The 72089-nt window shown below is 36.6% G+C and overlaps 1 protein-coding gene across 2 annotated transcripts; it reads left to right on the forward strand.

Annotated features, from left to right (window-relative positions):
* The first annotated feature begins 12591 nt into the window (after window positions 1–12591).
* Window positions 12592–44289, forward strand: RGS13 (regulator of G protein signaling 13). Of its 2 annotated transcripts, XM_069074328.1 has the most exons (7): window positions 12592–12992; window positions 14605–14674; window positions 21894–21936; window positions 24701–24769; window positions 31791–31852; window positions 38811–38977; window positions 43321–44289. In XM_069074328.1, the coding sequence occupies exons 4-7, from the start codon at window positions 24705–24707 to the stop codon at window positions 43504–43506; spliced, it is 480 nt and encodes a 159-aa protein (XP_068930429.1). In that variant the 5' UTR covers window positions 12592–12992; window positions 14605–14674; window positions 21894–21936; window positions 24701–24704; the 3' UTR covers window positions 43507–44289. The 2 variants fall into 2 exon arrangements, with proteins under 2 accessions (XP_068930429.1, XP_068930431.1); XM_069074330.1 differs by lacking the exon at window positions 21894–21936.
* Window positions 44290–72089: the final 27800 nt, after the last annotated feature.

Consider the following 72089-nt stretch of genomic DNA (forward strand, 5'->3'; position numbering starts at 1 on the left):
CTTATACAAACTGATGCTGAGTGAGAAGAGCAGAACCAGGAAAAATTTGTACACAATTACAGATACAACGTATGTGTGACGACCAACTTTGATAGACCGGACTCTTCTCAGAAATGCAGGGCTACAAGTAAACTCCAAAAGACTCATGATGGAGAGAGATGTCTACATTCAGAGAAAGAACTAGGAAGAACAGAGTTTGAATGCAGATTGAAGAAAATTACCTGCTCTCTCTCTTTTTCTTGTTTAGTTTGGTTTCCTCTTTCCCACTGTCCATTCCATCCAATACAATCCTTGTTTATAACCTGAACAATGTCTAATGTAAAAGTATCTGCAGATCCTATACCTGATTGTATGCTGCCATGAGGGGGAGTCGGGAAGGGGAGGGAGGGGGAGAAAATTTGAAACTCAAAGAACTGGGGAACTGAATCTTATAAATTCAAAGTGAACAAACAAATTAATAAAGAGAATAAAAAAATCACTTTGATACCTGAGTGGAGCGTAGACTGGCATGAGAAGAGACTTGAGGTGGGAAGACCAATTAATAAGTGATAGTCCAAGAAAAACATGATAAAGGCCTGAAGTAGGATGGTGACTGAGTGGAAAGATATTGACAGATGCAAGAGATAATATGGCAGAAGAAAGAGCAAGATTTGAGAAATGATTGGAATGGGGTGGGATTGAAGAGTCAATAATGATACTGAGGTTATAAACCTATGTGACCAGAAGGATAGAGGTATCACTGAAATAAATAGGGAAGTTCAGAGAAGGAGTCAGTTTGGAGGCAAATATATCAAGTTCTGTTTTGGACACTTTGAGATGCCTACATCAAATATGAAGTGTCAAGGAGGCAGTTAGAAACACAGTGCTGGGGGGGGGGGGTCACAGCTAGGTGGCCCAGTGAATACTGTACTGGCTCCGGAGTCAGGAGGACCTGAGTTCTAATCCAGCCCCAGACACCTGACACTAGCTGTGCGACCTTGAGCAAGTCACTTAATCCCAATTGCCTTCCTTCCCCCCTCAAAAAAAAAAAAAGAAAAGAAATGTAGTATCGAACCTCAGAAGAGAAACCAGAGCTGGATAAATAGTTATGAGAGCCATCAGCATATAGATGATAATTAAATCCATGAGCTTGAGATAAAACAGAGAGTAAAGAGAGTAGAAAAAGGATGCTAGTAGTGGCCTTGGGGATACAATCAGATGTCAAGGGCTTGGGAGAGCTGACTGAAATTTTCAAGCTAAGTTGCTAATCATTTACCAAGATATTCCTACATTGTTTTACAAATATTGGTTAAGTACAGTAGAGGTATAGTGGAAGGCTCAGGGAATGAAGTCATCACCAGACTGAAAGCCTGGTGACTGTAGAATAATAATTAATAATAAGCAATAACAATAGGCATTTTATATAATGTTTTAAGTTTTTCAAAGTGTTTTACATCCATTATCTCATTTAAGCATCACAATACCCCTGGGTATACCCACAGTTAGGTAACATATTAAGGATAATGATTGTGATCAGAACAATATCTTAATTCCTCTTTCTATGATGGTTAGGATAATTTTTTTTTCCTTAAAAGGTACTGAGACATTCCGTAAGACTTGCTTAACTTAATTGCCTAATGGTTCAGTATGTTAAAGTCACTTCCTCATCTCCTGGGCCCTAAGCAACCACAAGGAGCTGTAGGGGCTCTCAAATGATTAGTGAGTAGATCACCACAGGAACTCCACTCAGCTGAACACATGCAAGATACTGAATGCCTATACTTGTTGAATATTGTTCTGCTGCTATAGCTAAATAAATCTCCTTTTATTAGCTGTTGAATAAGTTACAAATATCTTCTTTCCAATATTGAATCTAAACCACCAGGAAATGGGCCTGAATTGACATAGCCCACAATAATGATAAGATAGCACCACCAAGAAACTGGAATAGGAGTTAATTGAGAACTATCTATAAAAATCACACATCCTAGCCAGCTGTATTTAGGAACTTTGGGATAAGTGATTTTTTTTTAAATAAATCATCCTTTAATAATCTTCAAATGGTTACTGAAAATGTTCTTAGAGAGCCATGCATTTGTTCTTTGATTTATTCCAATCTCTTCTCAGATCTGCAATTCAATTCAATTCAACAAATTGATTAAGCAAGGCACTACACAAGATAAGAAAATAGAAATGTAGCATAAACACAGCCAAACATGAGATCCTTTGTTGGGGATGGGGGGAGGGGTGGATCTGTGTGTGGCCCTCTGGGTCCTCAAGTGCATCCCTTTGATTGAATCCAAACTTCATAGAATAAATCCCCTTAATAAAAGGATTTGTCCTGTAAAACTTGCGTTCAGTCAAAAGGCCACATCCAAGGACCTAGAAGGCCACATGTGGTCTCGAGGCCTCAGGTTCCCCACCTCTGCTTTAGAATATTCCAAGGTCTAAGAAAATATTTTTTTTAATATATGAGAAAATTTGAAAAAGACAAAGAGACCATTAAGTTCACATTTGCCCTATTACTCTTTACCATCCTCTCCAATTCCATATACCACTCCATTTGAAAATAAAGTTTGCTTAAGAAAAAAATGAATATGAGAAATTCAGAGGAACATGGGAAGACTTGCACAAACTGATGCTGAGGAAAGAAAGCAGAACCAAAAACATTAAGCACAATGACTATAGTAATGCAAATTTTAAGTGAGCTAAAATAAAGATGTAGTAACCTATTAGTACCAAGAGAATCAATGAAAATAGCTCATCTTACCTCTTTCCATTTGTTTTGGAAACAACAGGTATCTAATGTTGCAAATGCAAACGAAGATAGTCCCAGTGTTTGACAGGTTTTGCTTAACCTTTTTTCACTGTTATAAGGAAAGACTCACCGAATGAGTGGGGGGAAGTGGAGTGATTGGCATGTAAGTAGGCACTTAAATTTTTTTTAACTGACTGGGGGAGTAACTCTAGGTGGTGGGAAAACAATGAAACAATAAAACATTTTAAGTTATACATTTTTTAAATCGGATACTCTTCTGTTTGATGCCATAGATGAAAAAAAAAACCTTTACACAGTATATGGCCTTCAAATACTGTATCTTTTATAATAGCAATTACTTTTGACTCTCAGTAAAGGAGATTTTTTGGTCTATTTTGGTCATCTCCAATGTAAATTGTTTTCAGGCACATATATACTTTTTCATTACAGACAGAATGAAATACTGAACTAAGCTCGTTTTGAAGAAGGCCTAAGGACTCCTCAAACATCCATGTTTGGTTCCCAAGTTTGTTGATTTATATGTTTGCTTTTTTTTTTTGAGGATTTCAGCACAGTAAATGCTTAATAATGCTTGTCAAAATGAGCTGAACTGAATGTGTCAAACAGCTTTCTGAAATTTCAGTATTCAACTACATATCCTATTAGGACATATTAACTTTGTCCAATTCCCATGGCACTTTAAGTCTTCCTATAGATTTTAGAACTGTCTCATTTTTGTCATTTCCAGATCATAATTAAGAACAAGCATTTGTTTTGTACAATGCCAGGTTTCTTATTTGACAGCATTCACAAAAATGCCTTTGTTCAACTTTGTTTGCATACTGCAGTAAAAGAAAACTATTTGAATGAATTACCCAGGCAAATCCTACAGTTATGAAACGAGTGAGCTTGCTAATTATCGCCAGCTCTAAAGGCCAAAATGTTATAGGCAAATAAGAGATAGTAACATTCATGGGGTCAGGGACAGAAACATTTATTATATTGGAACTCCATTTTCCTGTTCTCTTAAACTGTCTTCATCTCCCAAACCTTTTGTAGAGGTAGATTCGGGTTAAAAAGAATGCATAGGATAGCACTGAATGGAGAAAATAAGTCACAATATTGCAGAAATATAGGCTTAATACATGTGGAAAGGGCAAAAAGATTGCCCCACCCTCTGTGCCTTTATGACAGGGAATTTTCTGACTTCTTATATGAGTCTTGCAAGTTTTTTTAGCCCTGGGTACCAACCATTAGAGCTATACACTTTAGGCTGCTTCCTAGAGGCATAATATCAAAGGACCTAGAACTGGAAGAGACCTTGAAAATCATGATTTCACAACTTTAGAACTAGAATGGTTATCTAATACAGAGGAGCAAAATGCAGGGTCTATAGGACATAGTGGCCATTACACTTCCACATACTGGCATGAATGGACTAAAATGTAATTGGGAAATGTTTAACAAAATAAATAAAAATACAATAAAACAAAGATAATATTACCATGTGATTTTCTAAGCGAATATGTGGCCCATGAAGATCCTTATATACAGTTTAGTGGTTTGACACCACTGCTGTAGAATCACATTTTTCTTTCACAAATGAGGAACAATGTGAGGCCCAGCCTTAGGTCACACAGTTAGTAACTAGCAGAGATAGGAATCATCTCCATCCTCTCACTCCAAATTTAATGTTCTTTATTCTTTGTTCTTTTTATCGCACCTCTCCTTCATCATTGGGCAATGAGGAAACCCTCAAGGGTTAATTTGCAATCAATCATCCTGATTCACATACCCTAGGGAATATACTGGTTGGACATTGTAAACATATTTTAAAATAGTCATATACAGCACAGTCATTTTAAATCTCTGAAATAGAGAAGGAAACAGGAACTGTATAGAACAGGTGTTCATTTTCTCTTGTTGGCCAGAAAATCTGCAGAGCCAAAACAGTCAGGAGCCTCTGGTGAAGAGAGAGAACACTGGAGTGGTGAGGTAATAGGAGTCAAGTGTCACTTATAACATGATTACCATGGGAGCTGGAGACAGCCTTTAGATGTATCTCATTTAAAGGAGAAAGTGACAATGCTATCTACCATCTGCCTCATGATAGGGTGAGTGTAATAAAACCAACTTTGTTGTTAAAAATTATTACTTTTGCTTATATTCTAGCAAGTTGATGATATTTATTATTTTGTGCTATTAAATGTGTGAAAAATATAGCTATGTGTGGTATTGCAAAGGATGCGTTAGGTTAGAACATACTTCCCTCATATGTCATAGAGTGGAAAGTCTAATGTCCTTCATTCCTCAAGAGTCAGAATGGTACGGTTGATGAAGTTCTAGATGGGGGGTCAGATTACACTAGTATAAATCCTAAGTTTAGTCAGGATTTGACTCTTGGATTGATTGAAGGAATCTAGGATGGTAAGTGTAGGGAAGAAGAGATTTAGAGATGTCAGGAGAGCTATCTTCAAGTAAATGAAAGGAAGAGGGATTGATTATATGTGTTTTGTTGGCCCTCAGAGAGGAAAAGTAGGAGAAATAGGTAGGAAGTTACAAAGGCAAATTTATGCTTTGTGAAGGCATGAAAGTAAACATGCCCTAACAATTAGAGCTAAGGAGAAGTGAAACCGGCTTCCTCTGGACGTCGAAAGTTCCCCCTTATGGAAGGTCTTCCAGGTTGCACGACCAGTTTTACAATCTGTTGTGGAGGGAACTATTTCAGGTATGAGTTGGACTAGGGGGCTTCTGAGGTTCTATTTCTAAAATTCTGTTATTCTGTGGCATAAAATATATTACAATCCTAAATTCCTTATTTGTAAAATGTGTAATTGTTGAATAATTGTACCATTCAGATTTATGGTAAAAGGAATTCCTAATCCAAGGAAGCAACTTCTCAGTGCTCTAGGCAACTTTGCTAAGACTATAAACCACAGAGTAGGTGCTGATCTGAATGGGTAGAAAGATTTTCCTCATAGGAAGGTCCTTATGCTACTGGAATCACAGGTGCCAATTAGTCAATAAACATTTATTAGGCACCTACTATGTGCCAGGCACTGTGCTAAATCCTGGGGATAAAAAGAAAGTCAGAAGACAATTCCTGACCTCAAGGAGCTCACAACAAATAAAGAAAAGACAACAAATAAAAGGAAACTGAGAGTAGGATGGGGGGATGGGGAAGAGGAAGGATACCTGTTGCAGGGGAATGAATGATAAAGTCCAGGAATACAGTCAAGTAGGAAATGATGAGACGACTGCCTTGGGCCCTTTCCTTAAATGGAGGATATGGGAGGAGCTCTCCACAGAGACCTCTACTTGTACTCCTTCTCCAGACATTGGGAATTTCCCTTGTTCCAAGTTACCAGCCCCATCTCATTTTGTAGAAACTTTTAGACACTCATACTAACCTCCAAGTTTGTTACATAAACAATAGAAAAACTAATCTCAAAGGTCTCAGTCGGAGCTCCATTTCCCATCCTACCCTCCATCAAACCTATGACTTTCTAAGACTTCTTCAGGAAGTTGTTCTGGTGTAAAAGAACAATAGGACTTTTGATGACCCATCCTCCATTTCTGAAAGAAACTTGAAGACACAGCACAACCAGGGGTCACTACCCTGGATGCGTCTTTTTCTTGGTCTCCTGTTTCTCTTCCTTCGACACCTCCCTTTGACTATATTAGTGCTTTGTGTAGTTTTGTTTTTTAACTGTAAGGAATTATAAATGTAGAGAATTCAGAGAAACTTTGGAAGACTTGCGTGAACGATAAAGAGGAAAGTGAAACAAAACTACAAGAACGATAACTACAGTGTTAGAAGAGAAAATAATACTCAAAGACATCAGAATTCAAATTAATTAAATACAAAGGATTGATGATGAAACATAGGATCGATCATAGCATCATAAATTTGAGCTAAAAAGAATTAGTATTTCAGTCCCTACTTTTTTTTACTGATTTTAATACTATTCATTCTCAGATAATCCTCCCTAAAGCAATACTATTATTGTTTCTTTGTCACCCAACATGAACTTGAGGGAATTCCATACTCCTTCCATGCAAAGATCACTCTTTACCTGGAAGAAATAACTTTCCTGACTTGTGTTTGCGACGAATCATTTCCTTTATATTTTAAAAATTGTATTTCAAGAAATATTGGTTTCAATTTAGTTTATTTCAGGGTATTTAAAAAGAGTTGTTCCAAAACTAACTAATTGATTAGTCAGAAGGTATTTGTTGAGATCCTGTCTTCAAGACCTGAATAATAGTAGAACCCTGCAGAGTATAAAAGAAACATGACATAATGACTATACATAGAAGCTAAGAATTTGGTTGAAGAAAAAAGCCATAGATACACAAAATAAGATCACACATTGATAAAGGACTATTATCTACATTATCTGTAAAATAATAAGAATACAAAAATATTTCTAGGTGTTCTTTTTCTGATGGCAAAAAAACTGGAAAGAAAACAGGTATCCATCAACTGGGAAAAGGAGGAATAAATTATGATGTATGAATGTGGAATATTATTATGATTGAAGAAATGAAGAAAGATGGTTTCAGAGAAAACTAAAAAAACTTGCATGAAATGACACAAAGCACCCTAATACAGACTCAGGAAGGTTTGAGATACCAAAGTCTCATACAAGAAAACATAGTGTTCAGAAAAGATAGTAAAGCAAGTCAGTTTTATCGAGGGGAGGTATTAACAAAAAGAGGGACAGTCAAAGAGAATAATAGCATCAGATCATGTTTTCTGAGCCCCTAGGTAGAATTGAGCAATATACTAGAGTCCTGAAGGAAACAGAGTACCCTCTTCCAAACCAGTAAAGTTTGGTGGGGTTTGTTTTTTAATATATAGAAAATTTATCTAGATCTAACAGAACCAGGAATTGGGTGTTAGGAGCCTGAACTTGTATACTGAAGTTGGTTCATACTAGTAGGGAGAGAAAAGATTCCTGATTGGAGACTGGTTGATATTAAACTCCCCACTTCCAGGACAGAGTGATTCAAGAGTTTTTTAACCTCCCTAGGACTTCTTCATTTAGCAGCTCAGGAGGTAACTATTTCTTACAGGATGTAATATCTTTGTTCTAATAGATCAACCTTTGGAGGGCTTGGCCATGCCCACCCAGGATGAATTGGACTAGGTAGGCATAGTTGCCAACATTTCTTCATTTATTTAGAAATGTGTATATATGAAGTTCACTTTTTAGCTGCATCCAACCTCATGGCAGGTTCTGAAACACTCTTCTAGCTAACCAACTAAGAACTGATCAAAGAATGGAGAGTAACTAACTAATGAAACTGACAGAATTCTGTATGCAAACTGTCCAGCAGTTCAATTAACATCAACCATTCTGGACAACTTCATTATCGTCTACATTCTTAGAATTTACATTCAGTAGATAGAAGCAATGTCCTAAAAATCCAAATATGTGACCTTCCCCCAATATATGAATCACTTAGAAAGAAAAAAAAATCTTTGCAGGCACAAAGTTCCAGCCAGTACTTACACTTAAGATAAGTGCCCAGCATCAGGCCCAGAATATCTACAGTTGGTGCTGTTTGGTTATTTCAGTCATGTCCAGCTTCATGACCTCATTTAGAGTTTTCTTGGCAAAGATACTGCAATGGTTTGCCATTTCCTTCTCCTGCTCATTTTACAAATAAGGAAACCAAGGCAAATAGGGTTAAGTGACTTACCCAGGGTCACACAGCTAGTAAGTGTCTGAGGCCACATTTGAACTCAGGAAGATGAAGCTTCCTGATGCTAGGCCCCCCCCCAGACATCTTAAGTACTCAAATCCAATTGCCTGACCTCCAAGTGGAAACAACAATTATACACAAAATGTGGGTGGACTGGAGTTCTCATACCTCTGCTCACATCTCTGCTATCCCTCGTGGTGAATATAAATGGATGATGTTGTATCTGATTGTAAGCTCTTTGAGGGCAGGGACTGTTTTTTTTTTCTTTTTGTATAATAAGCACTTAGCATAGTGCCTGGTACATAGTAGGTACTTACTAAATGTTTATTGTATTAAAGTAAATTTAATGACAGCAGGCCATAGAGGGCAATTCAAGATACTACAGATGATCATTTAAACTTCTATTGATGGTGTCTATCCTTCTTCCAATAATAACCCCTTGTTCTTTGTCTTTTCTATGTATGTCTCACCTTGACACCAAACTACACATTCTTAAGTTCTCTCCCACTCCACCAAGGGTGGATGAACAGGAAGAATATATTGCTCAGCATCTTTTCTACTAATAGAGGCAATAAGGCTATCTTAAGGAATGAGGGATTTGATTGGGGTACAGGCCTAAGGAAATGAAACAGGCATCAATCCATAGTATATTTGTCACAATATTGCTTTAGAACATTACATTCCCTTCCTGCATCTTAAATATATTACATAGGCATATATAGGAAATTATACAGCAAAATCTTCCAGAATTATTGGAGTCAAGACAAGCCAGAGACGAACAGAATTGATTGAATATCATCATTAGATGTTAATGTTAGATTAGATACACCCAGACACATGGTTGTCAAATTCTAGAATAACAGGGACAGAGAAATGATCTTAAAAACAGATAGGGTAACCCAAAAGAATAGCCTCTCAGAAATTGAAAAAGGGACAATGAAAACAAATAATTAAGCAGAACAATCTAATACAGTGAATAAATACTATGAGTTAATGTTAAAAAAAAACTTAATTCTCCATATCATATCCTAGTTTTTCTTGTCTTCCCTTCATCCTTGGGCTGTTGGTTTGTTGTCTACCTATATACATGGGGAATCTGATGGCCCTTAAATTATCCCTTCCACTCATTGTCCTGCCTATCTCTGTCATCTTTGCTTATAAAGGGGCAAGCTTTTTTTCTGGGTGACTTATCTTTTCATCCTTTTTGCTGATTGTTTGCTCTGCTTCTGCTGATTGTGTCTGATGTAGTTGCACATTTGACATGAGTAGCTCCCTCATGAATTTGTAATGAATATGCATATTCCAGGAACATGAATATGTAAACAACTTGAAAGTGTAAGTCATTACAACCTAATACTTGTAATGAGCCTGCATGGTTACCTTGACCAAATGACATTTTTGTACTGGTCAGGATGGCCAGATCTGTTTATCATGAATTACCCCAAGATGTGATATCAATATATTTATATATTTTTTACAAACAACCTTGACCACCTATTACATAAGGAAAGAAGCTGATTGGCCAAGTTCCCCTTAAAAGTGGGCCATGCTAAGCCCACTTTGCCTTTTGATCGTGAAAGAATGGCCCACTGCTACAGTGGAAACTTAGTCTCAGTCCAGGGAAAATAGAACCAGGAATGCCCACACTGATAACAATCCGAAATTTGAGTGAAACCACACTATGAGCCTCCTGCTTCCTGGAGCCGAGAGGAAACCAACTGCAACTTCTCCAGAAAGTGACCTCTTGTCCCAGCCATCACTACCCATAGCTGCATGGTCTGTTTATCCACATCCAACTCCCTGCACCCTTATCCCTCAGACCTCTGATCTATAAACAATATTCCTGCCATCTTGATATGGTAAGATTATTTGGGGTAGTTTGAATGTGACTTTGAGTGGAACATTCCTTATTGTATCTCTCAGGGAACTTAGGTGATTTCCACTGTGTTTTGTGAGAATCAAAGTAGGGGCTTTTCCCTTGTGTATTAAGTAATAGGGTGGAGTAAATTGAACAGACTGCAAAAGAGCATACCTATTGACTGAAGTAGATAAAAGCAATTTGACCAAATCATCAACTGTCTTGCCTTTCTTTGGATTGTACATTCTTAATTTTTACTACTCTTTCACAGCCAACACAATGACATAACACAACAAAACAATTCTATTTTTCATTAATTCCATTTTTAATTTAAATTTTCTTTAGATTACTACACAATATTATTTTATCTTGTTCCTTTTTTTTTTTTTTTTTTTTGCTAAGGACAGAGCTCTCTCCCTACTAGTGTCAAATCCATTTTTTACCAATCCCAGTTCCTCCTCTATCCCCTCTACTTGTTTATTACCCAATCTGAAGGATCTTGTGAAAATTCCAACTTTGCTTCTGTGGTCATATTTCCCCTCATGGCATCTATTCTTTTTCTTTTAACTCATAGTATTTATTCGCTGTATTAGACTGTTCTGCTTAATTATTTGTTTTCATTGTCCCTTTCTAATTTCTGAGAGGCTATTCTTTTGGGTTACCCTATCTTTTCCCTGATAGTCCTTTTAAAAATGTTGGACAGTTCTAGTTCTATTCTTGTGGTAAATATTGGGGAATCTGAGATTTCTATGCCCTCTCATTTCCTTCTAAACAAAAGTCTAGGAATGCTATTTTAGCAGATAAGTTAGGGGTAGAAGGATGGGGATCAGTAGAAAGCTATTATAATAGTCCAGATGAGAGATTATAAATGCCTGTGTGAGGGGTAAAAAGTGATCTGAATAAGGAGAATGTCTGTGTGAGAAACCAGAGACATTCTAGAAATAGAATGGCCAGAATTTGCCAACTGATTGGAGGTATAGGATAAGAAAGAGAAGAGTTTCACAATATACTGAGCTGGGAGAATGGTGGTGCCATCAACAAAAATAAGGACATTGACAAGAGGAATAAGTTTAGTGGAGTAGACGATATTTTTTACAGCTAAGATGAAGCCAAGACTAAGACTCAAATAAAATTTACTGTTCTTCCCATTACACCATGTAGTTTCAAGAAATAGTGTCCTGATCAAGACAGCATTAATCTTGTACTGAGAAACTTCTCTAGGAATACTACTTCATTTCTAGGCATTACATTTCGAGACATTACCCAGAGAGCATACAGAAGGCAAGCAAATTGTTGAAATGTTTAGAAGAAACATGAGGAACAACTGAAAGAAATGGTGACAATTTAGCTGAAGAAGAGAGAATTGAAAGGAAATTCTTCAAATATTTAGACAGTATGCCTATGGAAGAAAGTATAGACAACCTATTATAGCTACAGAAGGCAAGCCTAGAGCTAATGGAATGATATTTTAGCAGGCAGGCTTTAGCTCAGAATAAGGAAGAAGTCTAACCATGGGAGATAGCAAAAAATGGCTGCCTTCAGAATTAATGACCATCCTGTCACTGAAAGTACTCATGAAAAGATTGGATTGGCTTCTAGAAAGACTATTAATTTATTTGTTATAGTGGGATAACTGAGAACCAAGAGATTTGGGGTACAGTCCAATCTGTGCCATTTATAAGTCATGTGACATTAGACAAACTCACTTCCTCTCTCCATTTTTATTTTCTGATCTTTACATTGATATTAGACTATATTATCCCTGAATTCTCCTAAAATGGTGAATATCCTAATTAGTGAAAAATACTAATATTCTATGATTCAAGGATTCTTGTTTTGAATAGGAGATTATACTAGATAAGTCTTAAATTCCTTTATAAAACTAAGGTCCTATGATCATCATAAAATTTGCTTTTATATTTAATTTTAAATCTATCTTGGAAAAAATCTAACACTAAAATCTTTGCATTTAGATGGTTTGGGGCTGTTTTTTTTGCAAAGTATTTTCAAATTTTAATATAAAATTCAGGGCATACAAATTTGTTGAAGTTTTAGTGACTGAAATATATAATGATTATATACATTCTAAGAAACCTGAGATAACACTAAAATACTTTAAAGCCTAAAGTTTAAGCAATTAACCAGCTAATTTTAGAAGGTCCCTTAGTATTGTGTGATGTGTAGTGGTTTTACAAGAAATGGGGGAGTAACAGTAGGCACCTCATGAAATATGCTTTATTATCTTTTCAAAGAACAGTTTAACATTTAGATATACAATTTATAGAACTAGAAGACACAAAATATTACTCATAAAATATCTGACTTAAAAAAATATCCATTACTTCTGATAATCTGACCCTTTCAGCTGGTCTGATCATGTTAGATCAAAGTCCTTTTATCAGTGATGTGTCAGAGTCCTGCAGAACTACTTTTCATATTCAATAGTCTCATTTTGCATAGATACCAAAGAATATAGCCATGTGTGTTGAGTGTGGGTAAAACAGAGGATTCATGCAGTATAGCCTAGTGTGCCCAAAAAGGTACTCAGACACAAAGGAAAGTATTCTTAAGAGAAAAACAAAGGAGAAACCTGCATGTTCTTGTGGAATTTCAAAACCTGACCTCATGAATATTTCGGGAAGTAGGAGCAATTAAATAGCATGTTCTGCACAAAAAGACATATTTGTAAGTATCAGACTGCACAATGATTGTTAAATGCCTGGTAGCTGAATATTTACTTCATGTAAACAAGGACTAGTAGTTGTTGATTTCCAGTCTTTCACATCAGGACACAGAAATTTTTGCTGGAAGGGTGGAATGGTCTCTTCTAAGAGAAAAAACAAAAGGTAGAAGACACTCATCTTTGCCTGGTCTAGGTTGAACTTGCTGAAAATTAAATTCACATCACAAATAGCAAGATCTGTTTTTTGGCAAAGTACCAATAATAAATGAAGTTTCTTCATTGGGCAATAGAAAAATACTGCAGCTTCAGGGTATAGCATGTTCTTTCTTTTTTAAGCGTTCTATGAGTGTGTGTTTGTGTGTGTGTATGTGTGTGTGTTCTGATAAAGAGACATTTTCAGTAAATCAGCCATTTCAAAACTATTTTGAAAATCAGCCATTTTCAGACTGTTTCAAGGTTTTAAAAGCCACATTGATTCCAGTTGTGGATAATTTTAAGGGCTCATTTTTATCTGCTGACCCTGATTACATGGAATGTCTTTATTCCTTCATGTTCTGTGCAAGCTCAACTGTATACCACTACAATTTTAAATAACAAAAATGTTATGTACTGCTGTAGATAAAATGTCATTTGTTTCAGAATTTTGTTTCTAATTTGGGATTAGAATAGATAAATACAAGAATTAAAAATGTATCTGTTACTTCTAGAATAAAAAGTTAATAACATAGAATCACACAGAATCATAGAATATTAGAAATTGGCATCCATCTAGTTTAACCCACAGTCAAAAGGAATCCACAGATAATAAATACCCCAAATTGTTCCCCAGTCTCTGCTTGAATCAAGATATTAAGAGGGGAACCCAGTATCTCCCAAGGCATCACTCTTTGGCATAACTCAAATTGCTAAGAAATTTTTCCCCAACATCAAACCTAAATTTTCACCTTTGCAGTTTCTACCCATTGCTCTTCGTTCTCCCCTGCAGGATGAAATAGAATAAATCCAAACTCCTTTGCACAATACAGCACAGAAAGATTTTCTAGACTCCCTATCCTGCAACTAATTTTTCAACATAAATTCAAATAAAAATAAAGGATCAAAGGAACATTTCTGACATTACATGCATCTAAATCTACTCTCATTTGACATCTTCACAGCAAGATTTAGACTTGTTAGATACTTTTTAACATCTTTCAAGTGAGTAATAAGATTATATGTTATAGTGAAGAATTGTTAAGTGAGCAGAAAGAGGCTTTAAATATTTTCTACTTGGGTTTTAAATTTATACATGAATTTCATTTAAGAAGAAGGAAGAGGAAGAAGGAAAAATTAAATGTCAAAATGACATAGGCATTCTCCATCAAATATAATTATAAAACTCATAAAGCAATGAAGCAGGAACTTTGAAAAATTACCATATAAAATTATTAAAATGCTCACTAAAGAGTTAATGAAACTAAAATAAAGCTAACCATAATCCAGCATTTATGAACTGGAAAAATCATTTGCTTAAACCCTAGACCAGAGCATTTGTAGAAATCATTGCCAAATATGCATTCTCCAGGAAGCACACAATGACCTATTTTATTAGTATTATTTTTACTTTATTTTTAGGTCAATGGAATGTTTCCACATATCATATAAACCAATATGAGGGGAAAATATAATGTTGATTTGAGATTTGGTGAGTATATCCACAAATTAAGGTAGTAGTTAATACATTTTTTTTTGTCTTGAATAGTGTTTGAATTTTTATTTTTTTCAATCTCAACTTTATAGAGTTTGTATAAATTTTTAGTGTCTGTTTAAACAGATTTTAGCAATTACTTCTTTGATTATATAATTTTGGGGATGCAATTAAGCTGAATAAAATATTTATGAAAGTACACAATTTAGATGATTAATAGGAAAACTGAATCCCAGAAAACCATCAAAAGACCTCAGGGTTAACAAAACTATAGTGTGTCATTTCAGTTATAGAATAGTAATGTTGGAACTTTGTCAGTTAATAAAATACACATTGTTAGCTTTCTTTACAATTGCTTAAAGGAAAAAAGAATATATTTCAGCAGTTTTATAATAAATTTCTTGAAAGATTTGGATGTGAATGTTGAAAATTTCATTCTTTCTCTCTTGTTATTACTGAAGCATAGACAGCCAGTATTGCAAACTTCTAACCACTTTTGCTTATAGGGGTGTCATTTTAATTTCTATCATTTTTCCTCAATTTTCCTCTTAAAAAATCTTTTCTCTCAGCTTAAGAACTGGCTTCTTCACCTTATCATAAACATTCCAAAGACTATCTTAGATTTCCTTTCATTGTGAAGCAATGGATAAATCATCTTCTCACTGTGTATGTACATTTGACCATTACTTTTAGAGATTTTATGAGACATCATATTCTCACTTCAAGTTTACAGTGTAAAACCCAGGAAAGAGCAAAGACATGGTTTCAGATTAATCAACATTTCATGAGCCAATGATCTCAAACAATTTTGTGATGTGGATGTTGAAAAACACTTTTCAGTTCACTGAATTTTTAAATAGTGTATTTGCCCGGATATCCCCATTTGTCTACTTGAAAGGAAGAATGAATTTGAAATTTTTATATGCTACCCAATTCCTATTTATCATAATATTTCATTTTATTACTAAATAACCAAAGAGTCATAATTAGTAAGGGCTGCTCTTGTAGTCAGGGATCCAAATTCTTCGCCTAAAAGCTCTTATCAGTGCAACCAGGACCAAATTACTTAAGTTAGTACCTTGATCAACTATTTCAGTCTCTAGTTTACAAATGATTGATCCGCTTAGGTAGTGGGAATTTCCATCACTGGAAGTTCCTTACACTGAAAAAAAATCACATATTTTGATTAAATAAATAAATGAAAAATCCATCTATATAAGTTATATAAGACTTCTGTACCTCTTGACTTACTCCATTATTTAAAAAAATCAAAAAGTAGATGCAAAATTAGTATTGGGTTGTTACTTTGATTAGAAGAGATCCTCCAATGATTTTTTATGACAACCCTATTTTTTACGGTTAGAATCACATACCCTCATCACAGGGCTAAACACAAATACTTACTGAATTGAAATGACTATAAGATCTCACATATCTACTGTAAAGAATAAAAAATATATAAATAACTTGATCTTGACTTCAATTAAAACTTTAACAAAAATTTCAATTATACTTTAACAAAAAGCAGACAAATAAAAAATCTAGGTTTTTTTCAGGATTTCTTCCAAAAGATAACTGTTATAGGGTAATGTGATAACAGTGTAATTTCCTATAATTTCTGCAGTGACTGTGTGATGCAATGAAACTGATATGCATAAAGATGATATCAGGACATTACAAGATCTGGAAGGGTTTCCCAAATCTTTGTTTAATGCCACTGTTGTTTTAGTGTCTCCATTTAAAAATCTTCAGGATATGGAACTCATTACTTCTCTAAAGCAGAGTTCTACTTTCGGGAAACTCTAAGTATTAGTAAGGTTGTCTGTATATTGAAACTAAATCTGCCTCTCTGTAACCACTATATATTCTTATAGAGGAGAGAATACTGGACTTGGAGTCAGAAGGCTGCAAACAAAAGTAAAAATTAGCTTGTGGATGATTTTAAATGGTATGCTGAAGAGTTTTAATTTTATCCTAGATGTAGTACTAAGGAGACAAAGAATCCAAACTTCACAGGACAAATCCCCTTAACAAAAGAATTTCTTTTATAAAACTTGTACTCAGTCAAAATGCCATACCCAAGCACCTAGAAGGCCACTTGCAGACTTGAGACCATAGGTTCCCCACCCCTGCAGGACGAAATCACTTTTCATGGATGTTCAAAGATTATTGACAGCTCTAGTCGAATCATGAGATACAGTTTGTCTGATTCTGTTTATATGAATTCATTGAGTATAGCTATACATATATGTGTATAAATATACATTCTTACTAATTTATGCTCTTTCAACTCTTTGTAATCAATTTTTATTCTATCCTTCCAAATTTAAAATCACTTTTTATTGGAAGCAAAAACAGAATCAGAGTTCAATAACTCTTCTTTCTACCATCTATTGTCATTAAGCTCACCCATCATAAGCTGCAGAAGTAGCCCTGCTAAAAATCTTTACTCCATTATAACTTAATGATAGAGTTATTATCAGGTTGAGTTCACAGAGGGAGGCTGACTATTTGTCCCCTCAGAGTTCTATTATCTAGTAACACTGGGGGATTACTGAATTTTGTAACCCTATCATCTCCAACCTTCCATCTGGTATGATCCTTACAATACTGATTAACCAACTGATGTTAATTAGCTTCTATTAAAGAGTAGTTACTGAAGAGATATAAAGTACAAACATGACAAAAATATCCCTCAAACTGGGTGTATACTTTCTCCTTATATATATATTCATCTGCTAGCAGAAATGGGCTCAAACTTGAAGCCCAAATGTACATGTAGAGAATGTGTGGTTAAAGGATATTGGCTGGAATCAGGAGGACCTGAGTTCAAATTCAGCCTCAGACAATTAACATGTACTAGCCATGTGACCTTGGGCAAGTCACTTGACCCCAATTTCCCTGCCTTCCCCTCTCCAAAAAGCAAACAAAAAAAGGATACTGGCTTTCCAAGTTTTTTCTCCCTTAAAGGAGTTCACACAGAGTTTCAAGGCATTCCCTTGCTCATCTGTGATAGCTCCTTCAGGTATTCAGTGACTCAGCTGCTAGATCAACCTACTGCTAACCCCCCTTAATTCTAGTGCCTTTCCTCTACTAATTATTTCCTATTTATCCTGCATAGACAGACAGACAGACAGACAGACAGATAGATAAATAGATACATAGATAGATAGATAGATAGATAGATAGATAGATAGATAGATAGATAGATAGATAGATAGATAGATAGACAGACAGATAGATAGATAGATAGATAGATAGATAGATAGATAGACAGACAGACAGATAGATAGATAGAATTGTTTGCATGTTATCTCCCCCATTAGATTTTAAGTTCCTTGAGGCCAGGAACTGTCTTTTGCCTCTTTTTGTATCTCCAGTGCTTAGTACAATACCTGGCACATAGTAGGTACTTAATAAATGTTTATTGATGGATTGATTGATCAGTTCATTCAGGTTGCTCCTCAGAGCTGATTCTTTAACGGGCTTAGTTACTCTTCCTGCCAATTCCAGTGATCTACGTTACTGACTCCTCTGAGGGTCTCTCTGATGCCTCTTCCTTTCAAAGCTCACAAAATTATTACCTGTTCCATCCAGTCTCCAGATATCTATTCACCCTAAGATCAAGGAAAAATAAATACAAAAGAAACATCACGTGCTCACTGCAACCGATGGGGAAACAGCTCCTCCACCAGGCATCTTATGACAAGTAGTCCTCATTGCTCAAAAACACCCACAGAAGGGAGCCTGTTGTATACACATTTAGTTCCAGTTAAGTGTCCCTTGAGTGATTAATCCTTCTTGCTCCTCAGCTAACCAGACGACAATTCATCATCACATACTCACTCATGACTCCTAGTTTATTCACAGCTAGAAACTGGCTGCACAAAGTTACACGTGTTAGTTTGACAGCAGGCAGAAAATACTATTCATCCTCTATATCATACATCAGGAAGAGCATAGTTGGTCATTCTCTAAGGGCTAGGTCCTCATTGACCATTCCCTATCATATTTAAAACAAAACAAAGTACTTTTTTGTTTTTAAGATTCACTTTTGAGCCAAATCAATTCCGAATCTTTTGTAGTCATCCTTAATTATCTGTCCTTGTTTACATTTTTGGGAGGCTTTTATTCCATATTGGTTGATTGAGGAGATCCAGGTGTGTTTATATTTGTCCCTACAGATGGCTGCCCTTCCTTATTGTTCTTTGAAATAATTTATGTTCCTTTTGTCGGAATTTCATTCTTGAGATCTCCCCATCCCTCTTGGATCAACCTTCCTTGAATGATATGAGGCCATGGTGTCATATCATATCTATCCTTTCTCTAAACTGTTTTTATTCCCATCTCCCCCAATCATAAGGGCATATCAGACTATCACCTCTTTTCCCTCTTTTGTATCATGAACATTGAAATAGAATAGTCACTTCCCCTAGGGTTGTCACCATTTCTACTACAGGAATCATTTTCTCTTTGTCTAATTCAGAAACAGAATAGTAGTTCCACTGGTTATTTTCTCTTCCTTTTTAATAATGCACTATATGTTTTCTATTCTACACAGAATTCTCATATTAATGGCTACTTTGCAATAGAGGCCACTCTGTTCTCAAAAGAGTGCCAACAGATTGAAAACATTTTTTAATTTTTTAAAAATAAAATTATCTTTTATTTAACAGAAATCTAATTTATCTCTTTAATATTATGTGGTGAAATAAAAGAAAAAAACTAATTCCTCCTAACAAATATGCATACTCAAGCAAAACGAATTCCTTTGCTGGCTATATGTGTGTGTGTGTGTGTGTGTGTCTTATTTTATACCCTGAATCTATCACCTCGCTATCTGGAGGTGGGTAGCAGGCTTCATCATAAACCCTCTAGAATTATTGATCATCATTGCATTGATCAGAGGTCTAACCATTTCCACAGCATGGGCTGGTTGTTTCCATACACAGAATAGGTCAGGTCACATCAAATTGTGCTCTGCTAAAGGGCACTGTCTATGGAAGAATTTTTCTATATCAATGACCCTGTCCCAATTTCCTCAGCTGTAATCCACATTTGTGGCATAATCCAATCACTTTGGATTGGTAGTCCAGACTAATGATCAAGAGTATTAATGCTAGCACACGTGTCAACTTCTCTTTGGCGCCAGAACTAGGAGCAAAAATTAGAAATTGCAAAGAAGCTAATTCAGAATGGATGTCAGGAAAAATTTCCAAACAATTCACATATGCGCAAGAGGAATGGGCTGCCTTGGGAAGTACTAAGTTCTGACTCACTTCAGGCAATAGCTGGATAGACACTTACTAAGTACATTGTAGTAGAAATTCTTTTGGGAGTATGGGTTGGATTAAAAAGGTCCCATAAACTCTAAAATTCTGGGATTCTGTAGCTCATCTTCTTATAGGTAAATAATTATTATGTGTTGTCTCCCCTATTGGAATGTACAGTCCTTGAGGGCAGGGATTGTTTTTGTCTGTTTTATGCCTTTCTTTGTACTCTCCTTGATTGGTGTACTGCCTGGCATACAATCAGCGCTTAATAAATGATTATTATCTTGTTGACTGACTGACTGACAGCTTCTACCCTAATCAGTATTTCTGAGTTTCCTAGTTCCTTTCCCTTTTGCTGTTCCTGGATCATTGCCTTCCCTTTTGTCACATCTGTCATTTCCCTTCACTTCTGACTCCAGTTAGGAATCAGACCTATCCTAAAGTATGCTTAGATGCTGATGCTATCCCTTTCAGATGATTTAAAATTTTCTACTCTCTATCTCCCTGCTAGAATGTACACTCCTTGAGAGCAGAAACTGTGTTGTTTTGTTTTAGGGCTTGGGGTTTTTATTTTATTTTATTTTGCTCTTATCTTTATCCCCAGCCCTTAGCATAGGATCTGACACAAAGTAAGCAGTTAATGAGTACTGGTTGACTATCTGAACAATATTCGTAGCATTAAAGAAAAGAGGGTGGATTTCCCACAGTTTCCAGAGTTTTGACGCCACGGAGTCAAACATTCTTCTTTAAAGTAGAATTTCTAAAGAACCCTAAACCCAAGGAAGCAGCTGGTCTGCAGGTGTGATAAAACCAGCAATGACCAAGAGCCCTCTACTGGCTTTTGTATGCTTGCATAGTCTTGCAAGGCACTGCTGAAGGGTGAAGTCCTACAGGTGGCTCCACCTCAACCTTATTCACCCTGATAGCTATATTCCTAAGGTGAACAGACGTTATCAATCAACACTGTAACCTATTTAGCAGATCACACAAGAGGCAAATCAGAGGATCAGAGACAATGCAACCTCCCATTTGAACCACAGCAGAGTTAGCTCCTACCAGCATCATATGCTCATTGAATATACATATAGAGAGAGCTTAATCCTTACTCCTGTAATGCTGTTTCACTTAATATTGTGTTTCTGTGGAATTAACAATTCTAGATAGAATAGGCTTGCAATATGCATGACTTTTTAACCATATACCATTATAATCATTTATGTATTTAATATAATATAATTTATGTTTATTTGTATAGTATATTTATATATGTTTTTATATATTTATATAGTTCTTATAACCATATAACCACAATAATTATTTATTTAAATGCTTTATTTGCTCAACTACATTGTCAATTCTGTAAGAGCATAAATTCTGTTTTATTAATCTCCTGATACCTCCTCAGTATCTAACACAATAACTTAAACATACTAGAAAATCAAAAATTGCTTATGAATTTTTAAAAATTTATTTACTTATTTTCAAAGATATTCCTAAATTCTGACCAGTGTAAAGTTTAGGATTCTGAAATGGAATTTTTGAACCATTGGTCCTGATATGGCCTATCTAACAGAATTCACCATATCTGACAGAATATGTAATATTCTGTATCTGTATGCCCCCATTTATCTTCTAAAGAGGTAGTTATGTTCAATCGTTTTGTCTTCCCTTTCAGGACCAAGATTAGTCATTAAAACTAACCTACCTGTACCATAGTTGTACAGTTTTCTGGCAAATTCCTCTGAATGGTAACATGTCAAACAAACTCTCAAACACAACTGCATGTTTATGAAAGCTTGATCTTACTACATTTGGCAGTTCGCCCTTTGTCATCTTTACATATAAGTTATTTTCCCGTTTCTTGCAGAAGACTGTATGTCTTGTATTTTTTGTATGAAAATAAATTCCCTTTAAAGAATCTCTTTTTCTTTCTGTCTTTGCAGGACTAGGGGTACTAGAAGTGCTTTGGAGTTGATCAGTCTAAAGGTAGGGCCTGAGTTACTGACCCACCAAATGTTAGTCAATGACTAGTCTCATCCATGAATCTGACTCCTGTAAAGTACCCCTATTTACTATACAATTAGAACAAATAACCCAGTGGAGAAGTAGAAAAAAATTGTCTCCCTTCTTCCAAGAAATCTTTAAGGATCAATTCAGTTTATAGTGATAACTCAATCTCTATTCCTTTAGTATCTTCCATTTAGCACTTGCATGCTATTTTTGCATTATCTATTTTATTACATAGTTTCCTCCTCTCCCTAAAATCTCCTTGACAATAAAAACCTCTATCAGATGCCTCTATATCCCCAACATTTCCTAGAATCACAGAATTTGAAAGTTTGGAAGGATTTGTCCAGGTCATACATACAATATAACTAACGAACAATCTTCTAGTCTCTGCCTGATGACCTCCAATCACCATTTTAGGTAGTTTGGGATAGCTCTAATTGTCAAGAAGTTGCTTGTTTTTCTTTTCATGAAATCAAGCCTGAATTTGCCTCTGCAATTTCTGCTGGGTAGTCTTCATTTGATCCCCTAGGACTAGAGAGAACAAAATTAATTCCTCCTCCATGGCACCCCTTCAAAATCTCGATTACAATTCTCACTTCTTCTATTCTTCAAACTAAATACGTTCAGTTCCTTCAATGGATTCTCATATGATTTGGACTCACTATCCTTATTTCCCTCCTCTGAACACTACAATTTATCAGCGTCCTTAACATATGGCACTCAGAAGTGGTACTCCAGATTAGGTCACTCCCCTTTTTCTGAAAGCTGTGCCCTCCTCAGTGCAACCCAAGTTGCCATTTGGTTGTTTTTTTCCTGTAATATCACACCATTAACTCATATTGAGCTTTCAGTGTGCTGCAACCTCCAGATCTTTTAAAGAACAATGAATATCTCTATCCATGCCTCTATCATCTTAATGGAAGTTGAATTTTTGTACTCCAGTACAAAATTTTTCATTTATTCCTACTGAATTTCATCATATTCAGCCCAGTGCTAGCCTGTCAATATCCATTTGTATCTTAACTGTCAGCTTCTGGTAGCTAGCCTACTTACTCAGTCTTACTTCATCTCCAAATTTGCCTTGTCTTTCACTACTTATCAAAAATATTCAGTACAGTGTCAAGCACAAATCCCTGGGGCATTCTACTGAAGGCGCTTCTGCCGCATTGACATTGAACCATTAACAATAACTCTTTGAATCTAGTCATCCAACTAATCACAAATCTCTATGATTATATTATCATCTCACCCATGCCTCTCTATCTTATCTATAAGAATAGTATGTGATGCTTTATAAAAAAAAAACACCCCTCAAATTCCTGGAAGCTGTATCCACAACATTCCTCTCATCTATGAGTTTAGTAATCCTGTGGGAGAAAAAAAAGGGAAACGAGGTTAGTCTGACATGACCTCTTTTTGATGAAGTGATGCTGGCTCTTTGTAATATTTGTGTCCCTTTCTTGGATCAGATGGTTGAGTAAACATTTTTAATGATCCACCCTAGAATTTTCCCAGAAATCAAAATCAAGCTCGATGGCCTATAGTTTAATTCTGTCCCCTTAACTTTTTAAAAAATATATTTACAGTTGTGCTTCTTCATTCTTAATGTCACATGTACATTTTTTCCATGATCTTGTGCATATCAGTGACAATGGCTCAACAGTCATGTCTGCCAATTCTTTTACAGCCCCAAAATGTATTTCATTGACTACTCTTAACATACATACACACACATATGCACAGGGTTAATAAAAATATCAATGAAAATCTGATTAAAAACAAAACTAAAAGTCTGAAAAAGTCTTATATGGAATTATAAGAATTGAAAATATATTTCTGGGAATAAAATCATCTTTTTTTTCTATGTGAGTTAAATGACTTTCTAAATAGTCTTGAAACTCTAGAAATATAGTTCAACCAGAAGTATGTCCTCTGTATTAAAATTAATATTTTATTACAAATTCCCTTTAAAATACCTCTAGGTTTCCTCAAAAAGAAATTTCTATTTTATTGGATTAATTCTAAATGTAATTTGAAGGTCAATATGTGTAAGAGGCCTACTTTATTTTGTGCCGCATTTGGACTTATGTTAAGCCACATTTAAGATAAAATGAAACTTATCTAGAAAAGAATGACCAGCATAGGAAAGAGTCTGAAAACCATGTCATAAGCAGAGTGACTGAAGGAACAAGGGGTGTTTAGCCTAAAGAAAGAGAATGAGTGACATGGTAACATATTCAAATATCTGAAGGGCTAGCTTATGAATGCAATATATGATATTTTATACATAGATACAGAGTTTAGGTCTGGGACCAAGAGATGGAGGTTAAAAGGGGAAAAGGAGGATTTTAAAATAAAAACTAAAGGCTGTACAAAAATAGAATTGTCTGCCTTGTGAATTAGTGAATTAGAATTAGTGTCAATGGAAGTATTCAAAAAAGAGTCAGATAATATTCCACTAACCTGTAAGTGATTTTGTAGCATATGATTCCTTCTCATGTGGCTGATTAGATTTGGTGTCCTCTATGGTTCCTTTCAGTCCCTAAATTCTTATAGTTCTAGAAATATTACTTGGAGGTAGATTCTTATAACTCCATCTCTTCCTTTAATTGCTTTCTAGGACTTCAAGGAATTACCTTTTAAAAAGTATTTATAATTTCTGTATTTTAAAAAATAACTCAAAATATTTAACCATTCAAAAATTCCTGATTTGTATTCAACTACACTTTTATTTCTTCAGAAAAATGAGCACAAGAGTTTGCTGGCTCTGTAAGAGAAGAAGAAAGAAATCCAATGGGATCTCTTCAAAGTAAGTGGAACAAATTCTACGATTATTATAAAAACAGATTTATAATGGTGGACATATTTTTATTTATGCAACTATCATTTTAATCAAAAACAAGCTCTTCAACCAAAAGAGGAAATAAAAATATATTAGGTACAAGTCATATAAAGAAAACACTTTGGAAGATTCTGGTAAACATGGTGTCTATCGGCTAAGATTTAACTTTATCACATAATGTCCTCAAATGACAGAACAGTGTTTTCATCATTAGTTATTTTTGTTATTATTAAAAAAAAGATTTGGTGAGAGAGAAAACAAAGAGTATTGTAAGAGTGTAAATTGTTCCTTAACATTCATAAATGCTTAATTTTTTAAAGTTCAGTCAATAAATGGTAGTTTTTAGTATAAATTCTATAGTTGGTAAGTCTTGTTTTCCAAAGTCCCTCTATTCTAAGTTGGTCCTGCAAACACACAGAGAGAAGCATCTGCTTTTTTTTTCTTTTCTTATTTTGTAATGAAGTTTATATTTCTTAAAATGAAAAAATAATAATAATAAAGAAAAGGAAGTATCTATCTACCTGCATGATTCCAGGAACATTGAAAACCCCTAAATGTCCCCCCTTCCAAAGTCAGCCTGTTGTTCCTTAAGATTTCTATGAACCTCAGTATTAGAGAATCATTGTTTTGACTTAAAATGCTGTGCCTCTAGGAGATCTTGCCTGGAAAAAGATAAGCTATTTTTAAGAAACTTTCAACCATTGCTCCACCATTAACACAGATAGACAGATTAGCCAAGATCATCATCCATGTTTCAGACAAAGGAAAAGAACTTAGCTAGAGACTGCTGATATTCCCCTTGGTCTGTATCCCAAGGAAATTTTTGAGGTCATGTGGTCTAAAAGCATAGTGGAAAGAATACTGAACTCAGAGTGCAGAGACAGAAACTGGGTTTGAATCCTACCAACTGATACTTGCCAGGTGCATGACCACAGATTAGTTATTTAAACTGTCAGCCTCAGTTTCCTTACGTGTAAAATGGGGACAATGCCCATCTTGTCTACCTCTCCAAACTATTATAAGGATCAAATAAGACATGAAGCTCTATGTAAATGCCAGTGATTATTGTTTCTAGTAAGGATCATGTCTAGAATCCAGGAACAATTCTCTCCCCTTTGTGCTCCCCCGTACCCCTTGACAGTGTAATTTCTTTATGAACATCCCTTCATCACTCAGGACTCATGCTTTCTCATAGTGACTGAGGGTACAAAGTATCTTCACCTCAGTACATTTAGTGACCTTTAATGGATATCAAGGCAGATGACCAGAAGATAGTGTAATTGGATTTAGAGTCAGGATGACCTGAGTTCAAATCCTGCCTCCAACCCTTAGTTAAAAATGTGACCCTGGGCAAGTAACTAAACCTCTCAGTCTCAATTTCTTCAGCTATTAAATGGAGTTAATAATGACACCTACTTCCTAGAGTTGCTGTAAGGAGAAAAAAAGAGATAGTATTAATATAGCATTTTGCAAATCTTAAAGTGCTTAAAAATACAAACTATTATTTTTATTAGTCATTATTTGTGATAGCCTTTTGTGTAATCATAATCTTCCTTTTTCAGACAGGGTTATTAGTAAGCTAGTAAATCAAAATAATGTTGTAGACACATTTTACCTAGATTCCAGAAAAACTTTTTTTAAAGTATCTTGTTTCATGAATATGGTTAATATGGAGGAATTAGGAATAGATGATAGTACAGTAAGGTGGATATTGAACTGGTAGAATGGAAAGGGAGGCAACAAACATTTATTAAGTGCCCACTGTATCAACCACTGTGATAAAACCTTCACGCAGATTATCTAGGAGATAGGTACTGTTATTATCCCTGTTTTACAGTTTAGAAAACCAAGGCATCAATTAAGTAATTTGCCTAAAGTCACATAGCTAGTAAGTGTCTGAAGCCATATTTGAACTCAGGTCTTTCTGACTCCAGGACCAGCATGCTATTCACTAAACCGCCTAGCAGTCTCTAATAGAAAAAAATAAATGGCAATAATAATAGCACCTAACTGCCATGGTTTTTCTGAGGATCAAACACTATAATACATGTAAAGTACTTTGCAAATCTTAAAAGCTATATAAATTAGACTGTAAGCTTCTTGAAGGCAGGGATTGACTTTTGCTTTTATTTTTTCATCTCCAGCCCTTAGCAGGGTGCCTCACATATAGTAGGTTCTTAATAAATACTTATTGATTGATTGATTTTGTTAAAATGCTGTTACTATTATAAGGTACCTTTGTATTGGAGGATGTGGCCAGGGGGACTGCTGAAACCAAAGTACAGTTTTTGGAATACTTCCTGGGAAGATCAGTTGAGGTGGAACACTATAGGGACAGTTTAAGGGCCTTCACTAAACAGCATAAAACTACAGAAGGACTGGTGGAAAACTCTACCATTTTGACTAGGGTTAGTTTTGACTAGTGAGTTAACCCTGAAAGATAGTCTTTCTCTACAGAAGCTGACAAGTCTTGTAGGCACAAGAGTTTTTCTCATCAGAGCAATCAAGGCAAATGACTTGACCTAAATTAACAGAACAGATTTAAATCTGGTGCAAGTGATAGGTATGGATGGAACAGGTAAGTGTGAAATCCATGATGTCCTTGGACTTTCCTGTCTCTAATAGAGGGGAAGAGTTATTTTGGGTTACTGTACTTCAGGTCCTAATAAGAGAAGAAGAATGAGTCAGACACCATTTCATGGAAATGTTTTTGAAACCAATCTAAACAGCAGTACTCTGTTAAGCCTCAGTAATGATGCAAACAGATAATCTGAACCTGGCAAGGTCCGTCTGAATTTTTAGAGACAGACATTTGACCTTTTCAGGACTCCAGATTTTTTTTTTATCTCCATATCATACCTTAATGTTTACCCTTTGACAAATTTTCCTCTTAGGTATCAAATATCAGCCATTGCTAGTGGCTGTTCCTGGTACTCTTACATACTAAATTAACTAAGATAGGGGTGATCCACTGGACACCCTGTTCCTGTCTAGAAATCAATTTTTCCCCATGTCTATGCCTGATTTCAAAAACAAGGTTGTAGGCAACAGATTTGAAAACAGATCAATTGCCAGTTATACAGCTATAATAATATATAAGCATTTCAAACAATTGTATAAATGTCATATAATCAACTGCATAGGTAAATAGTTATTATAATCATTAGTAGGGCCAAAACCTAATGGTTTAAGTCCTGCTAGGATATGTGTGACCCTAGGCAAGATGCTTAAACCTCTCAATACCAACAGGCAACTCAAAAAGTTCAAAGTTATGGATAGCTCTGCATGAGTATATGGGATTTTAGAACAACAAGAGACCATAATGATCATCTGACCCAACTCTTCCATTATGTAGATAAAGGAAATGAAGGCCAGAAAAATTAAATAACTTGCTCAAGGTCACACAGGTCATTAGTGGCAAAACCACAACTAGACCTTCATGTTCTTCCTATTCCTTCCTTCCTAGCCCTTCTTTAAAGAAATTGTCTAGATACATACACACATACCCTGCAGCACGCATAAGAAACCTGCCAATTCCTCCAATGTATCCTGACCAAAGTCATCCTAGCAAAGCTGTCAAAATCTCATAAAGGAATTCTAATTTTTTCTCTGATTGTTTATTTTTCTTGCTTGGCTGACTGAGAATGCATTTCCTTCACAGTATATAGTAGGAAGAAAACTGAAGGGAAAAATATTTATGAGAATAAATTGCTTACATGTTACTTTTTAAAATTTCATAAGCATTCATTTACATAAATGAATATGCTAATAACATATAATATTAATACATTTTGTAATGAAAATTCCCTAAAGATTTTTTCTAGGTATTTATAAAGAACATAACTGTTAGCTATTATTATTAAGCAACACTTTTTCATGATTTATAATGAATAAAAGTACAATTTTTTACAAGTATCTAAAGATTGTGGTTCCCTAAGACTGCATGTCCTTAACCAATGTTCTAGCAAAGCTTTATGCAATGTAAAATATCTCTAAATAAACAGAGATTCTGTTTTTCCTTGCTCAATTGAAGGAATGCAGGCACGGGCCTAACAAGAATTATAAAGAATTTGCCTTCAGTGCTCCTAGTCTATTCTTTCTATAAGCTTTACCCACTAGATGGCACTGCCCAAATCCCTTAAGGTACCCAATGTTTTACTGCTTTGTCACAACCTCCACCCCCTCTCCCCAATCAAAATGGAAAGGATCTGATAGTGGTCATTTACACCTTGATTTCCTTTCAAGCACACTCCAAAGGATAACCTTTGCTTCTGGATATTTCTAGTTTCCTTTATTTCAATTATAGAATTGTTGAATGAATGACTTTGAATGACTCCCATATAATTACGTCAATAATAACATTAATAATAGTTTGCAAATGGTTTACAAACATTTTACAAATACCTCATTTAATCCTCTCAAAACAACCCTAGGTACTATTATTATTCCCATTTTATAGTAGAGAAAACTGAGGCAGACAGAGGTTAAGTGACTTTCCCAGGGTCACAAAGCTAGTGTCCAAGGCAGGATTCAAACTCAAATCTTCTTAACTCTAGATCCAATATACTTTATACTGCACGACCTATCATTAAACAGGGAAGGCATATATTTGAGGAGGCAGGGAGGACTTCCTGCTAATCAAGCAACTGTATGAAATTTCAGAGCTGGGAATCTAGTCCATTTCTCCTGACTCTCGAGTTCTGTGTTCTCTCCACTATGCTACTTGATTCCTTTGAGGAGGAGTTAGATTATATGACCTCCAACATCCCTTCTGTCTCTAGTGTGACTATCCTGAAGATGAATTTATTTTAATGTTTACTAGCAGCAGTGAGAGGAAGGTGAAAGTTGGAGGAAATAATTTCCCAGCAATGCCCCCTGCTTCCTTTGAGAGAACAAGTAGTTATAAATGGGATTTGGGCTTTGGTTGACTGAATGGACTAGATGATCTTGGAAATCCCTTCCAACATGGAATGTAGTCATCTGTATTAGCAAACACCCTAGCACACCCAAGATGTCCTGCTATCACAGGTTCTTTGATCTGCTTATAAAGGAAAGACAGCTTTAAAGGGGCTAACAATCCTACTTTTAATTATATTCACTAGTTCAGGGGAAAGGTCAACACCCTGAACTTGGAGAAAATATAAACAGAGAAAATACAAGCAGAGAAATTAACACAAAGATCAATAGATAGGGCTCTAGCTGTCTGGCATAGCAATATTGCTATACACTTTGCATACATCACTGGATCTAAACAAATGGCTAGTCAGAGTCTTGACTAGGAAATCAAAAACACTAACTTCCCAGAATATATAACAAAGACTTGGCCCCTGATTGGCTCAGAGTCAGAAGGCATGAAACCTACTTGACTCAGCACAACTGTGAATTATCAGGGTTCAAAGGAGATTAATCATTCAGATGTTTACAATTTAGCCTGAGCCTGGGAAACTGAACTCCAACGAGAAGAAAAAAAAAACAAGAAAAATCTCACCTTATCTGTGCTCACATCATCTAATAACAAAAAATAATTAGTGGGGACACTGACACCAATTCTAGCTGATTGTCTTACAAATGAATACTGTTAATAAAAAAATGGAAAAGCAATGCAGGGCTTCTGTAGACAACGAGGCAATAAATTTATCTTGTACAGGAAGTCATGGAAGGATGCATTATAATGAGAAACAGTTAGGTGGTGTAGATGAGAGTATTAAATCTAAGACTCACTAATGGTGTGACCCTGGACAAGTCACTTAGCTTCTCTCTTCCTCAGTTTCCTCATCTATAAAATAGGGATAATAATAGGACCTACCTCTCAATATGGTTGTAAGGATAAAATGAGATATTTTAAAGTGTTTTGCAAACCTTAAAGTACTATATAAATGTTAGCTATTATTGTTATTATTATTGATAGAAAAACACTATTAATAATAAAAATAATGGTGGCTTATTGTTCTAATGAAATAGCATGAAATGAATCCATTTGTCATTTGAATAGGGATTGAAATTAATCCAAGATTAATCCAAGGCACTTTCTAATTCTATGATATTGGACAAATCACTGTTTCAACAACCATAAAACAGGAATAACAATACTTACAAAATATATTTTACAGAGTTTGCCCGAGGATCAAATGGAATGACATAAAGTTCTTTATAGTTTTAAAGCACTATGTAATTGTGAATATTTACTATTATAACTGAGGCAGATAGGCGGTACAGTAGTGACAATGTACTCTAGGCAAGGGGCCTGGAGTAAGGAAAGGCTGAATTCTAATCGTAACCTCTGATTCTTTCTAGAAGTGTAAACCTGAAAAAAGGTCACCAAACCTTCCTGATCTGTAAAATTGGCATAATTAATAGCAGCTAGGTGATGCAGTGGATAGAATACTGGGCCTGAAGTCAGGAAGACCTGAGTTCAAAGTGTGACCCTGAGCCAGTCACTCAACCTCTATTTTGCCCCAGTTTTCCCACCTATAAAATGGGGATAACAGGACCTACCTCCCAGGTTTGTTGTGAGGATAAAATAAGATAGTATTTGTAAAGTGCTTAGTGCATTTCCTGGACATAGTAGGTACTATATAAATAATATTCCTTACCCATTCTTCCCTTCACCCAACTTTCAGGGTTGTTTTGAGGGTCATATAACATAGTTTATATAAACAGCCTTGCAAATTTTAAAGTGCTATATAAATTCTAGTTTGCTATATCAAAGCTATTATACATTTCATCATATTCTTATAATACAGTAGGATGTAGTGATTCAATTTTCTTGACCTTAGATTTTAGTAAACTATAAATTCATGATATAGAGTACCAAATTATCTAAAATGTAAAAGGAATCACTGAAAAATGAGCTCCTGTCCAAAGGATAGTCATAATTCTATGTTGTGTTTCACTTAATGTATATTTCCAAGGTTTAGTCATGTTGCTTTTATTTAGAAAGCCTTACAAAATCAGCTAGGGCACTTAACTGCCTTGTTTCTTTCCAAAGCCTTACTCTGGAAGAAGCGCTCCAGTGGGCCGAGTCTTTTGAAAAACTGATGACAACAAAATGTAAGTATGTTATAGCTACTTATAGTTACCTATCAACTCTTTCTTTTACAATAAGAATATATGTGCAATTATTTTATCATAATACATAATAAAATATAATCACCAACTTCCCACTGTTAAAGTATATGTACATTTTATACATATATTCACTCTATTCATTTATATATATGTATATATATATATTTTTTTTAACATGGGAAGGTTAGTGATTAACTTAGCTCTCTTTTCCCACAGTTTTCCAGATGATAATCTCCAAGTGTTAAAAAAAATGTGCAAAAAAACCCAAAACGGTTTGCCATGTCAACCACTACTATTTCCTCTGGTGTTAATTATAACATTAGTCACCAAGAATATTTAGTATTCGCATGAGTATAAGTGAAAAATTCCCTGGAAGAACATGCATAAATAGTACCACTTACTGCAAAGCATTACCATCCCTTTCTAAATTTAGAGACATACACAGAAAGGACTCTAGCAATTTACTGTAGTCAAGTATCTATGAAGAAAATGATCAGTTTTGTAATTTAGCCCTGACCCTATGAAAAAACTCCCCACCCCTGTCCTAAATACATGTCTATAATTCTATGTGGCTCAGATAGCAATCTAAGATCTTATAAATGTGTTCTTTGCACATGCTAGTGTTGGAAGATGAAAACATTAGTGAAAGAGCTAAAAACAAAATCAAAGCAGGAAATGAGAAACAAAGATGACATTTTGGCCACATATCTGCGTGGTCCCTGAGGTCAGGGAAAAGGATGGAGGGTAAAGGAAGCTGCTGAGACAAAACCAGGGATCAAAAGACAAGAAACTGTGATGACTTGAATGAAAATGAAAGTTGTTATGGGTAGTAGGGAAGAAATACAAGTGGTGCAGAATATATTAGTTTATCAGAGCCAAATAGGCTACATACAAAAGTCTTGAAACCAAACCTTATTCAGTCTTGCTCCAATGACCTCTTGCCATGTGAAGGCAATCCCTGCTTTATGGCCATGAGGTCTCAGAGAATAAGCTGGTGGAACACCATGCTATGAAGACCTGGAGTTCAGTCCCAAAGTCACACTATATTCCAGCTTTCTGCTGCTCAGGTTAGAGAAGAAGAGAGACTGTCATCCCCAATAGCCTGGCCATTTGGTGTGATAGATTCTTTGGCCATGATAACCCATGAAAATAAATTTACTAATCACTTCACTTATATGATTTCATTTTATTCTTACAATATCCTGGTAAGGTAGGCAAGGCAGACTAGAGTAGTGAATAGTACACTGAACCTAGAATGAGGAAGGAAGGGGAATTCTGCCTTAGATGTTGGTTGGTTGGCTGTGCGACCTGTGGAAGGTCATTTAACTTTTCTCAGGCCTAATTCTTCCACCTGTAAAATGGGGATAACAATAGTATCTACTACTCAGGATGATTGTGAGGATCAAATGAGACAGAGTATATAAATCGGTTTGCAAACCTTAGAGATCTGTTGTTGCCGTTCAGTCATTTTTTAGTTTTGTCTGATTCTTCATAACCTCATTTGAGGTTTTCTTGGCAAAGACACTGGAGTGATTTACCATTTCCTTCTTCAGCTCATTTTACAGATAAGGAAAGTAAGGCAAATAGTATTAAGTGAGTAGCCTAGGATCACACAGCTAGATTTGAACTCAACTCCGCAACTTTAAGCTCAGCACTCTATCCACTGTGCTACTTAACTGCCCGTTGAAGCTCTGTGCTATATAAATATGGGCTATGTCCATTTCACCACTGAGAAAAGTAAAATTCAGGGTGCTGAATGACACATGGATAGTTACATAGTTAAGAAACTGACAAAGCAGGCTCTTTCTATTACATCATGACACCTTCTTTCAAAATAAGGATCAGTTCTGGGGAAAAGGATATAGTTCAGTATTCCCAGAAAAGAGAATTGAAGGAATTTGCTACAAGTGAAAAATGAAAGAATTATAAACATTAAGGACCTCAGTGCTTACCTATGACTCACTGTGGTCTTCATTCAAGGGTAAAACCTGGAATGTTCAGAAAGTACCTTGCTTCCTCTGTGACCACAAAAGAGCTGAGAAAGAGTTCTGGGTTAGACTAGGAATAGAACATGTAAAAGGGGAACCATATGATGCAAGAAAATAGCAAAAGAATGAGAATTATATTAATCAGAGTTAAACTACATTCAACAAACAATCTGTGTATCTATAAATTTCTTCCATATTATATAGTAACTTCGATAACCAAAGGATCCCTAAACTTTTTTGTGTCATGGACCCCTTTTGCAATCTGAATGCTCTGAAACCCATCTCAGAAAAGAAATAATAATAATGCATTAAAATAAGTAAGGGAAGACAAAGGAAACCAATTATACTGAAATGCAATTTTCAGATTTTTTTTGAAAGGTTCATGGATTCCAAATTAGGAACCCCTAAAGCTAGATAGCGGATGCTGGAGTCAAGAAAACCTAGGTTTAAGCCCTAGCTCCAGCTTTTCCTGACTATGTAATGCCTGGCAAGTCAATTAACCTCTCAGTGCCTGTAGCAGCAAGCACCCCAAGCGTCCTCAGGGTTTGCAGCTACCACAGGTTCTTGGATCTGCTTTGTTAAAGGAAAGCAACTCAAAATGGGTTAACAAGCTTACTTTAATCAGTCAGACCATATATCGTTTACCTTGCTCAGGGCAAAAAGGTCAGCACCCCGAACTTCAAAGTATACAGGCAGAATTATCAAGACATTAACAGATCAAGCAGACAGCTTTCCAAACTGTCCAACCATTACATCCATACCCAGTCAACATCTGGGTTTTTCAAAGCCGGGGGACTCTCAACAACGGCTTCCCAGAATTCAGATCAAATCACAGAACACTTCTCAAAGTGAGTCCCAAAACAAAGCTACACATCAGGGCTTATATAGCCTTCTCCTGGCTCAGAGAATGTAACAACCTTATTGACCCACTGGCCAATCAAAAAGTATCTACTGAAAAACAAGCCTCCCTCCCCAGGCTTCAGGTGCACCCCAGCCTAGGGGCAGGGAAGATCTTCCAAATTTGCATTTCCATTACAGTGCCCAAAGCTAATCTCCAAATTATGTTATAGAAAAGTTGCCATCTGATTTGGCAGAGGCAATTTCTTCCATGGTAGTTCTCTATGCTAGTGGCTTCAAATTCAGATAGAAATGGGTTACCTCTATTAATAAAAATACACATGCATATACATTTATTTATTTACTGCTTATTATGGGCCACACAATGCTAGGGTACTGGGAATATAAAGAAAAAGGTGAAATAGTTCCCATCCTCAGTTAACTAATCTGAGGGTTTTTCTTCATTTTCATAATCTAGTACTTTAAATAGCTAAGAATATCTAGAATGTTAACTCCTTGAAAGCAACAACTTTGTGTTTGTAAACTTATTGAGGGCAGGGATTAATTTGTAATTGTATTTCAAGCCTGTAAGATAGTACCTTGGGCACATAATCACTGCTTAATAAAATCTTGTTGAATTGAATTAGAAAATCTATTAATTTAAGGTATTACCATCAAGGAAAATTTTTGCTATTGGTTTTATGAACTAAGTTCTTCTGACAAATTATAGGTTATTGGCTGGGTAAGCCAGATTTGACTGACATTACATGGAGGTAGCTCTTAGGGAATAATCCCCATCTAGGTAGAGTAGACTAGAAAATGCTGTGAATAAATATAAAAAAAGAAAATTAACTGTTTAATGAGGTCTGGAGCTATAAAATGGAATGGCTTGTGTGGAAAACACACCGAGCATTTTGACTGGATCATAGAGAACATGCAGGTGGGCAATGAGTAATAAGTCTGGAAAAGTATAGTAGAATCCCATTTTTAAAAAAAAGCTTTAAATACCTAATGGAGGAGTTTGTATTTTAGTCTTGAAGCAAAAGAAAGGCACTGGAGTTTTTTGATTAGGGGAGTGAGATAGTCAGAACTCTAATTGGGGAATTTAAGCAATTTAGGTTACCAAAACGCTCTGTTGTGATCTTAAGGTTTCTAAATAAAGCCCTACCTTATCCAACACCATTAAAAACTTTATGACCACACCCAATGCTAAGTCCTGAGAATCTTGCTGTAACATCTTTAAACTTCTCACAGAGTTTAGTGTCTTGCTTTACTCTCCCCACCCTGCCACCTCAGTCCATTTCAGTAGATCTGATTCTATTACTCAGCTTATAGCCGATAGTCACCTATACCACTTTGTTGTGCAACCTGGTTTTCATGGAACTAATTAACGGCATCTTGCCTGTAGGACAAAAAGCAGGTTCCTAGAATTGGTGGTTCAAGAAACCACAGAGGATAAATAAACTTGATCCTGACTGGCAAAGAAACTGGTCTAGAAGGTGAGATACTATAGGCTAGAACTATCACAGCATGTTAAATTCAATATCCTTGAAGAAGATGGGACAGCTAGGTCACACAGTGAGTAGAGCACCAGTGCCTGGAGTCAGGAAGACCTGAGTTCAAATCCAGCCTCAAACACTTACTAGCTCTGTGACTCTGGGTAAGTCATTTAATCCTGTTTACCTCAGTTTCCACATCTATAAAATGAGCTGGAGAAAAAAAAAAAGCAAACCACTCCAGTATCTTTCCAAGAAAATCCCAAATGGTGTCACAAAGAATTGGACACGACTGAAATGACTGAACAACAAAGGAGAGGGGAAACCAAAGAAATTTATCCCACAATTTTAGAAAGGGAAACCATGACAAAATGTAGGAATTAATTAGAGAGAGAGAAGCCTGGAACTATTTAAAAATACTTTATTAGAAGCTCTGAAAAGAAGAAAAAAGTGTAACAAGGATCAAAAGTATCAGGTGCTTAAAACAATCCCATCACATAAACTCGATCCTGACTGGCAAGTAACTGGTCAAGTCAAAGAGATAATTATAGAAAATAAAGTTTAGTACAAGTAAAGAAAACTAGGAAGCCCATAAAGTATGATAAGGTTTGGTAGCAGCCAGGAAAAAGGCAGGTCAAAAGTAATTTTGAGGAACGAGATGCAAGGGACTCTAAAAATAGGTTCTTCAAATATGACCAAAAGAGTAAGCCCGCAAGTGGCTACATGTGGTCCTGTATGACTGAAAAGCAGAGCTCACCCTTAGTAATGAAGAGGGGCCAGTTAACATGTTGAATAAATTCTTCACCTTGGTCTTTACCCAGAAGACTATTGGGGTAAGCCTCACTTTCAAATTTTACCAGAATTGATCAGGTTGGAAATAAGAGCTCAGAAAGTGATCATAGATCCAAATGTTCTAAACCAAGCTGGATAAGTAAATGTGGAATCATAGCATCCCTGATTTCCTTTAAAGCATAGTTCAGATGTCTATATAATACCAAAGGCCTTTTCTAAGCTTTCCAGTTCTTTGATCTATCTCCTACAAAATTACTAGGCAGGTAGAAGGGACAGTAGAATTGGACTCAGGAAGACCTCTGTTCAAATCTTGCCTCAGACTCTTTCTAACTGTGTGACTCTGGACTAGGCACTTAACCTTTCCCAGACTCAATTTACTTATCAGCAAAATTGGGTTGGTAATAGCACATACTTCACAGGGGAATCAAAGCTTTGTGGTGCATACGTATCTGTATTTATGTTGTTTTTTTCTATGAAAAGCTATGAAAGTTCCTTAAAGGTAGGGACTAAAGGAACATTTCATTTTTCTGTTTTTTAATGGGAGTCTGGTGAATGCTGATATCACATGATATCTCAGATACCACAAGGAAGATGTTAGGGAGCTGCTTCCAGCAAAATGGTGAAGATGCATTAGGGAAGACCCTTGATGAGACAGACTGTGGACCATGTGTAGACATTTCATAACTGGTTCCAGTCAACGAACCATGTGTTGAAAAGGAGACTCTTTAGCTGTGGAAGAATTCAAAAAAGGCCTGTCAGATTCGACTACTCTCTCTTTACCTTATTCATACTTAGGAGATCTCAGTGACTCCTTCATTCAAAGCATCCAGTGAAGAGAGTGAAGTTTCCAACTGGAGTTTTGAAAGTCAGGAAAGTGAGCTACAAGAATCCAGAAGGCAGTGCCAGTCCTGCTACATTGTCCCTCAGGATTCCAGGGTACCCTGAGGGTTTTCTCTTTTCTACTGCTATTCAGCTTAAACCCCCACAAGCTGCTTCCCCCTGGCCCTCATTATTAAGGTGCCAGTGACTCATGCTCACCAGCTTTTGCTGGTTCCAAAGATACTGTTCTCTATATCTTAGACCAAACTCAATCTCTGATCTATTAATTCATGCCCCTAGATTAACACCTGAAGCCTGATTTGTCACTGTATGATTGGGATCCTCATTAGCTTATGTCTTCCAGTTTATCTTGACACCCCAGACTCTAAGCCACATTTCACATCATACCTTATTCAATTCAATTCAATCCAACAGACAATTACGAATGTACTGGGTCAAGGGTGGGAAACCTGCAGCCTCAAGGCCATATGTGGTCTTCTAGGTCCTTAGGTGCAGGCCTCTGACCAAGTCCAAGTTTTACAGAACAAATTCTTTTATTGAGGGGGTTTGTTCTGTAAAGTTTGTATTCAGAGGGACTTATTTAGGGACCTAGAAGGACACATGTGACATTGAGGCAGGGAAGGGATGGGAGGGAAGGAAGGGATACAAACAAGGAAAGAGAAAAAGAACTCAGTGTTTCTCTGAAACATTCATTGCTTTGCTGTGCTGTTCTACCCCGGCTTTTGCTCCTACTCCTGACCCCCCAAGACTTGGCCTAACCCAAAACCTAAAGCTTATTTACAAGGCATGTAAAATATATTTGGGTTGCCTCAGATGAAAGGCCCTATATGAATAATATCAATACTAATTTATATTTCACATCTATAAATCTGTAATTATTCTTGAGTTTCAGGACTTTGATTCAGATTTTTAATTCAATCTTTATTCAGCATTTTTCAATTATGTTTCTTAATGTTGACCCATAAAAAAATTCTCAATTATTTTTAGATGGTCCAATAATCTATGCAGCATACTTAGAAATGGAGCACAGTGATGAGAATATGAAATTCTGGATGGCATGTGAGAGATACAAAAAAATTGCATCCCGATTTAGCAGGATCTCTAAGGCCAAGAAGCTTTACAAGACTTACATTCAACCTCAGTCCCCTAGAGAGGTAAATATATTACTTAGTAATAATAACTGTTCAAATAATTGTAAGAATATATATATATATATATATATATAAAGGACAGATGGGGGGTATGAAAAGAGACTCTTCTCAAGTGACTGGGTCTTCTCTTTTGAGAAAACAAGATAAACCTATAAATACTATAAGAATGAAGTTAACCTATGACAAATAAAATGTTGATTACTTTAATTCCCTAAGATACCATTTGAATACGGTATAGTTAGGAGGGAAAAGCACCTGAAAATCAAGAGACCTGGATCCTGATTCTGTCATTAATTATCTGTATGCATTTGATTTAAAGGGGGTGGGGGGGAGGCACAGCTTCCAGACAATTAGAACTATCCTGAAATTGGAAATGGGATATCTGGGAAATAATAGGTTGTCTTTTGGAGATATTCAAACAAAAGCTAAATGTTATAGAGAGGATTCTTTTTCAGATAAAATGTGATCTATAGAGGGCCACTGAGGTCTCTCCCAATTCCTAACTTCCTTAATTCCATGGCATCAGGTCTCTAAGTCTATTTCACCATCTGCAAAATGAAAAGATAAATAAAATTCCATAATTTATTGATGGGATTTTTGTGGGACTGAAATGAATGTGGAAATACTTTTAAAAGTATGTAGATCTACACATTTACAGATGTCAACTAGCGTTGTATCATTCTAATACTGAAACCCTTCAAAATGATTATATCAACTGTAATTAGCGTGATGACTTTACTGTGAAGTGCAAGGCTATTTAAACTTAGATTACATTATATTTCAAATTTATACTAAAAACACTTATTAATTATATACTATATCCAGAGCTCTCTGCTAGATGCAGTTAGTGATACAAAATGTAAATAAGAATCAGGCATGTCCTTATAGAACCTACAGTTTAGTGGATGGATGTGACACCCACAAAAATATTTATAAAGGAAAATAATATGTTATAGGTATGCTAGAGAGATGTGAGCAAATTGATAACACAGTATAGTTTTGTGAAAATGTGGGATGTGACCAGATTTATACATAAGGACTATGCATAACTTGGCAGAAGTATGACAGATGGATTGGATAGGGAGTAAGTATAATCAGGAAGTTCAATTAATAGGCTATTACAATAGTCCAAGTAAATGGCAGTGAAGACTTTCATAAAGATGGTAGCAGGGCTAATAGAGTAAAGGAAAAATTCATAAGATGTTGAATACAGAATTAACAGGACTCTAAAATAATTGAAAATGAGAGGTAAGGCTCAGGAGTGAGTCAGCGGCAATGTCAAGATTTTGAACATGGGTGACAATGTGGATGGTAGTGTCACAGATAAAAAATAAAGTCATAATGAAGAACAGATTTTAGGAGAAAGGTTATAAGCAATTTTTGAAATGTTGAGTTTAGGTGTGGGGGCAAGGATGGTATATTAATACAGGGAGTGGCATGTATGAACATGTCTAGAGAGCGGCATGGTTGGCTTTATGAAAGCTATATGATGGATTCAGGGCCCCAGAAGCTGAAGAGCTGGTCAGCATCAAGGCAGCAGCAAAGGATGACTCAAGAATAAGAGACTAAGGATGGAATTCCAGGTGTGAGAAACAGAGTGGGTGATTTTGGCTAGACTATAGAGTATAGGTAGGAGAATAAAGTATAATGAGGCTGGAAATTTAGGTTGGAGGCAAGTTGTGAGGGATTTGAAAAACCAAATGGAGAAGTTTATATTTTGTTCTAGAGACAATGGGTAGTCACTAAAGGATATTAAGTAAGGGAATGACATGGTCAGATCTGTGCTTAAGAAAAATCACTTTGGCCACTGTATGGAGAATGGATCAGAGTGTAGAGACAACTGAGGCAGGGGAGACCAATTAGAAAGCTACTGCAATAGACCAACAAGAGGTAATGAGAGTAGATACTAAAGTGGTACCTGTATGAGTAGAAAAAAGGGGTCAGATGAGAAATGGACTGTGTAGGTAAAAAAAGTAAGATTTGGTAGTTGATCAGATATGAATGAGAGGAAAAGTAGGGAGGAAAAATAAGACATTAATGTTATGAATCCAGGAGAGTAGAAGACTTATGGTACCTTGGACTAAAATAAGGAAGTTCAGTAGAGGGGTAGACTTTTAAGGAAATAAAATATACTCTATTTTGCACGTGTTTAGTTTAAATTGTCTTTAAACATCCAATTTGAAACATATTATGAGCAGTTGTTGATGTTGAAGAGACTGGGAATTGCTCTATAGATTTATGAGTCATCTGCATAGAGATGATAATAGACCCATGGGTGTTCAATTCATCATGAGAGAAAGGAGAGAGACAGAGACAGAAAAAGAGAGACAGACAGACAGACAGAGAGACAGACAGAGACAAAGACACAGAGACAGAGAGAGTGAGAGTCAGAGACAGAGAGAGAAAAATGAAAAGAGGCCGAGAGAGACAAAGAGAGGCAGAAAGAGACAGAGACAGAGAGAGTTTAAGAGTAAAAATAGAAGACCCAGGACAGAGCCTGCATTATCCCTAAAATTAGGGGTTGTGATATGGATGATCCAGCAAAAGAGATTGAGAAGGAATGGTCAGACCAGTAGGAGAAGAACCAGAAGACAGTGTCATGACAACTCAGAGAGGAATGTCCAGAAAGACAGGGTAGTCAAGAGTGTTAAAATGAAGCATAAATATCATATTGGTTGAAAAAAGAGCATCAGATTTGGCAAAGAGGGTATTGAAGAAGCAACTAGAGAGATTAGAAGCAAACCAACTGAATGTATTCTCTCTAAATCCAAGAAAGGAAAGAGTTTCCATTTGGAAGGGTGAGTCAAGGGTATCAAATGCTGCAAGACTTCAAGGAAGATGAAGAGAGAAATTAATTTAATTAAGCAATTAGAATATTATTGGTGACTATTGAGAGAGTCATTTCAGTAGATTATTTGGGATAGGAAACAAATTATAAGAGGTTGAAGAGAATAAGTATTGATAAAGTAAATTGAGTGGTTGGTATAGACAACTTTTTGTCGAAGTTTGGCAGAGAAGGGAAGGAAGAATGATGGAATAGTTGGAGGAGGAGAGGTCAAACCTAAAGATACAGATATGGGAATTACCTAAATAGATGTGATCATTAGAACCATGGAAGTGAATGAGAGATTGTCAAGTAGAAAGTGTAGAGAAAGAACAGACCCTAAAGTAGAACATTTAACCCTTTAATTCAATTATCCAGAATTTTAATAACCTACTTTAACTGGGTGCTAGATTTTATAGATTGGGGAAAAAAAGATTTTAAGTGAAGGGCAATGATTACATAGATGAGGCATGGGAACCCGGGTCCTTTGATTCTGGGTCCATGGTTCTTTAAAATGTTTCATGCTATCTCACTCACTGCACAATGGTCAAGACCTGAGGTAGTAATGGACAGAATTATCTAAATTTATAGATGGGGTAAAAAAAGCAGAGAATTTTGACTAAAGATGCCTGGTCTGGGATCCAGCTTTGGTACCGGTCTTGGAAAGATCACTTCTGGGTTTTAGTTTTCTCATTTGTAAAAATGAAAGGATCAAACCAGATGATCTCCAATGCATATTCAAGCTATAAAACCGTATGGTTCTGTGGTTTTGCCAGTTACAACATTTAAACCTATTGCCTACCTAAAGTTAAAAATAACAAGTCATGAGGAAAATCCTAACGGCACTACTGTCCATCCACATCTATTCTAGAAGAAATGATAGAGGTGAGGATAGAGTGGGGCAGCAAATGTGAAGGGATTCACAGGAGTCTCAAGTGATGAAGAAAGGATGTGGTATAAAAGTTCCTATTGATGGTGGGCCAGGGGTTGAGAATAGAATATGGAAATTATACCCCTCCACAGAACCCAACTTTGTTGACTAATAGCCCAAAACCTTCATCTGGAAAATGCATGGTTCACTAAAGCCACTTCCCTTGCCTTTTTTTCCCCTACTTCCCTCATTCTCTTCTCAATTTGGGGCATTTTACATTTAATATGGGTGTTTGCCAGTATTCAGAAAGAGAGCCGATTAGAATCATTTTTATATGATTTTTAATTTCCCCTTTCCTTCAAAGGATGCTTCATCTCAATGCTTCCCTATTTTTCACAACAAAGTTAACGAACCACTTCTTTTTTTTTATTTTTGCATTAGTATTATGAATTTTTTCCATTGTGGGAATGGCTATTCACCAAAAACAGAAACTAAAAATCATCTCTTATAATTTTTTCTTGGTACCTAAGAAATGACATTAGTAACATGGCTCTGTGAAAAGATGAGAAAAACATACCATAAAGGTTTAGAGGTTTAATTTACCAACGTTCAGGCATATTCCATGAACACACATGTTATTTAATTTTTCAGATTAATATTGACAGCCCTACCAGAGAAGCCATCATAAAGAACATTGAAGAACCCACCCAGAATTGCTTTGATGAAGCTCAAAAAATTGTGTACATGCACATGGAGAGAGATTCCTATCCCAGATTCCTAAGGTCAGAATTATACCAAAACCTCATTGAAAACCTGCAGGTGGACAGCCAAACCTGAAAAGTACATTACAATTGAAGAAACTGAAGATGGTGTATAGAAAGCACCTTCTTTGTTCTGTTAACACCCTCTATACAACAAAATAAGGAAACGGGAAAGTGAGCAATGGATGGATTTATAGCTCTGTCAACTTTAGGAATACAAGAGAAATCCGGTAGAATTGATCACACCAAATGGATTATAATACAGAGCAAATCATGGACCTACCTTTCAGGGATGTTGTAAGGATAAAATAAGATTTTTGTAAAGCACTTTGCAAGTCTTAAAGTGCTAAATAAATGCTAGCTAGTTCAATGTAAACTTGCCGTAATAGTTTATATTTAAGCCAGACGTTAAAATTATTTCCACAATACCAACATGAAAGAGATTTACTCAAGTGCCGAAATCAAAAGTTTTTCCAATTCATCCATTTATCATACTCCTCGATCACACACACCTCAGGACCTCAAAAGTTGTACTTTGATGAAGACTAGCTCTAGGGTAGATTATATACTGTAAAGAAAATGTTCTTACTTAATAAACTTGCTTAATTGTATTGAATTATGGAGAATGTGATGACATACTTTACAGTGGAAACCAATCAAGCCTCAGTAACAATAACAAAGGTGTGTTCTTAGGCACCATATGTTATTTGCATAGAATTTCATGTATGTGCTATTTTACATGCATACTTTTTCATTGCTTTATAGCTTACTAAACTTTAACCATTGGTATGTTGCTTCCATTTTAAAGCAAATCCTGCCTGTACAGAGCTTACTATGTTTCCTAGTTGCAAAACAAATTGAGGGATTTTTTTTTCCATTTATACTTGAATATACTTTAAAAATAAAAAAGAACACTGTCCTATTTCTGGGATTTTTTCTAGTCATTCTATGAATGTATCAGGTCATACTCTGATACAGAAATGGCTCTCTGACCTGGTTGATATGAATAGTGCCTCCTCCACTTCCTTCTGCCCCTGGACAGATTATAGTTATTCACCCCAAGGCTTACCCCATGCAATTATTGCCCTATCTTTCTGTAAAATATACATAAGGAACTTATCCAATATGCTGCTGGCCTTTCCCTAATTCTTTTAGTATTCTGTGGATTACATTAGCCATTAAATAGATACATGAACCTACAGAGGCCATGAATTCACATTGTTCTTCTCTATTTATATGAAAGAAGGAAGAAATAGATTTCGGTTCAAATGACTAGTACAAATTAAGGTTTACATATTACACCAGCCAGAACATACATCACTCTTCCCCTCGTGCCAATCACATTGGAAGATGTGAGAAATATAGCACATCTATGTGAGATTCCTTCCCTGGAACATTCACAGATATTAAAAGAACATTTTGTCCCGCACTATCTTTTTCCAAAGTTTAATTTGAAAAACATTTATAAAGCACCTGTGATATACAAGACACTAGGCTAGGTAAAGGGCATAAAAAGATGAAGATGAGCCCTTTCCCTCCAGGAACTTCCATTCTACCAATGGGCAGGTGGCAGTGATGTTTTTCAGTGAAACTCTGGTAACCTGCTGGTATTGTGACTTTTCTCAAATCTTATAATTTATTACACATAATAAGCATTTAATAAATGTAACTTGAATTGAAATGGATTCAGAATTAATCTCATTAAATTCTACTAATAATAATTGCTGACATTTATGGAGAAATTCTGTGAAATAAGTGCTACAGGTATTATGTTCTCCAGTTTAGAGATGAGTAACTGAGACTCAGAAAGGTGGTGATTGGTCTTTAGTCACACAGTTAATATGTGGTGGAGCCAGAATTTTGAACTCAGGTTTTCTTGATTCCAGGTCCAGAAGGCTATTTACTACATCAGGCTCATCAGGACTCTCACTTCATGGGGCACATTAGGTTTTTTAGGTCACCAGGTCACACATCACTGACTGGTACTTCCTTGAAGATTTTGAAAAAAATCAGTACCTGGAAAGGTTAATTCACTTTCCACCAGAAGTGAGCAACTTACTTCTTTTAAATTATCCAGATCAGATCCAACATTTCTAATATGTATATTAAGGTTCATATTACCCAATGTTTTGAATGAGTAATGTTTTCCCCTGCTTAAAAATAAATAATAATAAACTACACTCACAATAGAAATCATTACCCCTGATTTGCTAATCAGAACACACCTGTCTTTACTCCTGAGACTAGGAATATCAAACATAAAATATAAAATGAAATCATTCATTTAATGGGACATATATATTACATTAAAAAGTTTTGAAATGTTTAGCCATGAAGAAATTCAAAATTGTAAAGGATCTTTCCTTAGGAGACCATTAAGTTCAACCCCTCACTTTAAAGACAAAGAAACTGAGGCACATAAGAAGTGACTAGCCTAGGATCACAGAATTAGTAAATTTCTTTTTTTGGAAGGGGGAAGGCAGGGCAATTAGGGTTAAGTGACTTGCCCAAGGTCACACGGGCTAATTTATATGTTAAGTGTCTGAGGCTGGATTAGAACTCTGGTCTTCCTGACTCCAGGGCCAGTGCTCTATTCACTGCACCACCTAGCCTCCCCAAGTAGCAAATTTCTGAGGCAAGATTTGAACTCAAGTCCCTCTGACTCCAAGTCCAGCACTCTATCCACTATGTCACCTAGCTGCTGAGTAAGCCTACCAACTCTTAGAAGTTAGTGTGCTATAAAGGTGTATTGGAAAGATAGTGTAATACCCATTATATTTGGCATCAAAGGACCAAGGCACAGATCCTGGCTCCATTTCCTACCAGCTGTGTGATTTTAAATGAGCCATTATTATCTCTCTGGGCCTCAGTTTCCTTGTCCACTAATAGGTCTAATAATCTTTACACCAAAAGATGGCAGACCTTGTCCTCAACTTTGTTGCATGGATCTGATTCAGTTTTACAAGTCTGGTAACTCAGGGTTTTGTTACTGTTGTTGTTTTTAAGCCTATTTCTTTTTTTCAGTTCTCTCAGGGGTGATCTAGAGGACTGTAAGGGTTATGGGATTTAAAGATCTCCCATGCCCCATGGACGTGCTGACATAGCAGAGCAAGAGAAAGTGAAAAGCCGAGCTAACGGTCCTGCGGTTGGCAGTTGGTGGCAGTTGCCTTTTTTTTTTTTTTTGAGTTAGGACTCCTGCTGAGCACTGCCAGGGGCCGGAGCTGCTGGGAGCGCTCTTCCAGGACGCTGGGTGGTTGCTGTGAGTGGGGAGAGGAGGACCTTTGCCTGAGGTAGCCTGTTCTGTTTTAAAGGCTTGAGAATGTGGGTGCTTTCTACTTTATCTACCTGTGCCAATGTCATAACTACTCTGATGGCTTTCACTTTCTGGTTTTGGGACTCCGTCTTTTGGTATCTTAATAAATTTTCTAGTTTATTTCCCCAAATGGCAAACCTGATGTATTTTGTGATGGATAATTATATCAGCATATTTGTAATCTCTATAGGCATTGTGAATATGGCATTGCTGATACATTTGGCGACCAGGATGGGATCACAAAATGTCAGGCCTCTATTTGGAAGCAGTGGGGTTTTAGAGGGAGAAATGGCTATTCCAGGATGGGAGGATTTGCCTTATTCCTCTCTAGCCAGAGAATGGGCTAAAAGCACAGGGCCCTGTGAAAACTGGGAACCAAGGGTAAAAGAGGGAGAACCTGGAGATTTGGAAAGATGTTTGAAAGCAATACCCATAGAACCAGGCAAAGAACTGGCAGGAGTGTGCAGGAGAGGCTGGGTGCTGCTAACAAGTTATCACCTTATGTGTAAAAGTAGGGATAAGCTGCTAAAGGAAAGAGCTAGGATGACTAGGGAGTCAGCTGGTTTGCCTGAGGATTCTTCTGTGTCACAGCACTCAGAAGAACAAACTGGAGGGACTCATGTGGTCCAGGAGCAAGCTACTGTTCATGTAGCTAAAAGGAAGCAAAAAACTAGCAGAAGGAATGTGCATGCAGCTTTTGTATAGGCTGGGCAGAGTTGCCCTGACTGCTTCCAGGAGAATGTGTGTGAGGAGAATGGAACAAGGTTAGATGAGGAGTCTCCTAATGTAGAAGCTCTCCCCATACGAAGAAGAAGGCAGGAGAACCACCGAGGCAAAACAGAGTCCAGGGAGATAATTGAGGATTTCACTCAACAGGAGATCACTGATATATTGAGTAGATTTACCCAAAGAATGGGGGAGTCTTTAGTGTCTTGGATAGTAAGAATCACTGATGAAGGCGCAGAAGGAATAACACTGGACAATGAGGACTGTTTAAAATTCATAAGTATCAGTCAGAATCCTTTTGTACACCAGGCTTTTAGGGATCACCATATGCAAGGAGGAAATAACAAAACGAGTCTTCTAGCTTTAGCTGCAGAAGGTTGCAAAAAGCAATATCCAACTGAATCTATGTGGCCTAGGGGAGACAGACCCTGGTACTCACTTAGAGACTGTATGAGAAAGTTAAAGGAGGAGGTAATGAAAACTGCTATCCTGATTGGAGATGCAAATGCATATTATGATACCCCCCTAGGAGTTCCTCATAGAAATATCATAGTGAAGACGGCTCCTCCTGCATATAAGCACCTAATTCTGACTCTTTTAATTGGAGAAATAGGGCACCCTCTTTCAGAGGTGCTGGATAAGATTTCACAATTAAGCGATTTAGGGGAATGGGAAAAAGACAAATTGCCTCGAGAGAGAAGAGTAAACAGCCAGAGGATTCAGAGACAAAATAGACCCACAAGAAGGGAACTGTTTACTGCTCTATTAAGAGCTGGGATGGCCTTTAGAAGAATAGATGGTATTCCAACTGAAGAGCTGCATAAGCTGTACCAAGAAAAGGTACTTAGCATTAGAATGAACAGGGAAGCAGGAACCACCCCCACAGGTATTTCTGAATCTGAATCTTTGTATCCAAGTTTGCCCCACCTTCAAGGGGAATAGGAGATAGGCCAAGCCCCAGCCCAGATAAAAGAAATATGCAGAAGAGATTGCAGACCCCATATTGGTTTAACAATATATTGGAAGAATGGATCAACTACTGTGACTAGGGCACTGATTGATACTGGGGCTGAGGCCACACTTATCTATGGAAACCCTGATAAGTTTAAACATGGAACTCCTATTACCATCACAGGTCTAGGAGACACTGAAATATCAGCCAGACAGGTTAAAATAACAATGAAAATTGGGCAGTTACCTAAGAAGGAATATACTGTGGTTGTTGTACCCATTCCTGAATACATCATTGGAATAGATGTATTGAGAAGCATGACTCTGAATTTACCTGAAGGAAGATACCAATTTGCTGTGAGGAAGATAGGAATTAATACAGTTTTAGTAGGAAAACTAAAAATGGACCCAATCACTTTACCTGAACCTTCTGAAGTAATTACTTTAAAACAGTATCATGTGCCAGGTGGGCAAGATGAAATTGCCACTACTATAAAGGAATATGTTGAAGCAGGAGTGTTAGTCCCTACAACCACAAGATGGAATAATCCTGTCTGGCCAGTAAGAAAATCAGATGGGACGTGGAGAATGACTGTGGATTATAGACAGTTGAATAAGGTGACTCCTTCTTTGTATGCTGCTGTTCCAGATACCATCACCTTAATAGAAAGGATCCAGAAATATGATGGGACTTGGTATGCAGTTATTGACTTGGCAAATGCCTTCTTCACCATCCCAATAGACTCTAAACAATGGGACCACTTCGCTTTCACTTGGCAGGGTAGACAATATACTTTCACTCGCTTGCCACAAGGGTACATACATAGCCCCACTATTTGTCACAGGATTGTGGCTGAACAGTTGGATGAATTAAAGCTACCTGGTGTACAGCTTACCCACTACATTGATGATATCATGATACAGGGAAAAGATGCGAAAGTAGTGGAAAGGAGTTTGACCCTTCTAATTGAGCATATGAAAAGTAAAGGGTGGGAAATTAACCCTGCAAAAGTTCAAGGACCAGCTCAGAATGTGAAGTTTTTGGGTATACAATGGAACAAGGGGCTAAGGGAGATTCTTCCTCGAGCCCGACAAAAGATTCAGGATTTTCCTACCCCTACCAATAAGAAGGAGGCCCAAAAGTTCATAGGATTGTTTGGATACTGGAGGCACCACATTCCACATTTGGGACAGATTTTAAAACCTTTATATAGAGTCACACGGAAGAAATATGAATTTGATTGGGGACTTGACCTGAGTAAAGCTTTTGAAGAAGCCAAGGCTGCCATACAATTGGCCCTAGATTTGTGGCCCATGCAAAATGGTCCAGTGGAATTGCAAGTGACTGTACAAGATGATTATGCAAACTGGAGCTTATGGCAAAAACAACAAAGCCGAAATGTACCTTTGGGATTTTGGTGTAGGAAACTCCCTTCATCTGGAGTCCAGTATACACCTTTTGAAAAGCAGTTGTTAGCTGCATATTGGGCTTTGGTGGAGACTGAACAACTGACTGTGGGCCATGAAGTGATATTAAGACCTGGAATCCCAATTATGACCTGGGTAATGAGTACCCCAGCTTCTCACAGAATTGGACATGCCCAAGAGGCTAGTATAATCAAATGGAAGTGGTATATTCAAAATAGAGTGAAAACAGGCAAAAGTGGAGTCTCTGCTCTGCATGAATCTATAGCAAACATAGAAATTGAGAGGAATGACACACCCCCTGAGCCAAAGCAACAGTTGGTACAGTCCACTGTAAAATGGAATGAGGGATATGATGTATTAACTGAGGAACAAAAGAGACATGCATGGTTTACTGATGGGACAGCAAAATATTTGAGGCAAAAAAGACATTGGAAAGCAGTGGCCTATAACCCATGTACTAGAAGGACTTTGGAAAGTACTGGGATAGGTGCAAGTAGCCAATATGCTGAACTTATGGCAGTATATCAAGCCATCAAAATAGAACAAGGAGGACAGTGTCATATATTCACTGATTCATGGGCGGTAGCTAATGGGTTAGCTACATGGATGCCCATGTGGAAAAATGAAAATTGGGAAATTCATGGTAAACAAGTCTGGGGCAAAGAATTATGGGAAGATATCTGGAACATGTCTTTGGTCACTGACTTGTCAGTTTTTCATGTAGATGCTCACGTGGCCCCCACCACACCAGAACGTGAGTACAATGCTCATGCTGATCGACTGGCAAAGATTGCTACTGAACGTATTGTTCCTACTTTGACAACAACTGATGATCCGGTATTAGCAAAATGGGTCCACCAAACGGCAGGCCATTTGGGGGTCCAGGCCACACACCAGTGGGCACAAGATCGAGGTATTAGTATCTCTCATTCACTGTTAAAACAGATAGCAGAAGAATGTCATATATGTCAATTGGAAAAGGAGCGAACTGTTCCTCGGGTAGTAACTGGAGAGATAGCAAGAGGGAAAGTCCCAGCCCAAATCTGGCAAATAGATTATATTGGTCCACTACCACTGGATAAAGGATGCAGATTTATATGTACTTGTGTTGATACCTATTCAGGTGTACTAGTAGCTTGTCCTTATAAGAATGCAACCCAGAAAAACACTTGTAAAACCCTAGATCTCATAAGTCTATATTATGGAACCCCAATGCAGATTCAAAGTGACAATGGGTCACATTTCAAAGGCAATGAAATGAAGAAGTATTGTATACTAAACAACATAGAATGGATATATCATATTCCATATTATCCAGAAGCATCTGGGTTAATTGAAAGAATGAATGGATTACTGAAAGAACAGTTGAGGAAGTTAAGTTCCAATAATTCATATCAACATTGGAAGGACAATTTGTTCATGGCTTTGCGTAATTTGAATAATAGACCATTGGGAGGAAGTACACCTCTAGCCAGAATGATGACCCCCAATCTGCAAATTAGAAAACAACAAACACACAAGATCCCAAATATTGAGTATTGGACCTTGAGGCCAGATGTCCCAGCACCGTACCCAGGACCACCTGGTTCGGTGGGGTATGATTTACATTGTTTAGAGGACTTTTGGTTGGACAGGAAAGAAGTAAGAAAAATTTCCACTGGGATATGCATAAGAATCCCTAAAAATCACTTTGGACAGATTTTACCCAAATCAGGATTAGCAGCTCAAGGAATACATGTATTGGCTGGAGTAATAGATTCTAATTATCAAGGAGAAATTGTTGTAACATTCCAGAATTTAGGTGAAGGGCCCATACAGATTCACAAGAATGATAGGATAGTTCAAGTGATTATCGTTCCTTGTAAAACAATGCCACTTGTAAAAACTGACCCTCCTTCCAAAATAACTGTCACAGGAACTGAAGGATTTGGTTCTAGTGATAGAATAAAATCAGGAGCTAAAGTATGGGTAAAACGGAAGCCAGATGATGTTCCAAAGGCTGCAGAGATTATAGCATATGGGAAGGATAACACTGTAACTATTGTTTATTCTGGAGAAGATGATTACAAAATTGTACCCTTAAATCATTTATTCTACCGTGAGTGAGGCTACAATAGTCTGGTTATTGTTCTTGATTTTTTGTTTGTTCACCTTGTTTGTTAGATTTGTTTCCACAGGCTTGGTACCCTCCATCTGTAGATGCCTGATAGCTTAAGCTGGATGTCACCCCCTGTCTGCAACTGTGATGTGCAATACCCTTGGACCTGGCATCAAGCATATTAAGAACTGACCTCTCAAATGGGACCCCTAAGGACAGGGACAGCTCTACATCCGATTTCAGCAGCAAGTAGCCATAGAAGAAGAGATCTTCACCCCTTACCACAAGATTTTGGGGCCCCATTTGTTTGGGGTGGGGGGAATGATGGGGAGCTTGTGCTCAAGCCCCACCCTAAAATATGGTTTTTTGTGTTTATTGTGTGCTATTCTTGTTATATTGTTGTGAAATTTTGTTGACACCAGTTATTCCTACTGTATTTTTGCCAAGTAAGGGACATGAAAGATCTTGGGGCCGAATGTAAGGGTTATGGGATTTAAAGATCTCCCATGCCCCATGGACGTGCTGACATAGCAGAGCAAGAGAAAGTGAAAAGCCGAGCTAACGGTCCTGCGGTTGGCAGTTGGTGGCAGTTGCCCTTTTTTTTTTTTTTGAGTTAGGACTCCTGCTGAGGACTGCCAGGGGCTGGAGCTGCTGGGAGCGCTCTTCCAGGACGCTGGGTGGTTGCTGTGAGTGGGGAGAGGAGGACCTTTGCCTGAGGTAGCCTGTTCTGTTTTAAAGGCTTGAGAAAGTGGGTGCTTTCTACTTTATCTACCTGTGCCAATGTCATAACTACTCTGATGGCTTTCACTTTCTAGTTTTGGGACTCCGTCTTTTGGTATCTTAATAAATTTTCTAGTTTATTTCCCCAAATGGCAAACCTGATGTATTTTGTGATGGATAATTATATCAGCATATTTGTAATCTCTATAGGCATTGTGAATATGGCATTGCTGATACAAGGACAGAGTCATGCTAACCAAACTAACAATATATTAACTCACAAGGTATCAACCAGAATGACAATTTATCCCCTTATGATAAAAAACAATAATAAGAGCTGGCATTTAATAGTGTTTTCAGATTTGCAAAGCTCTTTATAAATAATACATCATTTACCTTCAGAACAACCCTGGGAAGTAGGTTCCATTATTATTCCCATCTTACAGATAAGGAAACTGAAGCATACAAAGGTTTAAGTAACTTGGCCAGAATCAAGCAGCTGGTATCTGAGGTGGGATTTGAATTCTCGTCCTCTTGACTCTAGGGCTCTATCCAACGGTGAAGCCTAGGTGCTGCTTCCAAAAAAAAAAAAAATCCAAAAAATGTTTGCCACCATTATGGAGGGTGTCCAGAATTAAGTTGAAATTTAAGACAGATATCCTATAGATGTTGTTTGTTTGTTTGTTGATGACATAGTATTTATTGAAATGTCCCCTCCTGAAGGAATCTGGCAACCACTCACACTCAAAAGAGTTTGACCTCAGTAGCCCTACAGGTCTGTGTGAACCCACAGAGACTTCAGGGGATAGAAGGGACCTAGGCTACAGGTTACAAAGATTCATTCATTTTAGCAGTTGGAGAGGAAGAAGTTTTGGTGACATTATTTGAAATATATTTGCTGAGTTTTCCTCTGCCACTGCCAGAGAGTTTCAGAGTGTGTGTGTGAGTGTGTGAGTGTGTGTGTGTATGTGTTTTGCCTAGAGGAATGTTATCTATTCCTTTATTTAACACTAAATTTTCTCTCAGTATTTTCTATAAACTGAGATTTTACATTTAGCTCTGATAAATTCTGTCAGGTTTAGAAAGCTTTTTATGTAGCATCCCACTCATGTCTTCTAACATTTGCCAGAGAGATGAATTTTAAAGTTGCCAGGATAACAGTTGCTGGAGGGAAGGGAATCTTGCCTGTTTATCTGCCTTTGTTCAGTACTTTTCAGAGAACCATATTCAAATGGATGGAAAAGTAATCAATTCTTTGGATGCTGATTACATGGAAATAAAAATGCTTAGAAGACCAAAATTTTAAAAATAAGTATTTTCTTTGAAGCAGCACTAACACTAACTATAAAAATAGTGTGCCCATGTTTTATTCTAGTGATTATCAAAACTATTACTTAATTCTAAAGACAGATGGAAACATTTCTACTAAATTCAAAATCTCTATGCTGTCAACCATCAAAATGACAGTTTAAAAATATGATCTTTTTTCTTGAGAATTCAAAAGATTATAAAATAGAAAAAAAATATATTTCTAATACACTTCTGAATTGCAGACCAGGACTCTGTAAAAGAGCATAATTTGTGGTCTCCTAATACATTGAGTGGATTTCTCTTATGAGAGGACATGGATGAAAATCACAGAACATGAAGGGGTAGTGATCTGCATTTTTGGAAGAAATATCCTTATCGATGAGAACACAAAACCATTGATGTAAGAAAAGATTATGATATTTTTTGCTTCAGCACAAAAATTTAATCAATTTTTTGTTATCAGTCTTTATTTTCTAACATGAGAAATGAGATTGAAACACTCTTAAATTCGTCAATTTCCCACCTATCTTCTTTGGAAACTGTTTTCAGATTATGTAGGGGACTTTCCTTAAATTCAACAAATGAAAATCAAAACAAGAAGTTTGGGAATATGCACAAAAGTGTCCATGCACAAACTTTGAACCATTTACAACCTTCCCAAGCAAGTAGGAAAAATTTACCACACTGTACTCTCTCAAATTTTATTAATATTGCCTTGTCCCTGCAATTATACAAGCTATAAATGAAGTCAGTCTACTTGGCATCTTTATTATTCACCTGGTTTAAATTCCTACCCTGAGCAGATGGCTCCTTGTGCTTCATTTATGAATAGTATAAACTTCTCAATCTTACCTCTGCTTTGTTTTCATTTCATAAACACAACCCCATATGGAGTTCACTTAACATTGAACGATGGCTTAATAACTAAAATGATGCCCTTTTCTTAAGATATATACCATCTCTATTCTTTGTCAACCAGTCAAAAAATATTATTAAGTATTTATTACATGCCAAGAATTGTGCTAAACACTAGGGATGCCAAGAAAGCCAAAAACACAGTCCCTGTCATCTATGAGCTTGAATTCTAATGAAAGAGATAATATGTAAATAACTGTGCATACCAGATCAAGTAAAGATTAGGACAGCATTCATTATTCTGTCTTCTGTGACTGCCTTGGTGAACTTGGAAAAGGGATCTCAACACAAATGGCTGCTGGCCCAGGGAAAATAGATGTTTAACTTATCAAATAGTCCTTACTTTGTAATGTGCTGAATGGCCAGAAAATAGGGTGAGCAAAGAGTCAGAGAAGAAAAAAATTGTCAATATTAACAGATGAAGTAAAAATGTTTTTTTTTCAAAAGTTTATAGGTGTCATCTATGCTCATGTGAATTTTGAAATGCTAAATATATGATGGATTCAAACAGTTAAGATTAGTTCATTAAATTCTATTTGGAGGTCAGTAATGTGAGTCCATTTAATAAATGAGTAATTCATTACAATTCCATATTCAAACTCCAGAAATAAAGAAAATTTTTGGATGATTTCTGTACAAATAGAAAGGCTAATAATCTTCATTCAAAGAAGATAGCTAAAGAATATAGATCTATAAATTTTCTCACATGGGTACCCCCTCCACATGTACAGTTTACAGTCTATCATGCCTTGTGATTAAATGGCTGATTTCAAAGAATAGTTATAAAAGGTACCATGTCAACATATAAGGAGGTCTCCAGTGGAAACCCTCAGGGATTTGTAATTGACCCTGTGTTTCTTAACATTTTTACTCATGGTTTGGATAAGTGAATAATGGCACACATCAGATTCCTAGATGACACAAAGATGAGAGGGCTCACTATCATGTGGTTAACGAATAAGATTTTTAAAACCTCTATAGGTGGTTTAATGGGCTGAATCTATTAAGATAAAATTCAATATGGACAAATGTAAAGTCTCAAACCTAGTTACCAAAGGGGGAGGGAGGTAACTTCACCTGTACAAGATAAGGAGCCATAGACAATTTGTTGTCGTTGTTGTTTGGGGAATTGTTTTGTTTTGTTTTTTGGAAAAAGATTTGGGAGCTTTAGTGGACTAAAAACTCAATAAGAGTCAATAGTGTGGTATGGTAACCAAAAAACCCCACTGCTAAATATAATCCTGGAATGCATTAAGAGAAATGTAGCTCCCAGAATAGAGATTTAATAGGCCCATTCTACTCTATCTCCCTTAGTGTACTGTTCTGTGTGACAGTTTGAGGACACTGAAAAGCTGGAGAGTCCATTGATGAGCAATCAGAATGGTAAATGGTCTTGAGAGTATGTCATATGAGGATAAGTTGAAAGAACTGGCCTGTTTAGACTAGAGAATGGAAGACTCAGGGGAATATGAGAGCTGCCTTCAAGTATCTGAAAGCTGTTATGTCTTGTTTAGTTATATCCAAAAGGAAAACCAGGAGTAATGGGTAGAAATTGTAAAGAGCAAAAGTTAGGCTAGATGTGATGAAGAAAATCTTCCTACCAATTAGCATTGTTTCAGAAGTAAAATGGGCTGCCTTGAGAGGGGGTTTAATTTTAATTTATTATTTCAAACAAGGGATAGAAGACCCCAATAACCAAACCTCTTAAACTGGGGCTTGATAACCCCAAAGCTAAATGAGGGATGATGATAGAAAGAATATAAACTAGGATGTCACCAGGGAAAGAAGCATAATAATCCTTTTTTTTTTTTTGGAGGGCAATTGGGGTTAAGTGACTCACCCAAAGTCACACAGCTAGTAAGCGTTAAGTGTCTGAGGTCACATTTGAACTCAGGTCCTCCTCACTCCAGGGCTGGTGGTATACTAACTGCACCACGTAGCCACCCCACAAGCATAATAATCTTATAAAATTAATCTCATAGAATAAGATGAAATCCAATAGGGATAAATATAAAGTCCTACACTCAGGTCCAAAATAATCAAAAACATCTGTACAAAATGGGATAAGAAAGAGAAGAGTCCACTATCATACTTAGAAATGGTACTCCTGGGATCTGACATATGGTTATATCAAGCATTCATGGAGACTTCAGGATCCATCAGAGAAACTCATTCAATTCTGTCAGAACCACCTTGGAACCGGAGCTTGTACTGGTTGTTTTATATGGCATTTCTGTTCAAACAATTTTGATTGCTTTCCTACCCCTCCAGTCACAGGCAGCGAGACCCCCATCATCTAGGAAACTGGGAAATATCTTGTCCAGAATAGATGATTTCACCCAAAAGTGGCACACAAAACAAAGAGAAGGGGTTGTGCTTAAGGCATAAGCAGTTTGTTGTACCGAGAAAGACTAGGCTTGAAAAAAAGGAAAAAAAAAAAACAACAGGCTTTTTCTGAATCCCAAAGTCTACTTTTCAACAATCTATTTCAACAGAAAACATATAACTTAGTACACTTGAACAGGCAGGTCCTCTTCTCCAGTAAGATTAAAGTCAAGAAAGGTATACATAGGCCCATCAAAGTTAAACTTAAAACAAAAAATAATATGTCAGGAAGCAAATATTACAAAGAATTAGCAAAATGCTCATTCAAGCATTGTTTTGGTGATGGTATTCTATAACAATGTCCCTTAACTGGTTGCAGAGACTTAGGAGAGGGATAGATGTTTGTTTGTTTTTTCATTGGAGAATTAAAATTCTCCTCAGGGGAAGTTATATTTTCCTCTCCACCTAAGCATCCTTCCACAATACATTGGAAACAAGTGGAGAGACATTATAAGTAGCCTCTGATTTCATTCATGATGCCTCCCAGAGGAGGGCACCCCATCACTGACACATTGAGCCTCCAGCCTTGGTCAGCGGTGTTCCTCAATGTTAGAACTTTTACCACGCCCTGAATTGAAGCCCATTTGTTACATTCGATCAAGACTGCTGGAAGAGTTGTGCAAATAATCAGCCATGATTATATTGCAGTTAGTTTCCTGTGAGTAGAATCTGACTCCAAAATAATCAATCCAAAGCAATGCAATACATTTTCATCCAGTCCAAAGCATAGAAAACAAAAGAGGCCCCCCATGTCAGGACAGTCCTTTCTCAATGCTGAGGATAAGAGTGCAAGTAGTGGGGTACAAGTGAAGAAAAATGCAGTATCATTAAGAGATTCTTGTCACTGCTTTCATGATATCACTCCCCCAAAACTTGTCGTTAAATACCAATACTCTCCCAAAGACCAGTTAGATATTCAGACGTATTTGTCACAGCTATCATGCATAAGCTCTTGGTAAAGCAGTTTGCTGATAGCTTCCATTTGTGTGTGTGTGTGTGTGTGTACATGTGTGCATGTGTGTGTTGGCCATGGTGTCACTGAGAGTGAAGGGTTTGCTGAAAGGAATTTGACTTTTTTCCTTGGTCTTATAAGGCAGAATGAGGTAAGAACAATGGATGGAATGTCCCAATAGGCAATCTGAAATTTAACGCTCTTCCTGAGGCTTGGAATTATCCCAAAGAGGAATGTGCCGCTAGTGGATAGCCCCTCACTTAGTTTTCAAGCAAAGTCTGATGACCACTTGCCAGATATGTTGTAGAAAGGATTCTTATTCAAGTACAGAGTATACTGGGTAACTTCTAAAGTCAGCATTTCTTTCAAATCAGCATTTTTACTGCTTTAGTAATAGTTGAACACTTTTCTATCCCATTCTCTTTTGTTTTTTCTCCAGCATCACTAACTGCTCCTTCTCTGTTTCCTTCACTGAGTACTTGAACACCTCCCAATTCTCCACTCCCAAGGATTCAACTATGATATTTCTGCAGATGTCTCCCATCTCTTTAGCTTCAGCCTTCAATTCTCCTCTGAGCTGCAGATGTGCAATTCCAGCTGTCTTCATATCATCTCCACCTGGATGCTTCATTGGCATGTCAACCATAATATAACAAACTGAATTTATTAACTTTTGCAAATATATTCTCTATTCCTCCCCCTAACTTCAATTTTTTTGACTATGACAACAGTGGTCATTAAAGTCTCCTATGTTTGTAAGCTTTGACTCTTCCCTCTGATTCATTTCTCAGATATGATCAGTTGCCAAATCTTGTCATGTATAGCTCTTACATTTGTCCTCTCTTCTCTGTTTCCATTGTCACTGCCTCAGTATAAGCCCTCCTTACTACCCCCTCTGGAGTAGTTCACCAGTCTCTTAACAGGTCTTCTTCCTATTCCATCTCTCCTTCCTGCAACCTTTCAACCCAGGAACATAATAATGTGGTTTTTGCATAGATCTTATTGTTTCACCATACTAGATCCAGCTAAACTGTACTTTTATCATTTATTCCCTAACATCTAGTTCATGGCAGCTATGACCTTTCCCATAAGGATATGTCTGCAATTTAGAATTTTCATAACTGTAAGTGCCATCTTCCTTTATAAATGTAAATGGATTGCCATTGCTTCCTAGAAAATATAAACATGCATAAGGACATTAGCAATTGTCTGGTTGCCCATTACTTAAATGCAAGATACGCTATTACATGAAGTACTGAAAAAAAGCTCTCATTGAAAATTAGGGTTTATTGTTCCTGGAGTAACTTTAGAGTCAGAGACTGGAACAGGAGAATTAAAAATTAGATTAAAAAAATTCAAGCTATAAACAAACTTAATGCCACCTTTGTTCGTTGTTTTGCCATGAGGTCCATTATGAATTAATGACCATCTTTACAAGGGATAAGAATCTGGGCAAATTTTTTGGAGTGTAGCCAAGGATATAAGAGCAAGCCACTCTTTGAAAACAGAAACAATGCTAGCCATAAGTCAGACTTTTAGTCATTCTTTTCTAATTTTTATCCCTCCTTTACCCTCTAAACCAATTACAATACTCAAAAATACCAAAAAACATAGATTTGAGAGTGGAGGTAACATATAATACATTGTTTCCCAACCAATCATTGCTCTAGAATCCCTCAAAAGTGACTAAGATAATTCAGAGGTGAAACTTTTCCTGTGTAAAATAAAGAAAGCTGGGAACCCATAATTATTTGCCTCCCACTCTCACTTCCATACCACCACAAAGGACTGATAAACTTGCATCACCCAAATAGTAAGGGAGATTCACCTGGAAATGCAGACCCCAAAACTTGTAGTATCCCTTCTCATTAGGTCTTTTGAGGCTTTCATCAGAAATAAAAAATATTCTGAGGGTGGAGCCAAGATGGCAGAAAGAAGCCAGGAAGTTGCCTGAGCTCTCACCAGTTCCCCTCAGAAATAACAGTAAATCAAGCCTGTAAACAGATTCTGGAGTGACAGAAATCACAAAAAGATAGAGTGAAACAATTTTCCAACTTAAGGTAACTTAGAAGACTTCAAGAAAAGTCTGTCTCATTTGGGTAAGAGAGGAGCACAGCACAGTGCAGACAGTATCCAGGCAAGCCAGTGGAGGCTCTTAGCCACAGAACAATCAGCAACCAAGGCCCCTCAGTACTGACTCAGCAGGCCACCTCTGAAGCTTCCATCCCCATTGCAGAAGGCAAATTGTAAGCCCCAGAACCCTAGAACAACAGGTGTGACAAGGCTTGCATAACTCAAATCTCTTTTCCCAAAGCTGGACTTTGATGTGATGATATAAAAAAAAACAAGGAATGAAAAAAAGTATTGTATTGGGAGAAGAGGAAAGGGGGAGGCAGACTAGGGTAAAATATATCACATGAAGAGCACAAAAGACCTATTACACCATAAGGAAAGAAAGGAAGGGGTGAGCATTATTTGAACCTTCCTCTCATCAGATTTGACTCAAAGAAGAAATAACATACACAATAAATGGGGAATAGAATTTTTTTCTTACTCTATAGGGAAGAGGGGAAAGGGAAAGAAAAAGGAAAGGGAGGGAGCTGATAGAAGGAAAGGCAAGACTTAGGGAGGTGGTCAGAAGTAAAACTGGTGAAAATGGATAGGGCAAAAGGAGAAAGAAAAGTATAAATGGAGGGGAAATAGGATGGATGGAAATACACAGTTAGTAATCATGACTGAATGTGAATAGGATGGACTCTCCCATAAAATGAAAGTAGATAACAGAATGGATTAAAAACCAGAATCCTACAATATGTTGTTAATAAGAAACACATTTGAAGCAGAGAGATACATGTGGAATAAAGGTGGAAAACTTGAGCAGAATGTATTATGTTTCAGCTGAAGTAAAAAAAAAAGTAAGGGTAGCATCCCTGATCTCAAACAAAGCAAAAGCAAAATTAGATCTAATTAAAAGAGATAAGGAAGAAAACTACATCTTGTTAAAAGGTACCATAGACAATGAAATAATATCTATATTAAACATATATGTGCCAAGTTGTATAGCATCTAAATTCTTAGAGGAGAATTTGAATGAGTTATGAGAAGAAAAAGACAGCAAAGACTAGTGGGGGACATCAACCTTCCCCTCTCAAAACTAGATAAATCTAACCTCAAAATGGGCAAGAAAGATGTTAAGGAGCAACCAAACAGTTCATAGCCTCTGACCCAGTAATACCCCTACTGGTCTGTATCCCAAAGAGATCATAAAAAATGAAAAAGGACCTAAATGTGCAAAAATATTTTTAGCAGCCCTTTTCATGGTGTTAAAATATTGAAAATTGGGGGGATGCCTCAAAATTGGAGAATGACTGAACAAGGTGTGGTATATGAATGTAATGGAGTACTATTGTGCAATAAGAAATGATCAACAGACAGATTTCAGAAAATCCTGGAAAGATTTGTGCAAACTTACGCAAAGTGAAATGAACAGAAGCAGGGAAACATTGTACACAGTATCAGCATCATTGTGAGATGATCAACTATGAATGACTCAGTTCTTCTCAGCAACATAATGATCCAAGACAAGATTCTTGAAGGAAAATGCTATCTGTATCCAAATAAAAAACCAATGGACTCTGAATGCAGATCAAAGCACAGCTTTTCACTTTATTCTTTCTTGTGTTTTTTTTTCTTTTTATCTGTTTCTCCTTTCACAACTTTTTTTATATGATAGTACATATATGAGCTATATGAAACTGCCTGCCATTTTCAGAAAAGTGGAGGGGAGGGGAGAAGGGAGAAAAATTTAGAACTCAAAATCTTGTAAAAATGAATGCTAAAAAAAATTCTTGACATGTAACTGGGGAAAAAATAATACTATTTAATTTTTTAAAAAAGAAAAATAAATGTTCTATTAAAAATTTAAAAAAGAAATAAAAAATATTCTTTAATAAATCATTCAGATACATAAGTTTATAGACTTCCTCTTTTCCTTTTCCTAGTGTGAACACTGATTTACTATGAAATCACTTCTTTAAGAGGCAGTTGTCACCAAACATTATCCTAAAATAGACAAAAGAATGTCTTTATAATTTCTCTTTCCCATTTAAAAAAATATTTTATGGCCTTGGAAAAAATAGCACTATTCCAGGCAGTCCTATATTTATGTATTTTCAATTCCTCCCAGACACCAGATCAAACTCTTTTTCCAGGAATTCAAGACCTTTCACAAGTTCCAACTAAATTGATCTTTCAGTCTCCTTAATACCCCATGTATACTTCTGCCTCCATTCAATCCATTTTCTGTGTTTGGAATGTCTTCCCTCCCTCTCTTCATCTATTGAATTACTACCAAGTCCATGGGAATCAGAGGTGGGTTCCATGGGGAGAAGAAGGGAATAAGTCTTAATTAAATACCTACTATATGCCAGTTGCTAGTCACTTTTACAAATACTATCCCATTTGATCCTCACAATAGCCCTGTGAGGGAGCTGTTACCATTGTCATTATCATCACCACCATTTTACAACTGAAAACACTGAGACAGAGGTTAAATGACTTCCCTAGGGTCACATAGCTGGCAAGAGTCTGATGTCCACTTTGAATTCAGGTCCTCCTGACTCTAGGGATGGCACTCTATCCACTGTGCCATCTAGCTGCCCCAAAGGGGAATTTAGACTCGCCAAAAGTTACACAGTTAGTTATAAGCAAGCATGGATTAGAATCCAAGCTTCCTAACTTAGGGGCTGTTATTCTTTCTACTACATTATGCTGATTATCTAGCATGCATTTTATTCAGTTGGAATATAGTCCATTTCCCAAATTTAAAGGGCTATCATGCACAGGATCTTAATATAAAGGTTTGTTATTACAGCTGCTGTCAGTTACTGTTACTATGAACTATTACATATTGATGAAAAACATTATCATTTCTTATCCTTTAGTGGATTGAAGAACTGGTGTTCAAGTTCCAGTAATCGTGTCTTTTTTTTTTTTTTACCAGAATTGACAAACCCTAGCATGAGGACCAGATGGGAGTTATTGTCCTAACTAACACACCTGTTTGGTCTGGCAAAGCCTTACTCATTCAATTATCCTGGGAGCTGTTGATTTTGATCTAAGGTCCTTACTACTCCCCTCCCTTGTCACAAAGAATACTGATAAAAATGGATAAAAACATTGGAGTTTGGACATCTTTGGGTTTTAACATTTACAGTAATTTTCTTTTTCTTTTTTTTTTTGCATTTTTGGAGGGCAATTGGGGTTAAGTAACTTGCCCAAGGTTACACAGCTAGTTGTGTGTGGTTGTTTGTGTGTGTGTGTGTGTGTGTGTGTGTGTGTGTTAAGTGTCTGAGGCCTGAACCAAACTCAGGTCCTCCTGACTCCAGGGCTGGCACTCTACTCACTGTGTCACCTAGCCACCCAACAGTAATTTTCAATGTTATGTTATTTGGAACTATAAGACCAGAGAATCTTATATATGTAAGTTTTTCACTATTATCTCATTTTTCTTATTTTACACAGTAGAAAATGGAATTGAAGCAGTTACATGACTTATACAGTCATACAGAAATAGAACATGTCAAGTAAAACTTTCAACATGAAGCCTTTCCTGATTTCCACCCACCCCCTCCAACAGCTAATACCCTCACCTCCATCCCTAAGCTATCTCTGCATATTTATTCCACATATACTTATATTTGTAAATCTTGCCTTCCCCCATAGAATGTCAGTTCTTGAAGGCAGGGACTGTTTTATGTCGATCTTTATATATCTAGCACAATACATAATAAATGTTCAATAAATATTTGATAGAAAGTACTTGTTAGAATAGGATTGTATCTTTGTCACTTTCATATTTTAATATAAATATTTTTAAGTGAAAGTAAAATTATGGTGGTCATGTGAAAAGGAGAGCAGATGAACTTAGGCAGGAAGAAAAAATGAGATGTAAAAGGGTAAGAGGAAAACAAAGTGAAAAGTGTAAAGCAAGAGAGGAGAGAGAGAGTGAAACCTGAAGAGTCATCAGGCTCTCAAAACATTATCCATGCTTAACTACAGGAGAATTCCACATTTGACTTAACATTATATAGGAAAGCAGTGGGTAGCTAGATGGTACAGTAGACAGAGTACCTGCCCTAGAGTTAGGAAAACTTGAGTTCAAATCCAGCCTTATTCACTGTGTGATACCCTAGGCGAATCACTTGTCCTCGTTTGTCTCAGTTTCTTCATCTGTAAAATGAGCCAAAGAAGAAATTGGCAAACATCGCCAATATCTTTGCCAAGAAAACTCCCAATGAAGTCATGAAGAGTTGGATATAACTGAACAGCAACAACAAAAAAGAACATTATCGTGCCTTCCAATGCCAGCTTCATGGATGAGCCAAACCACTTAAGCTCATTCCACTGTCTAATTTCATGAATATTGTTCACAGAGTTGGAGTGGATAGCCTGAAGTTTGTCACACAGGAAGTAAGTAAATAAATTAGCCAAGAAATTCAAGCCCAGGTCCTCTGATTCCTAACCAAATGCTCCGTCTGCTGAGTCTTGGATATAGAGAAGTACGGAACAGGAAAAAAAATATGGAAGTCAATTGGATTTTAAGGTATTCTTCTATAAAGTTCATAATAAGAATATTAAAATATTTAATCTGCCAGGACTGGGGAAGATGTATGAAATCCTTTGTATAGTTCTTATAAGCTTGAGCTAAGTTTTCTTTGTTAAGGAGTCAGTTTTAATCACAAAAGTAATGAACTAGCAGTTTATCATTGAGTCCTATTGATTTCATGCATTGCTTCTTTAATACAGAAGTGGAAAAACATGGTTATTTTCAGAACTCAAGAAATGAAAGGGGTCAAAGGTTTGTAGGTGTCCCTGAAGACTCATGCTGGTATTTCATGAATGCTTTTCTTTGAGAAGAGAGTTGAAAGGCTTCTTGGCTACCCTCCAACTTTAGGCTCTATGATTCTGTGGGGTTTTTTTCCCCCTGAAAGACTTCAGGGGCTCTTCTGGTTGCATGCGGTTGCATTTCTGATTTTCTGACGTTCTGCTAAGCAATTCTGTTATTTATCAGAGCAATACTATTCCTGAAAATTAAACCTTGGCTCCTTACTCATCCTTCCTTGTTAAAAAGAGCAAGGCTCAATGACGTTTTTCAACAACTTTCTCTGGCTTATGAAAATACTAACTAATGGTAGCTATAACAACAGACTGCCAAGTTCACACATCAAAATCTTGCCTATGCTAGCATTTACATTCCAAGTTTAGATGTAGCTGTGATGTGATGATGCAGCTTGCACATAAAACATAGTGGTTTAGAGCTGTTAATGGCCAATGGTACAGTCCAAAGATCTGACTGCCTTTAAGTAATCCAGCTTTTTTTAACAAGAGAGAGTAGCAAAAAAAAAATTAATAATAACCCACCCTTATTTCTGGTAAAAATGTGTTTAATCATCCCATAAACACAAAGATATTTAAATGTAATTTTAAAAAAAATTATTGGTCTGATTATGTTGTTTCATTGTTTTAGAGAATTCCTATTGGGGAAACTCTCTCCACTCTAGAAGATCGTAAACTTATCTGTAGTTTATAACCTTTGAGGATTGCCTGGAACCCTGAGAGATTGTGTTATGACTATTGGGAATGAAAGAGAAAGGACAGCCTTTATTATTTCACTATGCTAAATTCTCTACAAATATTATCTCATTTGGTCCTTACAGCAACCCCGGGAGGCATGCTCTATTATAATCCCCTGTTTTACAGTGGAAGACACTGACTTGGCCAGGGTCACACAACTAGGAAACATCCCTATTAAGAACAAAACATGTCCAACGAAGGTAGTTTAGAACTCTAAATATCATTTGATTACTCTTACTTTTCTAATATTTTTTCAGTGCAATTCTTAAGAAATTTCACTTCTCCCACTATTTAGACCTTTCCATTTAGCCTTTCTAGTTTTATCAATAGTTTAATTTCCATTTTTTGTTTAAAAAAGTCTGAACCCCAGTTAATCAAGAAATTCTAAGTTTCATTTGATAACACTAGTTGTCATTATCCTCCAAACACAACTTGAGTTTTCTCAGTTTTGTGAGAACCCACATTCACCTGGAACACTCTTTACTTATCCAAAAACCCTCCAAGCTATAATTCAAACCCTAATTTCTCCCCCACAAACCTTTCCTTGATGCCCATCACCACCCAAAACCCTGACCTAAGGTGATGATTCTTCTGTGTTCCTACGAGATTATCTGCACTATTCATTGGACAAGAGAGGCTGTATATCACACTAGATACAGAACCAGAAAGACCTGAGTTCAAGTCCAGTCTTTGATACTTCTGACTGTGTGATCCTAAGCAAGCAATTTAACTTCTCAGTGGTTGAGGTGATTCTCTAAGACTATAAGTTTCAAAAAGGTACTACCTGAATTTAGAAAATGAATTTCCGCATCTTGGAGTTTCCCATGTGGTTGAAATCATAGGTCCAATTCCTATTCACTGCTCATTAAATAATTATCTTATAGGACCTTGTGACTTTTCTTTCTTGAATGGTTATTTAAATTTTTTGTTATTTACTTTTTATCTATTCATGTCTTATCTCCCTAACTATAGAATAAAGTCCTTAAGGACACATTTGAGAATTACTTGAATGAATTTTTCCTACTTGCTCAGCTATGGAACCTTTTAATATATCTTAACAAGGTACCCATTCTAAATGATCACAGAAATTAATTCCTAGCCTTGAAGCAACTAAAGTCAACTAAACCAAGCAGAACTGACAACAATGATGGATTGGGAAATGCTGTGATTTGTCATGCAGCTAGGTGGCACAGTGGATAGCATATCAAGCCTGGAGTCAGGAAGACTCTTCTTCAGTTCAAATCTGGCCTCAGGCTCTTACTAGCTATGTGACCCTGTGCAACTCACTTAATTCTGTTTGTCTCAGTTTCCTCATCTGTAAAATGGGCATGGCAAACCACTCCAGTATTTTTACCAATAAGATCCCAAATGCTGCCATAAAGAGTCAAACATGACTGAAAAATGACTGAAAATGAACATACATGCAATTTGGTAGGAGAACTGGCTTACTATCCTGATGCTTACTATTAATGTGACTTTGATTAAATCACAAAACTTCCCAGGGACCTCAAGCTTTTCACCTTTGAGGGGGCGGGGGAAAAGGTGAATGGACTAAATAGCCTTAGAACTCTCTATTTATCCTATATATAGCTTGCTTATATATATATATATATTTGTTTGTATGTTTTCTCCCCTATTAGCTTAGAAACTCATTGAAGTCAGGGAGTGTCTTTTGCCTCTTTTTTGTATCCCCCAGTGCTTAGCACGGTGACCCGCATATAATAGGCATTTAATGAATGTTGATTGACTGATAAATTTCCACAGCTACCGTGTTTCCCCGATAATAAGACCTATCCCGAAAATAAGCCCTCCCCTTACTGTGTAAGATTCCTCTAAAATAAGCCCTCCCCCGAAAATAAGCCCGATTGAGATTGCTACTGTAGTGAAGGTGATCCCCTGCGCTACACGCTACATTACGGTCCCCCCTGTATGCACCGTCCCCCCCCCCCCGGGTGAAACGCACGCCGCGTTCCGAGCTGCATCCAATCAGAGCTGCAGCAGTGAGCACGTCATCCTGTTCTTCCCCAGTGATTTGCTTATTGAATAAAGGTACATTTTTTTGTTCACATTTACCTGTTTATTAAAATTGCTGTCAATGTTCATTAAAATAAGCCCTCCCCTGAAAATAAGCCCTCTGGTGTTTTTCTGTCCAAAAAAAATTTAATAAGACAGTGTCTTATTATCGGGGAAACACGGTAGTTCTAATGGCCTATAATTTTCATTGTTCATCCTCTTGCCTTTCTTGAAAATCACAGCAGTTGTCCTTCTCTAATCCTGTCATACACCCCAATTCTACGCAATCTTTAAAAGATCACAGCTCACCAGTAGCATCAATCAGTTCTCACCAATAGCATCAATCAGTTCTAGTACTATAGCATATACTCCAGATGTATCTACATGGTAGAGGGAAGTGTTCTCTTACTATCTCTCTACTTATTTGAGACACCAACTCCCTATTAGTCCAAGGTCATTCTCCTTGGCAAAGAAAATAGAAACAAAATCAAACTCATGCAGTTCTACATTCCTTTATTTAAGTAAAATAAACTTGGGAAGGAAAAATCAAATCCCTCAGCAGACCTTCACATAGGTAGAAAGCACAAGACTTCAGACATTCATGATAAATTACAGGACAAAAATAAAGCATGATAAGAAATATAAGAACTTTGAAATGGTTCTGAAAAACAATAGAGCTACTGAAGTGTTATTATAGCCTTTTTGGCACTCTACCATTGGATGGCAGAGTTCTTAAAAACAAATTGTGTGCAATAGGAAGAATAGCTAATAAAGGGAAGCTGGCATAGATGAAAGCATGAGACACGTGGACATAAGTAAATCAAACATGTGCAAAAAGATTACAAAGTACCTTGGGTACAGCACCAGCTGTTACTCATTTCTGAAAGCTAAAGGATCTGTCCAAACAATAAAAACTTTTATGAGTTCATTTTTCATTAAACTTTTACGAGTCATTTTCATCGATGGCTTTTTTATTATATAAACTGAAGTCAATTCACCCTGTTCTCTTCATCCAGGATACACCTTCCATGCCTAGTAGGATAATAATAAATTAGATTAAACAAATCTTTGTGAGATATAATGAGAACATACTTCACAATAGTCTTCACATGAGAATAAGCTAAACATATATGCTATGAAAACATACATGAGCACAGTGAAAACAAGAGTGAAAAAAGGGCAAATGTATGAGTACTAATACCCACTCAGAAGAAATCTGCATCAAATCTGAACATCGAAATAGCTTATTGAATTCCAGCCGTCTTCTGATTACTCATCTGCACTTTACCGAAACTGATGATGTGTGGCTGGCTGGCTTCTGGGTAGCCTCTCATCACTGTTGTTTACTATGTACTCAAAGAATGCAAACTAATTTTAACATGCTCCTGAGCAAAATGTAATTAGGAAAGTAAATTTACTACCAAATATAGTCATCTGATACATTTAAGAGACAAACATAAAAGCTTTGCAGAATACCCAGTCTGATTATCGGCATCCTTGCTTCTCACCATTAGAATGGATAACTAAAGGCCTCTCTCTGTTATGATACTTGTATTCCTTCCCTTTTTCCCTAGATGGGACACAATTAAAGCAGTGTTAAGACACTTTGTAGTGTTGCTTGAGTTTAAGAAAAAAATAGATTACAAAAACTTAATTGAGCTAAATCTTGTTCTGTATTTAAAAAGAAAGTTGCTGTTATGTCTTCAGTTTGGGGTAACTGCTCCAAATTCTAGGAACATCCCATGACAAAGATGAGTCTATGGCTACAGGAATAAAAAAATCTGCCCTTCTAGAATATTAGAGCTCCCCACATAATGTCCTATATATAGTACACATTCACATATTTGTTGAATGTGATTTTTGAACTCCAACTGCTGTCCCTTCAAGGTCACTGTGTGTCATTTTCAAACCATGGGTTACAAAACAGGCAAAGGGAACAGGAACAGGAGCTGGAGTTAGGCTAGTGTGTAAGATAGGTTGAAAGGCATCATGAATAAGCATTGCACAAAAGCAAGAGATGAAATTGGGAAATCACTGAACAAGCTGTGGTATATAATCATGATAGAATACTACTGTGCTATAAGAAATGATAAGTTCGATGAAAAAAAAACACGATTAATGAAAAGTAAAATGAGCAAAGCCAGGAGAACATTGTATACAATAACAGCAATATTATTTTGATAACTTCCAGTGACTAAGTCATTTTGACTATTAGAAATACTCAAATTAACAAAAGACCTATGAAGGAAGACACTATCTGTGTCCAGAGAAAGAACTGACAAATAGATGTACAGAATATCTTTACATATATACATGTATGTGTGTGTATATACACACATATATTTGTGTCTAATGGCAGCCATTTCAAGGTGGGGGGAACAGGGAAGAAAAAAAGGGAAAAAAAAGACGATAAATTTTATATTTAAAAGATCAAGTTGTATATAATAGATTGACAGTTTCATATGCAATCACCTGTTTTTTTCTATTCAACTGTTATGGAAATGCTTTTTTTTATGTTTTAAGTTCAGAATTTTTTTAAAAAGCAAAAGATCAGCTACTCCAGAGAAGAGGACAAGAGGATCATAACTACCCAGGTTGAACCATCATCATATCTGAGAGCTCTTAATAGTCCGGACAGATCAATTAACGCTTATTAAGCACTTCCAGATAAATGCTTAGGCTTAGCATCCAAAGCATAAAACTAATCACAATGACAAGGACTTGGTTGGCACAAGTGGACAAAGGTTAACAAGTAGGTGCTGGGACCAGAAAAAGGTAGGAATTTGCTCTTAGGTCCCTAGATGGTCAGAGCACTTTGTGGTAGCAGTCAGGTTAGACTTACCTAATACTGAAAGCCTCATTTAAGGCCAAAATTTGACCACTATTTGGGATTTTTCCCTTCATTTCAATATCTATTCCTGGTAATAGGTAGGGAGATAGAGAAAATTGAGGTACTCTTATGAGTTCATTTCACCAGGCCCAGATGAGCCACATGCCAAGATCCCAAAAGAAATGGACAATGTGATTGCTGAATTCTTGTCAGTGATCCTTGAAACATCCTAGGAAATAGAAATGAATAGTTCTAGCAAAGGGGTAATATCCTGCCTTTTCAAAAGGGAAGAATGACTTCAGTGGGTCCCAGACGATCTCAGCAAAATGCAAGCTCCAGGACTTTCTACTGAGTTAGAAAGGGAAAGAGACCCAGCAATGGCCTGTATGTCTGTGGGCTGAATAAAAGCTGAATTAAGTTCAGGGAAGCCCTTTACCAGATTGGCCACAGGAAAATACATTTTTCAGCCATGACAACTATGAAAGTTCTTTTGTTCAACAAATTCACAGATCCTTGAATTTGAGAGCTTTGGTCCACCCCAGAAGAAAGCAAGTGATTACGTCCCTATGGCAACAAGAGAGAAAGTAAAATTTTCTTCTGTGCTTTTTTTGGCTCTAAGAGCTTTTGTCCCACTTCCAGACATCCCTGAGGATATAGGTGGAACTTTTGAAGAAGAGTTCCTTTGAGTTTTATTAAGCAGTTACCAAGGCAACTGGAATTCCATATTGTAACAAGCACAGGAAATCTGATCAGATAAAGAGACAAAGGACCATTCTATACACCTGATTCATGACTAATGGCAAAGTTTCTCCCCTTTTTTCAGATTATAGTAACTGCTGAATAATAAACTGGATCACAAGTTTAAACATAGCTCATTATTTTTATTTTTAAAGTAATAAGCATGGTTTTATTATGTCTACGATGGCCTACATTGAATAATTTTTTTAAACACCACAAAAAAAGAAAAAGAAAGCCTTTACTACATAGATAGATAGTCCAGAAAAACAAATTTCCATTTTAGCCATATCTGAAAGTGTCTGGATTTTACATTTATAGTTACAAAATTTATTATATAAAATATAAATATATTTATAAAATATTTTTGGATTTTAAATTTATCACCTCATCAGGAGGTTTTCATTTTCATTATTTTGTATTCATGATTTATTATTGTGCTGATGAGACTTTGAAAGTCTTTCAAAATTGTTTTTTCTCTGTAATGCTTTTGCCATTGTATTAATTTCTCTCCTAATACAACTCAATTTGTCTTGCGTCAGCTCATAAGGATCTTTCCAGTTTCCTCTGAATTTGTCCATTCCATCATTTCTTATGACACAATATCTCATTACATTTATATACCAATGGGTTTTTTTTTATCCTTC

The sequence above is a fragment of the Petaurus breviceps genome, unplaced genomic scaffold (genome assembly GCF_028583685.1).
Source record: "Petaurus breviceps papuanus isolate PSGF00001 unplaced genomic scaffold, PetGlider_PUasm1.0 90895, whole genome shotgun sequence".
In the NCBI taxonomy this organism is placed as follows: Eukaryota; Metazoa; Chordata; class Mammalia; order Diprotodontia; family Petauridae; genus Petaurus; species Petaurus breviceps.

Excerpts from the sequence above, each read along its gene's own strand:
- RGS13 (XM_069074328.1), top strand. The coding sequence starts at position 24,705 with ATGAGCACAAGAGTTTGCTGGCTCTGTAAGAGAAGAAGAAAGAAATCC. Across the intron at positions 24,770-31,790 it reads TCCAATGGGATCTCTTCAAA|CCTTACTCTGGAAGAAGCGC; the intron begins GTAAGTGGAACA and ends TTCTTTCCAAAG. Across the intron at positions 31,853-38,810 it reads AAAACTGATGACAACAAAAT|ATGGTCCAATAATCTATGCA; the intron begins GTAAGTATGTTA and ends AATTATTTTTAG.